The sequence below is a fragment of the Oncorhynchus gorbuscha genome, linkage group LG04, assembly GCF_021184085.1.
Source record: "Oncorhynchus gorbuscha isolate QuinsamMale2020 ecotype Even-year linkage group LG04, OgorEven_v1.0, whole genome shotgun sequence".
NCBI classification, from domain to species: domain Eukaryota; kingdom Metazoa; phylum Chordata; class Actinopteri; order Salmoniformes; family Salmonidae; genus Oncorhynchus; species Oncorhynchus gorbuscha.
In genome coordinates, this window is record NC_060176.1 from 4,565,513 (window position 1) to 4,637,601 (window position 72,089).

At 43.3% G+C, this 72,089-nt stretch overlaps 2 protein-coding genes, 1 long non-coding RNA gene and 1 pseudogene across 6 annotated transcripts in view; 2 read left to right on the plus strand and 2 right to left on the minus strand.

Moving 5' to 3' along the window:
• Positions 1–20,882: 20,882 nt before the first annotated feature.
• LOC124033078 (insulin gene enhancer protein ISL-3) lies at positions 20,883–25,833 on the minus strand. Of its 4 annotated transcripts, none has more exons than XM_046345011.1 (6): positions 25,666–25,833; positions 25,042–25,231; positions 24,325–24,590; positions 22,801–23,081; positions 21,968–22,135; positions 20,883–21,634 (listed from the first exon to the last, which is right to left on the minus strand). In XM_046345011.1, exons 1-6 carry the CDS (start codon positions 25,721–25,723, stop codon positions 21,518–21,520), a joined length of 1,080 nt encoding a protein of 359 aa, XP_046200967.1. In that variant the 5' UTR covers positions 25,724–25,833; the 3' UTR covers positions 20,883–21,517. The 4 variants fall into 4 exon arrangements, with proteins under 4 accessions (XP_046200967.1, XP_046200965.1, XP_046200966.1 ...); XM_046345009.1 differs by having other exon boundaries at positions 22,789–23,081; XM_046345010.1 differs by having other exon boundaries at positions 22,801–23,084.
• Positions 25,834–28,082: 2,249 nt separating this feature from the next.
• LOC124033079 lies at positions 28,083–30,094 on the plus strand. Its single transcript, XR_006838308.1, has 3 exons — positions 28,083–28,166; positions 29,009–29,106; positions 30,003–30,094. It is a non-coding gene; the product is annotated as an uncharacterized LOC124033079 (long non-coding RNA).
• Positions 30,095–30,282: 188 nt separating this feature from the next.
• LOC124033463 lies at positions 30,283–49,433 on the plus strand (annotated as a pseudogene).
• Positions 49,434–63,985: 14,552 nt separating this feature from the next.
• LOC124033080 (transmembrane protein 266-like) overlaps positions 63,986–72,089 on the minus strand; it is a 98,446-nt gene continuing 90,342 nt past the window's right edge. The window contains exons 9-11 of the mRNA XM_046345013.1: positions 68,618–68,804; positions 65,273–65,338; positions 63,986–65,141 (exon numbers count right to left, since the gene is read on the minus strand). Coding sequence (XP_046200969.1) covers positions 64,357–65,141; positions 65,273–65,338; positions 68,618–68,804 — 1,038 coding nt within the window. The 3' untranslated portion in view covers positions 63,986–64,356. The remainder of the gene's footprint in view (positions 65,142–65,272; positions 65,339–68,617; positions 68,805–72,089) is intronic.

Genomic DNA, 72,089 nt, shown 5'->3' on the forward strand with positions numbered 1-72,089 from the left:
TTGAGCCAGACCAAAGCTACTCAGATGCATCAAACCAATTATTAACAGTGGCAGTATAATCAAACACATAATCTCATTACACAAGTTATGTAGTAACATCTATGCATGGTGCCAAAAACCTTGTTGAAGTGTTTTTTCAGACATTCTTGCCTGTGTCTTCTGAATGCTCTGTGCATACTGCTTACCTCAGCACCCACTCCAGCTGACCTGTGTTGTAATGACATTACAATGTGTTCCAAATGGGTCCCTCTTCCCTTTATAGTGCACTACTTTGACATGGGCTCATGCCATTTGAGATGCACTCACTGAGTCATTCCACAGGCCCACCACAACCCCTCCACTCCACTCAGCTCCACCACACAGTAGCCAGAGAATGGTAACTGTTTATGGTGAGGAACACATGATACTCAGTTTATCTATGCAAGTTATTTAGCAGCTTTCAATAGTGAGGGATGTTGTTTGGGATTCTGTTGGCATACTGCTGACTGGTAGGGCTTTTACTGCATGGCAAGCGGTACCGGAGTGCCAAGTCTAGGACAAAAAGGCTTCTCAACATGATTCTGTTTGAGTTCTTGTGAAATGTCTAAATGTCTTTGTGCTAAAAACATATATATTCTTTTACCCCTTTTTCTCCCCAATTGGTAATTACAGTCTTGTCCCATCGCTGCAACTCCCCTACGGACTTGGGAGGGGCGAAAGTCAAGAACCATGCGTCCCCCGAAACACGACCCTGCCAAGCCGCACTGTTTCTTGATACACTGCTCGCCTAACCCGGAAGCCAGCGGCACCAATGTGTCGGAGGAAACACTGTTCAGCTAGCGACCCGAAGTCAGCTTGCAGGTGCCCATCCTGCCACAAAGAGTCACTATAGCACGATGGGACATGGAATGGCCAGCCAAACCATCGCCTAACCGGGACGACGCTGGGCCAATAGTGCGCCGCCTCATGGGTCTCCCAGTCACGGCCTGCTGTAACACACCCTGGGATCGAAACCGGGTCTGTTGTGACTCCTCAAGCACTGCGATGCAGTGCCTTAGACCGCTGCGCCACTCGGGAGGCCTCCTTGGTTTCTTTTCTAATTGAAATTATAACTTACATGGAAGCAGCCTTTAATGCATCAATATTTCACATAGCATCCCCCTATTCTTTACCTTTATTATACAGGCCAGGTGCTTTTGACAGGTATAAACGTACTTGGATTTCCCCCCTAACTCAACAAAGACACACTTGTTTTCAGCGCTGTCTCTGATGAGGACATCAAGTACTGACCTCTGACCTTTCAGAGCCCTAATGGTGTTCATTTAGTGCCATCTGACAGCTCTGACCCGACAGTGTCCGGGAGACGCATTGATTTCAGTTAGGAAGCTGTGGAAACTTGGTTTCCGTCTGGCTCAGATTCAGATGACGGCAGAGGGATTGAGGATGGAGGGGAATTGGCTGCAGTTACAATGGTAGTAGCCATGCCCAGATATCTCAGTACAGCATTAAGCCTTGACCAGGCAACCTCTCACACAATCAGGCCCTTACATTGTGGAGGTATTGGCATACACCTTCCCATCCTGTGCTTAGCGTGCCCCAGAGTTAGGGATACCCGCACGTCGCATTTATGACAGGAAGTTTAGACTCACCACCCGAGGGGAATCTAGTCCAATTTAGGAATGAAAATGTTTGCTGACTCATTATAACATTACAAAATTGTTTGGGATTTAACTTGGTACAGACATATACAGTACACACACACACCAATTTGCTTCAGCTCTTCAAGATCAGACAGATTGATGTTTGTTTGTTTATATACCTGCCTGTCTGCCTCAGCCAGACAACACTGACATTTATTGGGTTTAACTGACTGTGGACCGACCAAGACTAATTACATAATGAGGTAATTATGTTGAATCAAATATTCAGTATTACGTTGCGTCCCCCTTTCATCCAGTAAGGAACAAGGAGGTCTTTTCAGGTTATGGCTCTGCTCTCTAGCTCACCAGATGTCTGGAGTGTGTAATCGCTCCATTTTAAAACTCTTTTAGCTCTGGAGCCAAAGACGACATGTCTTTTTTTTCACACTGGGAGTTATTTGGGAGTTATCAGGAAGACCAGCTCTTTCACACATTGATATATGCAGTAATAGTAGGATTCCATTAAGACTGTGAAGGTTGTCTGCTGACTCCTGGCTCTAACTCTTGTCCATAGACTCCTGTTCCTTAGACTCTGTACTCTGCTGTAACAACGGTGACATTATTCAGTTCGACAGTCAGAAAAAAACAAGCTTAAACCCTCATCCAAAGAAAGATCCCTTCAGCTCATCAGCTTTGTGAAACCTCCACCATGTTGTGTGTGTGTGTGAACCATTTTAAACCTCCATCACAATGCAGGTTTAAATGGTTCAACTGTATAATGACATGTGCAGGAATGTGCAGAGCCTTGTCCAGACCCCAGCTTAGTCCTACCGTAGTACCCATATCATTAGAACTGCTTCCCAAAGGGCACCGTATAGTCACTACTTTTGACCAGAGCTTTATGGAACCTTGTCATTAGTAGTGCACTATATAGGGAATAGGGTGTCATTTGCTATGCATCATTTAGCTGTCAAAGTCACATTCCTATGGGATTTAGAGTATTCCTACCAGCTTCTGTTTTAGCACCACTAGAAAACAGAGAGTTTGGTGGGGGTGAATTAAGTGCATCCTCTGTGTAACAGAAGGCACACATCTTTCAAAACAGCCAAAGGAGTAAGAGGTCTGAGTATTCAATCAGGTGAACACATTGTTTTGTGCTACACACTACGATCTAGGAATTTTTTTTAATGAATGCATGAATGAATGAACTAATTGATTATAACAGGCCGTGGTCTTCCCTACCCTGACATTATCATACAGCCGAATACAGACAAGCCCACGTGCCTCAGAGCCACTGTAAATCCTATCTTTGCTTTCAGTTACCAAGTGAGTTCCTGAACCTGATAGGCATGTTAAAGAAGGGCTCCCAAGTGGCGCAACGGTCTAAGGCACTGCATTTCAGTGCTAAAGGTATAACTACAGACCTTGATTTGAGTCCAGGCTGAATCACAACCAGCTGTGATCTGGAGTCCCATAGGGTGGTGCACAATTCACCCAGCGTCGTAAGGGTTTGGTTGGGGTAGGCCGTCATTGTAAATACATATTTGTTCCTAACTGACTTGCCTAGTTAAATAAATGTTACATTTTTAAAAAGCCATACCAACCCACAGCTGTATTGGTATGGGAAGAGACAGGCCTGGTTAGTGGGTATAGCTGCCACCCACAGACAGCAGACTTCCTGGTAAACCACTTGACAGCAACATGGCACTGGTTTCTAACTCCATCAGTCTGGCTCAGATAATATTTCCCCAATTTATAAAATCTTCAGGTTGTCACAGAGGTTGTCAGCAAATTCCCCTCAGTTTAGACGCTTTTCCTTCCCTCCCAGTATATTCAATCAGAAATATTGATGTAATCTGTGTTTGTTCTGATTGTAATAAAACCAATAAATAAATGTAAATCTCAAAGCTACACTCTTAAAGCATATAGGATGTATCCTACAAGCACTAGAAATAACTATACAATGTCCTACTATCATGCATCCCATTCCCAATACTCAAGCAGTAGACACACAGCACCATTGCCTTGCAGCCCAAACTTGATGTTTCGATGTTCTCATTGTTGCTCCTGCAGGGCTACCATTAGGAAAAGACGTTTCCTCACCGAGCATGACCTCTGACCTGGGCTAATCTGTCATGGACAGACAGGTCAGGGAACGCTCAAGGCTCAGTGCAAACCTGAACAGTCACATGCTGCTGGACTGGACATACACCCACAATGGCCACTGGAGCCATAGTCTCTCACAAATCATCTCTGCTGCAAACCTGGGTTCAAATCCTTTTAGCATTGGCTGTAGCCTGGATGGAGTGCCAGATGGGGGGGGGGTGCACTTTTGAGAATATTCCATTGGTTCTATTATGCCAGGTAAGCTCAATCAACCACAGATAAAGTATTTGAAATGATTTCAACTAGTATTTGAACACAGGTCATCTCTTGTCATCTGGGACATTGAAGGATGGGGGGACAACATGGCGGCACTAAATCAGGAACAATCAAACAGCGAGAAGGAAGGAAGCTAAAGCAGAGCCATGCCGTTATTCATACCTTACTGTGTACTGTAATTACAGCTCAACTGACCTCCTGTGGTTATACATCACACACACACACACCATGCTAACCCTAACCCTATTCGAACCAGCTGGGGCTAGAATACTGTTTTATTTACATTTTAAATAATGGACTTCCTTCATGTCAGTGGTATAATCACCTTGTGGTTCCTATTATCTAACATCCAATACTGCAGCAAGCAGCAAATAAGCGCCACAGGCTGCAGAGGGTGAACCCACTCTCATTTTCTCTGACAATCTGATGAAAATCTCCTATGGCTCTGCCATGCCCCAGATCATGTACTCTAGAAAACAAGGAAAGGATTAGAGTGAGTTTAAGCAGGGGAACCTTCAGGTGTTTTAGGACTGTTCCTCAGGTGGGCTCAGCCTGTGCGTTCCAGCCCAGTAAGTCCCCACCTAAGTGGGGTTCTTAACATGCACTGAAGGGAGATATTATCAGTCACATACTGCTCTGGTTCGGACTGTGCTTTTTTTTATCTTTTCAATGTTTTATTGTTGTTTTTAATGACTGTGTGCGCGGTTTGGTCTGTAACAAGCCTCTGATATGGGCAGAGTTGGATCAAAAGCCATGAAACAAAATCACAATTCAGGTCTATTTATGCCAAAGAAAACATGTTTTGAAAGATCTTCTTTGTCAAGTTGGGGGGTAGTGGATAGTTCAGGATTGTTTTAGTGTTGTTGCTGTGTTTAGTAATGTGTCAGTGTGTAGATGCCCCAACACACTCACAGTCGCACTTTCGCGCGCGCACACACACACACACACACACACACACACACACACACACACACACACACACACACACACACACACACACACACACACACACACACACACACACACACACACACACACACACACACACACACACACACACATGCACACACACACACACAGACACTTGATTTGATCTGTGTTGCTCCCGACCCTCTGCTGCTCTGTCACACTGACATGTTTAACAAATAGTGTCTGGGCTGGGGGCAGGACATACTATTATGTCAAGGTGGGGGCATCAAGATGTTGTCTATCTCAAGAAGCTATGATATAGTAAATTATGTTCAGGAAGTGTCAAGGTGGGGGCATCAAGATGTTGTCTATCTCAAGAAGCTATGATATAGTAAATTATGTTCAGGAAGTGTCAAGGTGGGGGCATCAAGATGTTGTCTATCTCAAGAAGCTATGATATAGTAAATTATGTTCAGGAAGTGTCAAGGTGGGGGCATCAAGATGTTGTCTATCTCAAGAAGCTATGATATAGTAAATTATGTTCAGGAAGTGTCAAAGTGGGGGCATCAAGATGTTGCATAACTCAAGAAGCTATGATATAGTAAATCATGTTCAGGAAGTGTCAAGGTGGGGGCATCAAGATGTTGCATATCTCAAGAAGCTATGATATAGTAAATAATGTTCAGGAAGTGTCAAGGTGGGGACATCAAGATGTTGTCTATCTCAAGAAGCTATGATATAGTAAATTATGTTCAGGAAGTGTCAAGGTGGGGGCATCAAGATGTTGCCTTGCTAAAGAAGCTATGATATAGTAAATCATGTTCAGCAAGTGTCAAGGTGGGGGCATCAATATGTTGTCTATCTCAAGAAGCTATGATATAGTAAATCATGTTCAGGATGTGACAACCTAAATCATATTAGGTTCATATTCTGTCTTCAGAATTCACATACTGACTTCATATTACTTTAATGTTCTAGCCAGTTCACATCTATGTTCATATTCAATGATTATGTGATGAGAAATACATAGAGATTAGAATTAATTGTACATGTAAATGAGACTATCATCTTTACATCTTAATTCTTCCCAATGGATATCCATACAGGCAAACATCAAGCCTGGCTGCTGCAGGATGTTCAGAGGGGGGGGTGGATGAGGTCTTTCTCCTCATTCACCAACCAAAGCAACAAAAGGTGCCTCTGTAAATATTTCAGCTGGTTTGACACCTTGGTCGTGTTCCACAGCAGGCAGTCTGTTGCCTCTCAGAGAGACCCATTGTGTTCAGTGAGGGTGGTGAGGAAAGGCCTGCTTTGTGCCGTGTGCTGCCCTGATAACTCTGTCTGTGTGTGTGTGTGTGTGTGTGTGTGTGTGTGTGTGTGTGTGTGTGTGTGTGTGTGTGTGTGTGTGTGTGTGTGTGTGTGTGTGTGTGTGTGTGTGTGTGTGTGTGTGTGTGTGTGTGTGTGTGTGTGTGTGTGTGTGTGTGTGTGTGTGTGTGTGTGTGTGTGTGTGTGTGTGTGTGTGTGTGTGTGTGTGTGTGCCCTTTAAGGAGGCAGCAGTGCTTGCTAGGTTTGCGTCCCAGGAAATAGTGCACTATGTAGGGAATAGGATATAATTTGTGACACAGACTGGAGGATTAAAGCCCTGGTTGGTTCCCTGTCCTGTGTCTAACTGGCTGCCATGCATGCTCCAACGCCTTGGCACAGGGGACACAGTGTGCCACAGTTGGCCTGTTCACTATCTCTGTTCCCCAGGCTACTTAAGTCAGCCATGTCCCTTAATACCATCACACCACCATCAGTGGTGTGGGTCTTCAGGGAGGTTTCCAATAAGAGTAATGTCTTCCCTCGCGTCCATTGCGCCGCCCGCGACCATTCAACAATTTAGTAGTGTTAATTAAAGGATCTGCTCCTGATTTTATGACAGCCCCCCCCCCTTCTGTTGCTACATCTCCAATCTAATTATACTGATATACCTCATTAGCATGAGCTGGCCATTGTTCAGCTCATTTGCATATTATATTTGATAATTGAATGAGGAGACTGATGATTAAATTAGAGGGAATGACAGATGATTCAGCTCCTGGTCCGTAAGGAAAAATTAACAGAATGACCAAGCTGGGAATTAGAGCTAGTTAATTTTCATGAATATTAATTTTGTTCCCCGGGTGGTTGCACTCTTGCTAATTTGAAATAGGCTCTGCACTGCTGTGAAGTTGTGAGTCTGCTCTTTACACGCCACTGCAGATCACAAGCTGCTGTGTTGTGTTCCTCCTGCTTGGCATGCTCTTCAGACCCTGTCACAGATATACATCTGTCTAAAATGGCACCCTATTCCCAATATAGTGCAGGACCTATAGGGCTCTGGTCAAAAGTAGTGCACAATAAAAGGAATCAGGGTGCCATTTTGGACACACAGAGAGAGCTGTGAAGGCTATGTCAGATGAAAGATAACACTTGGTGAATTGAAACATGTTTTGAAAGTGTAGCTTCATCACTGAGGCAACACGATAACAGGATGAATGATAAGACAGATTGGAGCAGTGTTGGGACATTCATTTCTGACCACTTTTAGTGTAAACACAGACTACTCCTAGCTGGAGTCTGTTACATCTACAACTGTTGCTGCTGCCATGGCTTTATTGATGCCTGCCTGGTCTAGAAAACACAAATACAAATACAAATGTTTTTTTTATCAAATATGTTTGTTTGTTTTTTTTAAGTAAAACATGGTTTTAAGTGTCTATTTTCATGATAATTACATTTCCACATTCCAATTATACAAATGTTCAAATTCTGCAAATTAGCATTTTAATTGTTAAGAGCCATGTTGAGAAAAATATTTAATTTTTACACAATGTTTGAAAGCGTCCCTCTTATGTTATTAATCCTAAAGACATGTCCTCCTGGACAATGTAGAACAAGGCTCCCTGGAATGTTTCCACGCTGGATCCAGGTTCCAAGGCGTCCATACAGGCAGGATAAATGTTTAGAGGGGATATTTGGAGCAGCTTTAGCCTTTCACATGGTAATGTAAGCACTGGCGGCAGAAGAAAGCTGTCCTGACCCGGGGGGCACGCCATGACACAGCCCCCTGATTCACCGCCCCCAGCCCGGAGCTTTGTTTATGTGTGTGCACAAGAAATAATGCAGAGCATAAAACAGGAGAACTTTGAAGGGGACCCACTACCCTGGATGATAAATGCTGCCTGCTCTAAGGGTATAAATAATCCATCCAATAGTACAAAAGTCATTTCAGGAGTGACTTATACATCGTCATTTGTACAATAACATTGGGGCATGTTTCCGCTCTCTCTACTGGGAACCAATCAGACTACGGGTTGAATCATCCTCCTGGCGTTCCACACTTCTAACTTCTGAAGATGACCGTTTGTAGTGAAGAGATACTGTTTTTATTTATGTTTTTTTGAGATATTTAAAATAAAATGCTTCATTTGCTACCATTTTTATTAACTCCAATAGGCTACTGTAGATCAGTTGGTTATTTTATCATCATTATAGGTAAGCAGAGTTACACCAGCAGGCATAGCTTTTATGTCTTTATGTTTCTGTTGGACAAACTGATAGTTATTATTTTTTAAGATGGTTGTAATGTAATGCAATAATCTCTCCAGCAGTATGAAAGTGGTGGAGAATTCAAAAATCAGACATTTGCTATAGCCTAGATGTTTAAAATAAACACTTATAGATGTATAAGGTGGTGATTAAATATATTTACCTTTAGTTTTAAAAAATCAAAAAGATTTTATGTGAGTTTGTGCTCTGTTTCTTTCAATTTCCACTGCTGACAAACACATTTAACCAGATATGGATATTTAAATCCGTTTATAAGATCTTGTTGTTCTTGGTTTCCCTATTCATTGCCTTGCGAAATCTGTTCTCTTCCCACCCCAGTATACATCAATGGAGAGACTGTCGTCTCATTGTCTGAAAAGAGACAGTTTTAGGAGGCAGCGGAATTTACACAGCCTTAGTTTGCTCTCATCTCACTATCTGTCAGTAGGTGGTAGGAGCTGTTAAGTGATGTCCTTACATCAGTCACTTCCTCACAAGGGCTCTCTCTCTCTTGGTCTCTCTTTCACTCACCCCCCCCCCCTCTCTCTCTCATGGTCTCTCTTTCACTCCCCCCCCCTCGCTTGGTCTCTCTCTCCATCTTGTTCTCTCTCTCTCTCTCGCTCATGGTCTCTTTCTCGCTCTCTCTCTCTCTCTTGGTCTCTTTCTCTTGGTTTCTCTCTCTTGGTCTCTCTCTCTTCTTTCTTCATCTCTCTGATCTCTCAGATACAGCCTCGGCTCTTATCAGTAACTTGACCGTACCCACTTCCAGGCTTCCAGCTAACGCAAATGTTTGCAGAGAAGATGGAGATCTGTTCTGTTGTTGTGTGTTTAGGGGGGGTTGAGATGAGACTCTGAGATTTGTGGAGCGGTAACACACACTCACACACATGCATGCACGCACACACACACACACACAACACTCAAGTCTCAGAGTTAAGGATGACCAAGGTGTATAGACGAGCAAGGTAACAGGAACTGTAGCAATGTGTGTGTACTGATATATCTTTCCCTCTCTCACTCACTGAGTGCTTATGTAAGGAGAGAGTACAGTGTATACCAGCTAAGCCCCCTGAGTAATTAGTGTTGTGTTCTCCATTAGGTACCCTGACCTCTGTAGCAAGAACATTTGTGACTCACCACCTGGATTCAGCCATATGTAGCAAAATGTGAAGTTGTGTTTTTTTATACATTGGATAAGAGTAGAGACGCAGAGCTACAAAACTGTATATCATGCACTGCATTTGAGGAACAATGGGAAAGTAATTCTGCTTTGAAAGTTGATCAACTTGTAAACTCACTTAGAAAATCGCCTTTGAATGTTTTGGTATCTAGTGAAGGGCTCTTTGTCTACACCCATTCAGCATCGTTCACACCCTCTTAAGCTTTAGCCCCACCCATCTTGTTTCACTCTAGGAGTGCACACTTGACGCTCTGGCCGATGTTTTGTTTACCTCTTTTTAACATGAAAACAGCCTAACTAGCTCTGCTGGCAACAATTTCATTATGATTTTTTTGCAGACACCGTCCGGATTCAACGGGTGTTGTACACACGTCGCGTAACATTAGCTAACGAGCCAGTCAGCTAACGTTAGCTAGTTAAACAACAATGAACAACATTAGACATTAACTAGAAAAGCAAATAGCTTTAGGAAATTAATAATAACGTCCGCTAGGGAGCCAGCCAGCTAACTTTAGCTAGCTAGATAAAAGTACACTTTAGCTTAAGACATATAACTAGCTAGCTAGGTAAACAATGAACCTAGCTAGGTAAACAACATTTAAGATCACACATGTCACGTAACATTAGATAAAAAGCCAGACAGCTAACATTATCTAGTCAAACAACAATGAACAAAGTGGCAAAAATGCCACAGTGCTGAGAGCTAACCAACCAGCTAGCTAACATTAGGCTCTAACTAGAAAAGCAAACAGCTAGGAAACAAATAATAACATCAGCTAGGGTTCCAGCCAGCTAATGTTAGCTAGCTAACTAACAGTACACTTTAGCTTGAAATGAAACCACTTTCTGTCAAAATTAGAAACGTGTAATATCTGAAAATGTAGCTAGCTGACGCTAGACTATTTTTTATGTTCAAAACAGCTGTCCTGTGAAGTTGTGACTTGCGACATACGCCTAGTTTCCTGAATCAGGTCATATTTAGGTAGTTCTGTGTTACCTGAGTTCATGTTTAGGTAGGCCTATTTCACATTTAACTTGTCATCCGTTATTCTTTCCTTTAATTGTTTTTGTTCTGCTCCTCCGTACCGTCCGTTCTTTTTCACTTTCTTTGCTTTTCCATTCACTTGTAAAGCTAATCCAAGTGTGACGTCCTTAACCTCACGGTTCACAGTCATTGTAACATTAGAGATTTAAAAACCAACTGCCCGACTAAAGAACCACTGTTGACCGTCTTGAACTACCTAGTCTTGGGCTGTGTTTGTGTTTCACTAAATTAAGTTTACGTACCCTTTGTTTTCCCAGAATAACTTCTTTAAGACTTCTGTAATGGGATGCTCTAAAAGCGCAACAGCCCTGTCTGAGAGAAACACCCACCAGTTGTACTTCAGAAAGGGCAGATCTGTCAGGGCTAGGTCGCTTTTTACGGTGTCTCCTTGTAATTGAGGGCTGATTCATCGGTTCAAACGCTTGTCATTACTTTTATTACGTTGAGGGTCTGGGTAGTTAGATACCTCTGTGAATGAGGTAGGATCCAGTTCAGTGCCAAAGGCCTGTGGGTGAGGAGGAACAATGTGAGCAAAGTCATTTTTCTCCCCCGGCTGTATAGTTACTGGACTGGGGGGAAGCAGCTTTGAAAGGGCCACAGTTTTTGACACAACCCACTGGCCCTGGCACTGGCTGGCGAGTCTTGTTTTATGTCTTCTCTGCAGGGCACACACATGCACACAACTTACATACACAAACACACACACACACTTGAAGAAGGATAATTTGTTTGGCTGTTTGATGCTCCTCTAGACACAGGCTGGTAGAGGATTATATGTGATGGCTCAGTGATTAGTGGTTGTGGTGGTACGGCTACAGTAGTGTGCATTTGGTTCCAGGCTCTTGCTTTAACACAGACATCAGTTGTCCTAAAGTCCCGCTAACTTCTGAATGCTTGCATTATGAGGCTGACTACCTGCATGCGGTCCCATGGTCCCTCAGGAAAGATGGTTATTCGGTATTGCTTTATGGATTATTACGTTACAGGTATATGTCCTGCTGAAAGATTCATTTCCCCGGGATTTCATTTTGGATTTATGAAACGCCTCTGTTGCCAGGTTCTCTTTAAGCATCTTGGCAGAGAAGATAATCATTGATTCACTGTGAAGCTTCGTGGTGCTCTCTCAAAAACAACCAAACGCTACTGTGAGGATTGCCAGATCACACATGCAGGGAGAGAGAGCGAGCAAGAGAGAGAGAGAGAGAGAGAGAGAGAGAGAGAGAGAGAGAGAGAGAGAGAGAGAGAGAGAGAGAGAGAGAGAGAGAGAGAGAGAGAGAGAGAGAGAGAGAGAGAGAGAGAGAGGGAATGTGGAGTTGACATTTCCAGAGTTCCATTCATAATTTTTAGAAGCAGATCTTTATATTCTGTTTAGTTAGTGCTATCGGAACTTGGGATTTTTGTATGACAGAAAGAATAATAACTTGATTAAAATAAGAATCAAAATAATTTCATAATTAATTTCAAAATGAATGGATAAGATACATACCATGTGAAAATACATACATTATGTGAAAACTGTGGTACAAATACCTTCATAGCTCTCTGACTTGATGATGTGAACTTCAAGTGACATGACGTGAACTTCCCATCTATTTGTTCTAGCTTTGCCTTCACCATTTGTCTCAATTCCACCGTTGCGTGAGAGAGATAGAGATCAGTGGTGTTGTTTTAAACTTCTTCCAAAGCATCTTAAGATAGCTCTTCATTTGATACTGCACTGTTTGGAGGGAGCCTTTGAACGCTGCTGTAGAACCTAGTCCAGAAGGGCTTCACCTTTCAGATGATAAAACAGTGAATTATTGGTTTGTTTATCACGCTCTTAAACCCTAAAGTGCATTATTAAACAGAGAACACATTAAAAGGGGTATTGTTAAAAGTATTTTTTAAATCTTGTAAATCCCTGTAATTTATGTCGTCATGGTCAAGAACCTTCACCCTGGCCTTCTGGTTCCAATTTAGGCCTTGCTGTCTGGATCTGGGTTAGTCTGTACCTGGGACCAGGATGCTGCAGTCACTACACTTTGGAAGCCAGAGAAACACACCGGAGGTCATGTCAGTAAATTGTAGCTGAGAAAAAGTAATAGTGTAGTGCCTGTTTTCCAGACACAATTTACTGATCTGACCTCCACAGAGTTTCTCTTTCTACCTTCCTTCCATACTGACCACAGCCTGCCCTGACCCCGGCCCCAGCCTCGAGGGAGAGACAATAACGGTTCAGACCAGCAGACTAACTGTGTCCCAAATTGCGCCCTATTGCCTGTTTAGTGCACTAAGTTTGGCCAGGGTCTATGGGGCTCTATTCAGAAGTAGTGCACTATATAGGGTGTAGGATGCCATTGGGACGCAAACCCAGAAGAGTCACCAGACCCCTTGGCTTCTTCTGCTTTGTGTGTTGATCCTTTCCTCCTCTCCTCCTTTCCTCCTCTCCTCCTCTCCTCTTCTCCTCATCTCCTCCTCTCCTCTTCTCCTCCTCTCCTCTTCTCCTCCTCTCCTCTTCTCCTCCTCTCCTCCTCTCCTCTTCTCCTCCTCTCCTCCTCTCCTCCTCTCCTCCTCTCCTCTTCTCCTCCTCTCCTCCTCTCCTCTTCTCCTCCTCTCCTCTTCTCCTCCTCTCCTCCTCTCCTCCTCTTCTCCTCTCCTCCTCTCCTCCTCTCCTCCTCTCCTCCTCTTCTCTTCTCCTCCTCTCCTCTTCTCCTCCTCTCCTCCTCTCCTCTTCTCCTCTTCTCCTCCTCTCCTCCTCTCCTCCTCTTCTCCTCTCCTCCCCTCCTTAATCAAACAATCTGGGGAGTGATTGGATTTTAATATTACTGGGCCCAGTCATAATGGTGTGAAGGACGGATGGAGGGGATGGTCGGCAGGGCCCTGGTGGATTGGAGCAACATGTCAGCTGCTCAACCCCACCCAGGGTTGGTTCCATTAATGGTATTGCTTCATTTCTTAAAGTGGCGGTAACACCGTGGGAGCTGGGTCACTGGTTGGTAGAGCCAGACCCTGCAGATTCTGCTCTGCCCAGCTGTCATGTCCTGGACTGGGCTATTACTGTAACAATGGAGGCAGGCCATCCCACGAATACAAGGTGATTAATTCAGCAATACTATTTCAGTCAGTGGTTGTGAGATATGAGTCAGAGTTGGATTCATTTGATACCATTTAAAAACCTCTCCTGAACAGACATGAGATTGACCCCAACCCTGACATGAATAGGCGTACCAGAGCGTCAAACCTATCATTTTCTTTGATGCTTATCTTTGATGCAGTTGTTTTTTCCCTTCACTAAGTGACTCTTCCTCAATGCCTCATTGTCTCACATCAATGACAGGTAAATAAATATATCATGTATTTCACAACTAACTGCCTAATAACAGTTTGGTTCAGTGGAAAGGGATGTAGTATAGCTAACCCTTCACTGTGTTTAATAGGGAATAATTGTTGAGTGGGTGGCTTTGACCTTTATTTCTCCTCTTAATGGGCGTTTGTGTGTTTTGTTTTTGCGCTAGATTTATGGTGGGTGGGGCTGGGTGATTTACGACGCTCTGACACTGTCGACAGTGGGACCAGAGTGACTGGCTGTACTCTGTGTGTGTTCCAGGTGATCCCATGCAGTCTGGCCACCAGCCCGGTGAGCTGTACACACATATGCACGGATGCATTACATTACATTTACATTTAAGTCATTTAGCAGACGCTCTTATCCAGAGCGACTTACAAATTGGTGCATTCACCTTATGACATCCAGTGGAACAACCACTTTACAATAGTGCATCTAAATATTTTAGGGGGGAGGGGGTGAGAAGGATTACTTTATCCTATCCTAGGTATTCCTTAAAGAGGTGGGGATGTCTCCACAGTTTGTTCCACATGCACAGTTTTGACTGAAACTGTACTTCCTCACACACACACATATAAAGCCTGGAGGTACTACACGCATGCACATACATGCACATAAACACACACACACATATAAATTAATACACGCAGACAGACAGACAGACAGACAGACAGACAGACAGACAGACAGACAGACAGACAGACAGACAGACAGACAGACAGACAGACAGACAGACAGACAGACAGACAGACAGACAGACAGACAGACAGACAGACAGACAGACAGGCACAGCACAGACAGACAGACAGACAGACAGACAGACAGACAGACAGACAGACAGACAGACAGACAGACAGACAGACAGGACAGACAGACACAGAGGCAGACAGACAGACAGACAGGCAGACAGACAGACAGACAGACAGACAGACAGACAGACAGACAGACAGACAGACAGACAGACAGACAGACAGACAGACAGACAGACAGACAGACAGACAGACAGACAGACAGACAGACAGACAGACAGACAGACAGACAGACAGACAGACAGACAGACAGACAGACAGACAGACAGACAGAATATCTCTGTTGCCTCCCCTCTGCTCTGGTGACCTGATTCTTGGCTGATATAGGAGTTCAACCCTGTTCAGTTCTCTTATCTGTGCTTTCTGTAACAGCCCCCCACACAAACCAGGACTTCTATAGTAGGATATAACACACACACACACACGAGGTCATCTACAGTAGGGTATAACACACACACACACGAGGTCATCTACAGTAGGATATCTGACCATTCCTGGAGCAATACATACTGTCAATTGAATATAGAGTTCAGAATATATAAATATGTCTAATGATATAGCCTATATAACTGCTGGGTGAGAAGAGAATGTGTTGACTAGTGCGTTTTATGTTTTTCTCATACCACACCAACTAAATATTAAAACAAGAGCTACGGAATACTTACTGTGTTATTATGCCATTGACAATTACCCCTGTATGGCCCAGGCCTTCTCCTCCTCCTCCTCCTTCTCCTCCTCCTCCTCCTCCTTCTTCTCCTCCTTCTCCTCCATGCTTTTAAGGTTGACAATATCTGAATAATTACTTCATGGTGTCACTTTCCCATAAAAGCAGCATCCATTCCTCCAGATCGATAGAACACAAGTACCCAGTATTACACTGGGATGTTGACACCCACACACACAGTGCTCTTTCATTATCTGCGTAACCTAAGATGATTACATTCTTGTCACTAGAAGTTAAATTGGCCATTACCCATCTAAGATGAATTGGTCCTTAAATGTCCTATTTAAGAGACCTGACAGGAAGTGCATGGGGGGGTGCAAATACTCAGTGGTGTTCATCATGTATTTGTTGACAGATGGAGTCAAAATAACATTTAGCTGTGGACATGTGTATTGGAAAATACCTAAAGACATAAAGGAGGATCCTTCAAAAAATAAGAACAGTATTTTGACATTGTAAGCAGGAACAATAATATTATCTACTGTATGTGATGTAGCTAGTGATAGTGAAAATCCCTCTGTAAAGGGGACACGTTACTTGCTTTAACTCCTCCCAGCCTTTTCGTAGTCGATTAAGGGTCAATAAGTCGTTCTCATTTCTCTGCATGGATCACATCAGTGGTAACTGCCATTGCTCATCATTTAACCTGATTTTAACCCTTAGTTTTCATTGTTATTCCTCAGTATACAATGTTGCATGCTACTCTCTCCTCCCAGCACTCTTATTTGTCTCTTTTAAAACGCCCCATAGTCTCTATATTAAATCAAGCTGTTAGAGTGATTCCCTTGAGATGTTGGACTTGCAGCTTTTCCTTCCAGGTCAGCATGGCGGCCTCTCTTCCACGCTCATGCCTTGGCATTCATCTTTTAACTGCAAATGTGTATAGGCTACTATTCAATTAAACCTTAAACGTTAAATGTATCTGTCATTATTTTTATACAAAAGTTATTATGGCTTTATTACAGCCCAAAATATGCATTATTAGTTTGTATTTGGCTCTTTTGGTATTACACTAATTAGCGAACGAATGATGCCAGCCACACAACCCTTCTCGGTGTAGAACATTGGTGAGTCAGGTCTGGGCCACTGTAACCGGCCGCGCTATACAGTACTGCTCCATTCACTTCGCACGGCCGCTGATGGGACTGGGACAACACGCTGGAATCTATCCAAACAGGACCTGCTATTCGATTCCACAAGTCCAACCAATTAGAGTGTTGCATCACACCTTGACTTATGTAAATTGTTTGGTGTATTCAATCATTCATGATGTGGTACAATGCCCTTCAGAAGAGTCCAGTTGCACTGAGTGACCAGGTTCAACTAAATGCCCTCTGTTATTTTTAGACCGAGACAGTTGGCAGGCAAGAGGTCCTTATTTTGTCAAACACATTAATGAGAGGAGTCAATAAAATGTGAATTATATATATTATGCAAGTGTCCGCTGAACTAAAGACGCAATCACTGATGCAAATGCAAAGGTAGGCTATATGACTGGATAAATGGATTGAAATCATTCGAGTAATTCTTTACTCCTCTAAAACATAACTATTCATTTTTCTGAATGGGATCAATTTATTGGTTGACAGGACTAGCTCAGAAAACGGGTTGTCATTCGGTTAGACCATATATTGTTGTAATGTTGAAATTCTGGAGTGTCTCTCTAGTTCGCAATTAATACATGTAATTTATTCCCTTTCTCAGTGTGTGTGTGTGTGTGTGTGTGTGTGTGTGTGTGTGTGTGTGTGTGTGTGTGTGTGTGTGTGTGTGTGTGTGTGTGTGTGTGTGTGTGTGTGTGCGTGTGTGTGTGTGCGCGCGTGCGTGTGCGTGCGTGCGTGCGTGCGTGTGTGTGTGTGTGTGTGTGTGTGTGTGTGTGTGTGTGTGTGTGTGTGTGTGTGTGTGTGTGTGTGTGTGTGTGTGTGTGTGTGTGCGTGTGTGTGTGTATGCGCGCGCGCCTGCTCAGAACGCTCCCGGGAGCGGGTGTTAATAGTGTTTGTTGTGGTTCTGGTTTAAGGCAATGGATGGACACGCCCATTGAAAAGCTGATGAAAGATCAACAACAGACACTACATAGATGTTGCACCATCTTAAGTTTTTCGAACGTTCCAAACTTTGCGTGCATGACTTTTCTTGAATGATCTGTTTACACTGGCCAGTCGTTTTCATGGAATTTTGTAAATCATTATTTTAGATTTTCTTTTGCAATTAGTGATTAAATCATACAGGCCATAACTGGCACGGTTATCAGCAAGTTCAAATGGAAACGTAATAAAATAAATGTAAATATGCAATGGTCTTCTCCAGGCTGCCCTGTGCAAAGCATAAATTAAAGCGAATTCAGGTTGATGTTATAGGATTATGTGATGGCTGTCGTGTGGTATTTTTAAAAAGTCTAATAATACATGATTTTATATGATTACGTTTTTTAAAAATGTGGTAAGATATCAATAGATATGAGAAGTATAGGTTAAAATCCATCTGAAATTCAACCAATTCGACAGGATATCATGCAGTATTTTTGCTACAGCCTACTCTGAAATTCCTGCAATGAAATAGGTCAGATTGACTAAGGTTTGATAAAGTTCACATGTTTATTTGACCTATGATCTCACTTAGATGTATCGATTGTGTTTGAAACAGCCTACCAATTCCAACAAAATGACCATAGGCCTATGCTTTTCCCACACTATTTTGCCTACTCTTAATTCACAATCCAAATCAAACATTCCAGGCATTTTGAGTGTATAGGGTTGAAATGTGTTTTACCTTAAAGGGAAGAATACAACTTTGTAAATGTTATGAATCTATATTATAATAAATGTGTATCTAGGACATTTGTCTCTTGAAACTTCTCCTCTCCAGGCTAGATGCATCAATATTGTTATTCCTCTGTCAGTAACTTCTGGTTATCTCCGGTTATCTCTAACAGGCAGCATTGTTTCCTGCAACGTCTCTAAAACAGCTCAATTACGCATCTATTATCTACCCATTGTCATTCAAACTTCCGATTTAGATAAAGGTTTTTGTTTTGTGTTTTCAGTTGTTTTAATTTCATTAGGAATGCAAATGTGTATGTATGTATGTATGTATGTATGTATGTATGTATGTATGTATGTATGTATGTATGTATGTATGTATGTATGTATGTATGTATGTATGTATGTATGTATGTATGTATGTATGTATGTATGTATGTATGTATGTATGTATGTATGTATGTATGTATGTATGTATGTATGTATGTATGTATGTATGTATGTATGTATGTAGGTAGGTAGGTAGGTAGGTAGGTAGGTAGGTAGGTAGGTAGGTAGGTAGGTAGGTAGGTAGGTAGGTAGGTAGGTAGGTAGGTAGGTAGGTAGGTAGGTAGGTAGGTGTGTCCATATATAAGTATGATAATATTATTACAGTGTATAAGCCCATGTGGGCTGGGAATCATGAAGATGCATGACACTATAATGAAATCAATCAATCAATAAATCGTAGGCCTAGCCAATAGTTGAGTTGAATTAGGATAGTGATGTTTAATACATATTCAATTAAATCTACAAGATATAGTTCCATTCATGAGTCTATTTTGATCCTGTGATATTATGGTCAGACATTGAAATAATAAGTTAGACCCACTTTTAAACGGAATTTATAGCCAACTACAAATGGGATAATTAATAATAGTCTATACATTTCGTTTTAGTCTACTGTATTTTTTTTGTTAATTGTTCCTATTATCTCAAATTATTTGATGAGTGCTAACTAATTGTGCCCAGGTAGCCTAGTCTTTAAAAATAATAAGTTAGACCCACTTTTAAACGGAATTTATAGCAAACTACAAATGGGATAATTAATAATAGTCTATACATTTCGTCTTAGTCTACTGTATTTTTTTTGTTAATTGTTCCTATTATCTCAAATTATTTGATGAGTGCTAACTAATTGTGCCCAGGTAGCCTAGTCTTTACGTAGCCCGGTTAAAAACACGCAAAGGTACTTGGTCTGAGATGTCATTACTGAGACTTCTGACCCGTGCGTAATAACGCAATTGACTGAGTGGAATGAAAATAAACTGCGGCCAGATTAGGGTGGGTTTACGAGCTGGTCTCTCCCCTAAACTAGCTCTTTCCAAAGAGAGCAGTGGGTTTGTTGAGGCTTCATTCAATGTATCGTTTGCAGGTGATGCCAGGCGCAGATAAGAAGCCGCCGATCCTTGTTGGCTGTCTAGACTTGTGATTTAACCAGTGAAACTGGATTGATCACAACAAAAATTCGCCCTTAGAAAGTAAATGACCAGAAGCCAATCCACCTTAATTCCAATCTCCCAGCCTCAGAAAAACGGTTATGTTAAGCATTAGGGAGGCTGCGCAAACCCTCAAATTGAGGGTGTCTTATTTACTTTAAAAATATATAATAATATTATTGTTCATTCCACATGCAAATTTTAAGCTCCAATGTTTTTTAAAGTGGAAATGATGAAATAGCCCGAGTAAAAATAACATATTAACATGATTATAAATATTTCCCCAAAATCAATAGGCCTATCAGATTAGCCTGATAATAGTCATAACATTCAACATGTGTATGCAAATGCTTTCATCAATGGACCCTCAGTATTCGATCATTGACGTTTTCATCCATCATTTTGTATCGCAATTTTAATAGGCCTCTTTTTGCAGTGGTTTAAAGCCTAATGCAGGGATAAATAGGGAACTTATTCACCTTGTTAGCACAATTATCATTTTGATAAATTCAGAAATATATTGGTGATTGATTTGTTGCATATAGGCCTACACCTCTGTGGTTTAGAAGCTCGGGGAACTGGAGGCCTATAAGTTTTGCGTGAAGCATACTCGTTTTGGGAATACCTTTGGTTGAAGGTTTTGATGTCGATAGCTCAAATAACCACTGGTCAACTTGATGAACTGCATGCAACAGGCTGAGTGAGGGAACGGGGGTGTAAGCCTAGTGAGGGAACGGGGGTGTAAGCCTAGTGAGGGAACGGGGGTGTAAGCCTAGTGAGGGAACGGGGGGTGTAAGCGGGGGTAGTGAGGGAACGGGGGTGTAAGCCTAGTGAGGGAACGGGGGTGTAAGCCTAGTGAGGGAACGGGGGTGTAAGCCTAGTGAGGGAACGGGGGTGTAAGCCTAGTGAGGGAACGGGGGTGTAAGCCTAGTGAGGGAACGGCGGTGTAAGCCTAGTGAGGAAACGGGGGTGTAAACCTAGTGAGGGAACAGGGGTGTAAGCCTAGTGAGGGAACGGGGGTGTAAGCCTAGTGAGGGAAATTCTACAAGAGTTTATGCAATGACTGTGTAACTTAGACATTATAAAGATTTAACAGTTTTATTTTTGATCAGTTATTAATTCCTTTATGAATCGTTGTCTTGACAATAAATAACAATAACTTACTTTTGTTAGAGAGGCTCAAAATACCTGCCCTCTTCCTATTAAGATAAAATATTTAACAACAAGAATCTGTTTTATATCATCTTCGGAAATCATGCTCCTTTTTAAGACAAACACACGAGTCTATGGGCTTGATAACGAAATAAATGTATCAAAAATCACATAAAGATACCAAGACACGACATGTTCACAATGAATTGCAGAATGTCCATCTGGTTCGACATCAAATGGCTCCAATGTAATATGGAGGGAGGCTGTTTTGTAAATCCATCATGAGAATCTTCTATCTTCTTTCGGTTCATGCAACGAAGTTCGTTTTTGTTTTGTCACTGATATCCTCAAAAATGCTGAACTGTCTTAAGAAGAAGGGCTTTCATACGCGTTGCTTTATAGTGCCGTTAGGTAATTGTTCAAAATTGAGAATATGTCACTTTCCTCTCCATGTCCGAAACGACTCCTCTGTCTTTAGGACGCTGTGATGAGCTGGTCACATGCAGGGGACCGGGGACCGGGGCGGGAACATGCTAGGCCTGGAACCGAGGCTGGTGGCTCGGTCTCACGTCTCCACGGGACTGGGTACCATGCTGTTCGGGGTGTCGGGTAAGTGCGATGACAGAGAAGTCACGTCGCTGCCGGAGGAGTTTCCCAATGAACCCGATTCCGAGAAAGACACCTGTAATGTGCAAAGACAGTGATGTCAAATTAAATCTGTCCTGGCTTTGTTTAGGCTACGAATTTTGCCACTTCTGACGTTGAAATTTGCCATTTAACGTTATTAATTATACATTTTAAATTGATGACATTAAAGTGAAGAAAAAACTAAGAAAATGTCGTCATCTAAATTAATGTGTGTGTGTATGTGTGTGTGTGTCTGTGTTTGCGCGCGTGCGTGCGTTCGTGTGTGAGAGAGTTTGAATGTGTGTTCGTGCGTAAATACGCGTACCCACATGTGCACCTACATTAGCATGTAAGTATAGAATACCCCAGTGTGTCTCCTCTCTCTTACCAGTTGTTGAAAGGCCGGCTGGTCCAGATCACTCTGCAGGGCGAACTCGCTGAGGGCCTTCCAGGGAGGCTGGTAGGTCTGCACCTCCACCGAGTTACCCTGCACCGTGTTGTCGTGCCTGATAGGGCTTCTGGCAACCAAAGGCGTACCTGTGAGCCCCTGTAGACTCTGATACGAGATTAGAATAGGAAATCCAAATTAAATCTACACTTTGGTAGAGGAAGAAAATAATCAAATTCCCAGATCAGAATGTCAGCATTTCGTTCTGTAGTCTTTGCTTTCCAATACAGGTCATGCACAATTGAATTCTTGATTAATTATTTATTGGCAGGTTGAATACAGAAAAACAATAATGAAAGAACAGCTAGTGGAAATGACCGGCCTCGGACCAAGGGTTATTCAAGTGTGGCACTGGTCAAATCATTCCAGAGAAACGAATTATTTGCATTTAAGAGGTAACCATTTGGCCACAAGTACTTCTTTGCTGACCAACCTAGACTCACTGGTAGACGTAACATAGTAAACGAAAATCTTGGAGACGTATATTAGTATGATATGCACGTTTGGTATGGTATTAATTTGTGGATGTCTATCATCCATTTCGTATAAAATGTTACGAATTACAATTCGTATGATGTGTTACTAATTGCAATTCTTATATCCCGGATTTTCGTCTACTATGTTATGTTTAGTCTATGAGACCAGCCTGTGCTGACATACCTCAACTATCGCAAAAATGTAAGGATTCAACGATGAACCAAACATAAAGAAAAAGTAATAGGCTAAAAGAAGTATAAAAAATGTTTCCGAGATTAACTTACGAAGATGCTTACAGTCTTATCACTGTGTTGCTGCTGCTGAAGTTGCTTCATGAGAATAGATCTCTTTTTGTCTTTGCATCTTTTATTCTGGAACCAAACTCGAATAACCCTTGGGCTGAGGCCGGTCATTTCCACCAGTTGTTCCTTCATTAGCGCATCTGGCCGCGGATTGGCGTTGTAGCAGGTCCGTAACGTGTGGAGCTGCTTCTCGTTCAAAACGGTTCGCACTCGTGTTGTCTTCTCTGACTGCTTGTGGACGTGGTTTCGGTGTGGTGCCCGTACTGTCACCGGCTCTGCTGAAGAGAGGCGGAATTATATTTAATAAAAAAGGAAATTAACTAAAGTTTGAATTATATTGTTATTATTTATTATTATTATAGTCTATGCAAATGCGTTTTTTCCTGGAGTATGTTTCTTGCTATTTGTTATATAGACCGTTAATTACTCTTATTAATCTAAAATGTAACTTATTCAACTCTTGCCATGCGTTATAATATGTATATATATATATATATATAGAGAGAGAGAGAGAGAGAGAGAGAGAGAGAGAGAGAGAGAGAGAGAGAGCGTACGTGTGGATGGAGAGACTGTTATGTAAATATATATATATATATATATTTACGATATATTTAACGATAACAGTCTCTCCATTCACCCGTACTCCATTTGATCTTGGTATTCCCTCCTAAAAATATATCGACCATATTGAGCAATAATTATGTCTAGGCCCCAATGACAATGTAATTCTAAAAGCATGTAAGCTTTATTGCATTATAGTTCAATAGGCTACAGATTCCCATCCGCGCACTGTGACACACTCCTTGTTTATGTCATGCATTACGTTTTTGTTAAATTTAAAAGGAATAGTCTATTAACTATTACAACAGCAACTGTGTGTAGGCCTACTCGTTCATTTCTATCTACTAAAATTATTTAATTTTCACATTAAGAGATTATCTGTAAAGTCGTATTTATTGTTACCCAGATGATCCTGATAGGCCTAACGTCAAGGAGTAGGGATTAGCCTAATCTTTGAAGTTATTATAGCCTACTGTATTTGTATTATGGGTCAACACTATTAAATAGTCATGTAAATATCAAATATCAAATATCAAAATCCTTTAAAAAATCCAACGTCACTTATGTTCAAAATCTATCCATTTTAAAAGCTTGGTATAAACATGAAATCATATCTCAGTTATTTTCCATGGAAAAGTTTAAAGGTCAGTCTGATATTGGTCGCCTATTGCCTAATATAGCCTAGTTATTGACATCTTAATGACTCAAAGCTTGCATCTGATTTTGTTTCTGGAGTCTACCGATCGTTATGATCATAAAATTAGGCCTATCGATAATTCTAGGAAATATATTGAGAACTATTATTATCAGGCTATTATTATGATCATTAATCTAACAATGAATATCATCATTCTGATTAACATGATTGCCTCCATATTATTATTATTATTGTTGTTGTTCTTCTTCTTCTTATATTACAGAAGTCAGTGGTGGTGTTGTTTTGGATGTGCAACTGACCTGCTAATAAGTGTAGTGATCTGTTGGAATGGATATGTCCGGGGCTGATTGGGCTTCCGGCAGAGCTTCGCTCCATTAGTAAACTGTGGTCCGCCCGACACAACAGCTCCTCGTCCCGGAGAGAGAACTCATCCCCCGGCAAGAGCTGCCTGCTACATACGGAACATCTGAAACACTCGATGTGGTACACGTTGTCCCGGGCTCGCATCACCAAATCACTGCTGCTGAATCCCAGGTTACATTTTGCACATTTTATTCCAAATAACCTGCAAGGAGTAAATGAAACAACAAAAACATATTGAATTAAACAACAACTTCTAACAGCCATTTGATTTGTTGTCACGACAGTTTTTATTCCAAGTTTTACATTACTGGGTCTACTTCGAACGTCAGAAACAAGGCTAAGATAAATACTACTGTGCATTGTTTAGCCAGGATCAAAGTATACAAGCTTGAACGAACTATTTTAATTGTAGAAAAGCGATGAACTACAGATACATTTAGCATTGAATTACACAGATTTAGCACACTTTTTTTTATAAACCTTCCAAAACAAGGATATTCGTATTTTTAGGCCTAATAAGCCTCTGTGATTTAGGTACAAGTCTTGCATGTATATGGATATACAATATATTAGTAGGCTACCTCCTCATTCATACCAACGTTAAAATACGTTCAATCACTAACATATTATTTCCAAAGAATTTCAATCCCTACCTTACATAATCTCTTTTGCAATAGGTTTTTCCGTCCCGTACGAAGCAAGTGCATGTCTCATCCAGGTACTGGCTGCACTCTGCACACTTCAGGCAGGCTGCATGCCACTCCAGGTCCGGGGAAACTCTCAGAATGTACTGGTCATGTATCTGACTTCCACAGCCTACACACATCGCGAATCCGGACTTCTCTGCAGAGAGCACAGACATTGTAACCATTCTTTCCCATGTACACAGTTAATGACACCTTAAATCACACTTTTTGAGAGCCACTGGCCTACATGTCACTTCTTCGTCTTAAATGGTCTTATACAGAGCGAAATGCTCCCAGTTTCTCACTGTATTACATTCCAATGACTAAAACCTGTTCTGAAATTACGCACAATCGTTTAAAAATAAATGTAAAATAAAATGAACTATAAACAAGAAAAAGTCCGCATTATGGATAATAAAACAATACCAATACGAATATATTATATTTGTTTTATGCAAATACATTTATGAAATACGATGGCATTTGAATGCGATAATATAATATGTTTTAATTTCAGAGGCTACGATTTGTAGTGTAATCTACAACACTGGGAAAAGCGGATAAAAATACATGCAAAAAAATGGCACTTACTTTTGGAATGATCCCCCATATCACCCAAGAAAGAAGAGTTGAAAATAATATCCACCATACAGGAATGATGACGGGATTGCGATAAGATGCAGAAAAGAAGTAAGAAGGAGAAGAAGAGGAGAAAGGAGGGAGGTGAGTAGCCTGTGCCTGGCTGTCTGATAACTTCAGTTCGGACTGTGGGACGGCCCCGGGAAGAGGCGCTGCAGTGTCCCACACGCTCTCTGACGTCACGCGTAAAACTGGACATCCATTCGTCCCACATAACATATTCCCACTGTCATATCAAGTCTCACTAGAGATTTTAAAGAAATAGATAGTTCAAAGTGTTTATTAATTTCGAAACAGTTGGTTATTTGTTGGAATGCAATAGGTAATTCTAAGGTATTTTGGGGCTTGGATATTTGCCTACGTTTATGGTGAGCTTTTTTGGTTGATGCATTATTTCCTGACAATTACTGTTAATTATTTTCAATCTGTACACTTTTATTAGGCCTACATTGGAATTGGAATTAGCAGGAGTAAGCAGTAAATTGCATGTTTTTCCTGAGACAGAGGAGAATGCACAGAGACAACTCATCATGACACCTGACACCATGTGAATCAGTACATCCATCTACTCGAGAACAACAAGGACACCTACTGGAGGAACATTAGAAGTACAATTTTACTGCTTCATGACAGGACAGGAGAGCAGCGCAGTGAGCCACTCTAGACTGGTACCTGATTTTTAGTTTTAGTCAAATGTATCCGCAAAGTCTCTGTATTGAATTTGTTCTATTTCATAAATAAAATTAATACAATGTAGGTAGGTTCCTTTCATTGTCTCGGAATTTTGGAGTATAGGGCTCTCATTATATAATTCCAGATAATTCACAGATTTATTTATGACCTTTTGGTTGCCATATTTTACATCAGCCTGTATTTTTCCAATGAAATATACATGTTTACGTCTATGGATGGAATGGAATGCTTACATCATGTATTTTATAGCCTACTTAAAAGGGCCTTTGAATTCATAATGAAATGATTAGATAGGGCTGTTCTCTGAGTTCACTGTTTAAAGTGAAAGAGAGATCAGACTACATTGTTCTCGCGAGATACAAGAGTGGAGAATTAACTGATGCTTCTCAACTGTCACTTTGTTTAGATCAAGACAAATAGTTAGCAAGATTTTAGCTGATTAGCTAGAAAGCTAGCCAGTTATGTTTACGACAATAAACAGAAGAAGTTTGGGACAATTGGTATGTAAAACTCCAGTGTTGACAAATGCAGCCATTTCTTCTACCGTTTCAGATTGCCACCAACGTCTAGTTGGCTAGTCTGACTGAAGTCTGTCTGAGGTCAGTTCAGGACATGGCATGTCGACAACATACTTTCACTCTAATTTGCAACTGCACTGTTAGCTACATACATTGTAGTTATTAACGGTTATCGTGTCAGAGTAGAGCATGAAACTAATCCAGATTGTGGGAACATAACTAGCTACAGTACAGTGTGTCACCTGACTCGAGTTACACTAAACTAGCAAGTGATTTTGTTATCTTGGAGGACAAAACACACAGTTGACCTGACATGGCTATATCCTTCCTTTTGTTGTTCGACCAACGTATTTCATATTGCCTTTATTCCCTGTCGTGCACAGTGTGTTTTATATTGACCATTGTACACACTACTGTTTACACTTAACTTGCTAGAGCCAGTCTGATAATGTGCCCTAAGTCCGCTGTCTAGTTTATCATTCAAGACCAACATAGTAGTTATTGACAATCATCTTCTTTATAAAGCAGTTTCATAATGGAGATTGGTGTTCTCTCCTGCAGCCCTGTCTGGTCCGAAGGTTTCAGAGTACTCTGGTAATATCAGAGCAAAACAACAACCAGCTAGGCTAATCATGATTCAGGAAGGCTGGAGCAAAAACCTGCTGGAGGATGGTTCAGTCACACATCAATGGAAGTTATGTTTTAATGTGGTATTTCATACATGATAAACAGCTGGCTGGTATGATTAACTCTTTATTTCATGCATCCTCTGATACACAGCCTGTGTTAAGAAGCCACACTACTTCTTAACACAGCACACATCCAACCCAGAAGCACCAATGTGTCAGAGGAAACACCGTACACCTGGCAAGCTTGGTGAGCACGCACTGTGCCCGGCCCGCCACAGGAGTCGCTGGTGTGCGATGAGACAAGGACATCCCTACCGGCCAAGCCCTCCTTAACCCGGACGGTGGGTCGCCCCACAGACCTCCCGGTTGCGGCCAGTTATGACAGAGCCTGGGCGCGAACCCAGAGTCTCTGATGGTACAGCTGGCGCCGCAGTACAGCGCCCTATTTACTGTTGGAATCATGGAATGGTATGATACTTCCTTTTGGTCTAAATATGTACTTTAACCCTGGTCCTCTTTTCTCCATACAGAGGAATTGACTCCTTTGATTCTTGCTACCCAGAAGCAGTTCAACTTCACACACATCTGTGCAGGAGCTTCTGCTTTTGGGAAGGTGAGTTACTGACTGTAACACAACAGTGTTCACATGTCTGCATTTCCCCCATATTATTAATAGCTATATAATGATCAAATCCTTCCTTATCATGGGAAGTTTATTATGTATCCAGACATGCATGAAATCTATCATCTTTTATCATCTTTATTATAATTTTTAAACATTATGCTTTAATGCTTCTGAAAGTTTTTTTTCCTTCCAATTTTACCCAGTAAGTGTAGTACTACCCCTCAATTACTACCCCAGTAATCTGTCATTCTGCAATAGAACTGTCAACTTGCTGATCTAATGGTATTTCTGTTGAATTAGGATGCATTAAACAATATCTTATGTATTGTAATCCAACTCATATTGACTGAGGCTGGGTTGTCTGGTCTCGATTTCCCTGAGTAGATGAATGTGTTTTAGATGATGCATCCTAATACTGTCTGGTATCTGATTTAATTTATTTTACTAAAAACATCATCAGCAATCATTTGTCAAAGATGACTTTGAATTCCATTGTCCATCCTTGGGCTAAACTTCACACAGTTTTGTATTTGAGTCTCCGTAGCCCAAGCTAGTTTTATCCAACTCACAGAGGGCAGTTTGTATCCGTCATGGTACTATAGCATTATTGACATCATCTACTTTAAACTGTTTCTGTAGGGACACATTATTTGTAATAGTTTCAATTTGGTCTTAATTGTACCAAACTTTGCCAAGTCCTTAAAATGTTGAGAAACATTCCTATTTTAAAACAATCAACCTCCCCATCACCTCTCTGTGTCCTGAGAGATCCACAGGGTGATATGGTTGAATTAAAGAATATCATCTCAATACTGTATTATGCTCAACAGAATCTCCTTCCCAGTGTCAGCCAAGCTGGATGTTGTAACTCTCTCTGACATCATCGAGGTCAAATCTCAAGACACCGTCGTTAGAACCATTTACGCTGGTGAGATTCCTGTTGTAATATCTTTTATAATTAACAACTATTCCATTGAGGTATAAAATGACCCCAAATATTTTGTAAGCACACTAATTATCATGCATTACAACATAGTTTCTTATCGCTGCAGGCCTGTTCTTAGCACTACCTATAATGCATACGTAAACAGCAGAATAAATGATTAGATAGATTTCAGTATTGGTGTAGTGCTCTGCTAATGGGCTGGGGTCAGGGGTTAAATGGAGATGATTGTTCTATATTCATTAGTAAAGTGATGAGGCTATAATATAGTTCATGTTGTTGTTGTTTCTGACCTCTTAATGACTACAGAGATCCACCCTGGTCATCCCAGCTGTCAGTCTGAAAGCCTAAAAGCCTCCCTGAAGAAGAATAAGCTCAGATCATATTTTGATTGGGCACATTATAATCATAAAATATAGATGGGTCTGATTTAAAATTATCCACTTAAACTTTGGCAAGAGCCTGACTCTTCCTGGTTGGAAATTCAGTGGGGGTTTTTAACCATTTTGCTGCTGCATTTTTGCCAGACAAAGGTCTTACACTTGGATGTTTTGGTGTTGTCAGACAGTCCAATTAGTAATACACAATGCATATGCCAGGAACCTCCCTAGCTTCATACAATGCAAGTTCTTACAATGCAAATAATTACAATGCTAGTCTGTTCTTTCTTGTTTTTAATTATTACTGGGAACATTTGTCATTGTATTTTATAGAATTGCCTGAATTACATCGCATGTAAAACACAAAAGCTTTATTAGATCCCCAAATTTAAAAAAATTACAAAATCTTATATTGAGGGTTTTTGCTCTGAGAATATATCTCAATATAACCAAGCAAACACATTGCATGTGGCGTTACTGTACGTGGTGTCTGTACTACAGGCCCTGGCCACAGTGAAGTGCAATGAGAAAGTCAAGGTGTTCACAGTGAGGGGAACTTCCTTTGAACCTGCTGCTGTGGAGGGAGGCAGTGCTGCTACTGAACAATACTCTTCCATTACACTGTTGACAGCAGCGCCACTCAGTAACCTTTCTCTGTCTCTCATCATAACAGTAATGTTTTCAATACCTGATAATGGCTCCCGAGCAGCATATTCAGATTCTAGTGTAAAGAATATATTGCACATTTAAATTGGCTGCGTTTTGAGATAGATTTTTAGTTATGTCTGTCCGTTCTGTTGCAGTTGCCTCACCCTCTCCTGTGGGGATGTCAGAATGACTTAAGCAGAGCCTGACCAAGAGCGATTGACCAGAGCTCACTAGTGCCAAAGTGGTAGTGTCCACAGGTAAGGGCTTAGCTTTACACTGTCTGACTGCTTCAGCCAACATGTCATTCACATTCCCTGGCCTCTCATTCTGTTAGGTCATTGTGACCAAGCACTTGATTTCTTTGTCCCATTAGGACGAGGGCTGAAGAGCGGTGAGAACATCAAACTGCTGTACGACCTCGCTGACAAAATGGGTGCTGCAGGTATAAATAACCATGTGTGTGTACATCAGAGAGAAGGAGAGAGAGAATCTTTGAGAGTGAGTGGGTGCATGTGTGTGTACATCAGAGAGAAGGAGAGAGAGAATCTTTGAGAGTGAGTGGGTGCATGTGTGAGGGACAGTGGAAAGAGTGTGAGGTCAGTTGTCTGTGTGTAACTGCGTGGTAATGATCATGTGTGAGGGACAGTGGAAAGAGTGTGAGGTCAGTTGTCTGTGTGTAACTGCGTGGTAATGATCATGTGTGAGGGACAGTGGAAAGAGTGTGAGGTCAGTTGTCTGTGTGTAACTGCGTGGTAATGATCATGTGTGAGGGACAGTGGAAAGAGTGTGAGGTCAGTTGTCTGTGTGTAACTGCGTGGTAATGATCATGTGTGAGGGACAGTGGAAAGAGTGTGAGGTCAGTTGTCTGTGTGTAACTGCGTGGTAATGATCATGTGTGAGGGACAGTGGAAAGAGTGTGAGGTCAGTTGTCTGTGTGTAACTGCGTGGTATGATCATGTGTATTAATAAACTGCTGTATGTTGTGAATGCAGTGGGGGCCTCCAGAGCTGCTGTGGATGCTGGCTATGTCCCCAATGACATGCAGCTCGGCCAGACTGGCAAGATTGTAGCACCTGTAAGTGATACAACACACACCCTTTTATTGTCTCTGTTATTTCACTGTGTCACAGCGGAAACCAACATACAATATTTCTTAGTGAGCAACCTGACAAGAAAATAATAATATAACTTTAATAAATTGTATATGATTGTTTCAGTTTTTCAGCATCACACTATCATATTAAATGTTCTGTAAAATTCTATTTTAATTGAGGTATTTTGGATTACAAACGTAATTATGTTTGGTCTTGCTGAATGACGTTAATTGAACTGTATGTGCATTTTTGCTGACCTTCATTAGTCTCCATTAGGTCTCCTGACCTTCATTAGTCTCCATTAGGTCTCCTGACCTTCATTAGTCTCCATTAGGTCTCCTGATCTTCAATAGTCTCCATTAGGTCTCCTGACCTTCATTAGTCTCCATTAGGTCTCCTGACCTTCATTAGTCTCCATTAGGTCTCCTGACCTTCATTAGTCTCCATTAGGTCTCCTGACCTTCATTAGTCTCCATTAGGTCTCCTGATCTTCATTAGTCTCCATTAGGTCTCCTGACCTTCATTAGTCTCCATTAGGTCTCCTGACCTTCATTAGTCTCCATTAGGTCTCCTGACCTTCATTAGTCTCCATTAGGTCTCCTGACCTTCATTAGTCTCCATTAGGTCTCCTGACCTTCATTAGTCTCCATTAGGTCTCCTGACCTTCATTAGTCTCCATTAGGTCTCCTGACTTTCATTAGTCTCCATTAGGTCTCCTGACCTTCATTAGTCTCCATTAGGTCTCCTGACCTTCATTAGTCTCCATTAGGTCTCCTGATCTTCATTAGCCTCCATTAGGTCTCCTGATCTTCATTAGTCTCCATTAGGTCTCCTGATCTTCATTAGCCTCCATTAGGTCTCCTGATCTTCATTAGTCTCCATTAGGTCTCCTGATCTTCATTAGTCTCCATTAGGTCTCCTGATCTTCATTAATCTCCATTAGGTCTCCTGATCTTCATTAGCCTCCATTAGGTCTCCTGATCTTCATTAGTCTCCATTAGGTCTCCTGATCTTCATTAGTCTCCATTAGGTCTCCTGACCTTCATTAGTCTCCATTAGGTCTCCTGATCTTCATTAGCCTCCATTAGGTCTCCTGATCTTCATTAGTCTCCATTAGGTCTCCTGATCTTCATTAGTCTCCATTAGGTCTCCTGATCTTCATTAGCCTCCATTAGGTCTCCTGATCTTCATTAGTCTCCATTAGGTCTCCTGATCTTCATTAGCCTCCATTAGGTCTCCTGATCTTCATTAGTCTCCATTAGGTCTCTGATCTTCATTAGCCTCCATTAGGTCTCCTGATCTTCATTAGCCTCCATTAGGTCTCCTGATCTTCATTAGCCTCCATTAGGTCTCCTGATCTTCATTTCTCCATTAGTCTCCATTAGGTCTCCTGATCTTCATTAGTCTCCATTAGGTCTCCTGATCTTCATTAGTCTCCATTAGGTCTCCTGATCTTCATTAGTCTCCATTAGGTCTCCTGATCTTCATTAGATCTCCATTAGGTCTCCTGATCTTCATTAATCTCCATTAGGTCTCCTGATCTTCATTAGTCTTATTAGGTCTCCTGATCTTCTTCATTAGCCTCCATTAGGTCTCCTGATCTTCATTAGTCTCCATTAGGTCTCCTGATCTTCATTAGTCTCCATTAGGTCTCCTGACCTTCATTAGTCTCCATTAGGTCTCTCTGATCTTCATTAGTCTCCATTAGGTCTCCTGATCTTCATTAGTCTCCATTAGGTCTCCTGATCTTCATTAGTCTCCATTAGGTCTCCTGATCTTCATTAGTCTCCATTAGGTCTCCTGACCTTCATTAGTCTCCATTAGGTCTCCTGACCTTCATTAGTCTCCATTAGGTCTCCTGACCTTCATTAGTCTCCATTAGGTCTCCTGACCTTCATTAGTCTCCATTAGGTCTCCTGATCTTCATTAGTCTCCATTAGGTCTCCTGATCTTCATTAGTCTCCATTAGGTCTCCTGATCTTCATTAGTCTCCATTAGGTCTCCTGACCTTCATTAGTCTCCATTAGGTCTCCTGATCTTCATTAGCCTCCATTAGGTCTCCTGATCTTCATTAGTCTCCATTAGGTCTCTGATCTTCATTAGCCTCCATTAGGTCTCCTGATCTTCATTAGTCTCCATTAGGTCTCCTGATCTTCATTAGTCTCCATTAGGTCTCCTGATCTTCATTAATCTCCATTAGGTCTCCTGATCTTCATTAGTCTCCATTAGGTCTCCTGATCTTCATTAGTCTCCATTAGGTCTCCTGATCTTCATTAGGTCTCCATTAGGTCTCCTGATCTTCATTAGTCTCCATTAGGTCTCCTGATCTTCATTAGTCTCCATTAGGTCTCCTGATCTTCATTAATCTCCATTAGGTCTCCTGATCTTCATTAGCCTCCATTAGGTCTCCTGATCTTCATTAGTCTCCATTAGGTCTCCTGATCTTCATTAGTCTCCATTAGGTCTCCTGACCTTCATTAGTTCCATTAGGTCTCCTGATCTTCATTAGCCTCCATTAGGTCTCCTGATCTTCATTAGTCTCCATTAGGTCTCCTGATCTTCATTAGTCTCCATTAGGTCTCCTGATCTTCATTAGCCTCCATTAGGTCTCCTGACCTTCATTAGTCTCCATTAGGTCTCCTGACCTTCATTAGTCTCCATTAGGTCTCCTGACCTTCATTAGTCTCCATTAGGTCTCCTGACCTTCATTAGTCTCCATTAGGTCTCCTGACCTTCATTAGTCTCCATTAGGTCTCCTGATCTTCATTAGCCTCCATTAGGTCTCCTGATCTTCATTAGTCTCCATTAGGTCTCCTGACCTTCATTAGTCTCCATTAGGTCTCCTGACCTTCATTAGTCTCCATTAGGTCTCCTGACCTTCATTAGTCTCCATTAGGTCTCCTGAACTTCATTAGCCTCCATTAGGTCTCCTGATCTTCATTAGTCTCCATTAGGTCTCCTGATCTTCATTAGTCTCCATTAGGTCTCCTGATCTTCATTAGCCTCCATTAGGTCTCCTGATCTTCATTAGTCTCCATTAGGTCTCCTGATCTTCATTAGCCTCCATTAGGTCTCCTGATCTTCATTAGTCTCCATTAGGTCTCCTGATCTTCATTAGTCTCCATTAGGTCTCCTGATCTTCATTAGTCTCCATTAGGTCTCCTGATCTTCATTAGTCTCCATTAGGTCTCCTGATCTTCATTAATCTCCATTAGGTCTCCTGATCTTCATTAGTCTCCATTAGGTCTCCTGATCTTCATTAGTCTCCATTAGGTCTCCTGATCTTCATTAATCTCCATTAGGTCTCCTGATCTTCATTAGTCTCCATTAGGTCTCCTGATCTTCATTAGCCTCCATTAGGTCTCCTGATCTTCATTAGTCTCCATTAGGTCTCCTGATTTTCATTAGCCTCCATTAGGTCTCCTGAGCTTCATTAGTCTCCATTAGGTCTCCTGATCTTCATTAGTCTCCATTAGGTCTCCTGATCTTCATTAGTCTCCATTAGGTCTCCTGATCTTCATTAGTCTCCATTAGGTCTCCTGATCTTCATTAGTCTCCATTAGGTCTCCTGACCTTCATTAGTCTCCATTAGGTCTCCTGACCTTCATTAGTCTCCATTAGGTCTCCTGATCTTCATTAGCCTCCATTAGGTCTCCTGATCTTCATTAGTCTCCATTAGGTCTCCTGACCTTCATTAGTCTCCATTAGGTCTCCTGACCTTCATTAGTCTCCATTAGGTCTCCTGACCTTCATTAGTCTCCATTAGGTCTCCTGACCTTCATTAGTCTCCATTAGGTCTCCTGATCTTCATTAGTCTCCATTAGGTCTCCTGATCTTCATTAGTCTCCATTAGGTCTCCTGACCTTCATTAGTCTCCATTAGGTCTCCTGACCTTCATTAGTCTCCATTAGGTCTCTGACCTTCATTAGTCTCCATTAGGTCTCCTGACCTTCATTAGTCTCCATTAGGTCTCCTGATCTTCATTAGTCTCCATTAGGTCTCCTGATCTTCATTAGTCTCCATTAGGTCTCCTGATCTTCATTAATCTCCATTAGGTCTCCTGATCTTCATTAGTCTCCATTAGGTCTCCTGATCTTCATTAGTCTCCATTAGGTCTCCTGATCTTCATTAGTCTCCATTAGGTCTCCTGATCTTCATTAATCTCCATTAGGTCTCCTGATCTTCATTAGCCTCCGTTAGGTCTCCTGATCTTCATTAGCCTCCATTAGGTCTCCTGATCTTCATTAGCCTCCATTAGGTCTCCTGATCTTCATTAGTCTCCATTAGGTCTCCTGATCTTCATTAGTCTCCATTAGGTCTCCTGATCTTCATTAGTCTCCATTAGGTCTCCTGATCTTCATTAGTCTCCATTAGGTCTCCTGATCTTCATTAGTCTCCATTAGGTCTCCTGATCTTCTGATTAGGTTCATTAGCCTCCATTAGGTCTCCTGATCTTCATTAGTCTCCATTAGGTCTCCTGACCTTCATTAGTCTCCATTAGGTCTCCTGACCTTCATTAGTCTCCATTAGGTCTCCTGATCTTCATTAGTCTCCATTAGGTCTCCTGATCTTCATTAGTCTCCATTAGGTCTCCTGATCTTCATTAGTCTCCATTAGGTCTCCTGATCTTCATTAGTCTCCATTAGGTCTCCTGATCTTCATTAGTCTCCATTAGGTCTCCTGATCTTCATTAGTCTCCATTAGGTCTCCTGATCTTCATTAGTCTCCATTAGGTCTCCTGATCTTCATTAGTCTCCATTAGGTCTCCTGACCTTCATTAGTCTCCATTAGGTCTCCTGATCTTCATTAGTCTCCATTAGGTCTCCTGATCTTCATTAGTCTCCATTAGGTCTCCTGATCTTCATTAGTCTCCATTAGGTCTCCTGATCTTCATTAGTCTCCATTAGGTCTCCTGACCTTCATTAGTCTCCATTAGGTCTCCTGATCTTCATTAGTCTCCATTAGGTCTCCTGATCTTCATTAGTCTCCATTAGGTCTCCTGATCTTCATTAGTCTCCATTAGGTCTCCTGATCTTCATTAGTCTCCATTAGGTCTCCTGTTCTTCATTAGTCTCCATTAGGTCTCCTGATCTTCATTAGTCTCCATTAGGTCTCCTGATCTTCATTAGTCTCCATTAGGTCTCCTGATCTTCATTAGTCTCCATTAGGTCTCCTGACCTTCATTAGTCTCCATTAGGTCTCCTGATCTTCATTAGTCTCCATTAGGTCTCCTGATTTTCATTAGTCTCCATTAGGTCTCCTGATCTTCATTAGTCTCCATTAGGTCTCCTGATCTTCATTAGTCTCCATTAGGTCTCCTGATCTTCATTAGTCTCCATTAGGTCTCCTGATCTTCATTAGTCTCCATTAGGTCTCCTGATCTTCATTAGTCTCCATTAGGTCTCCTGATCTTCATTAGTCTCCATTAGGTCTCCTGACCTTCATTAGTCTCCATTAGGTCTCCTGATCTTCATTAGTCTCCATTAGGTCTCCTGATCTTCATTAGTCTCCATTAGGTCTCCTGATCTTCATTAGTCTCCATTAGGTCTCCTGATCTTCATTAGTCTCCATTAGGTCTCCTGACCTTCATTAGTCTCCATTAGGTCTCCTGATCTTCATTAGTCTCCATTAGGTCTCCTGATCTTCATTAGTCTCCATTAGGTCTCCTGATCTTCATTAGTCTCCATTAGGTCTCCTGTTCTTCATTAGTCTCCATTAGGTCTCCTGATCTTCATTAGTCTCCATTAGGTCTCCTGATCTTCATTAGTCTCCAGTGCATTCGGAAAGTATTCAGATCCCTTAACTTTTTTCACATTTTGTTACATTACAGCCTTATTCTAAAATTAATTAAATAGTTTTTTCCCCCCTCATCAATCTATACATAATATCCAAAATGACAAATCAAAACAGGTGTTGAGACATTTTTGCAACTGTATATACACTACCGTTCAAAAGTTTGGGGTCACCGAGAAATGTCCTTGTTTTTGAAAGAAAATCACTTTTTTTTGTCCATTAAAATAACATCAAATTGATCAGAAATACAGTGTAGACATTGTTAATTTTGTAAATGACTATTGTAGCTGGAAACAGCAGATTCTTTAATGGAATATCTACATAGGTGTACAGAGGCCCATTGTCAGCAACCATCACTCAAGCTAAAAATGTATTTGTCACATACACATGGTTAGCAGATGTTAATGCGAGTGTAGCGAAATGCTTGTGATTCTAGTTCCGACAATGCAGTAATAACCAACGAGTAATCTAACCTAACAATTTTACAACAACTACCTTATACACACACGTGTAAAGGAATGAAGAATATGTACTTAAAAATATATAAATGAGTGATGGTACAGAACGGCATAGGCAAGATGCAGTAGATGGTATCGGGTACAGTATATACATATGACAAGAGTAATGTAGGGTATGTAAATATTATATGAAGTGGCATAGTTTAAAGTGGCTCGTGATACATTTTACATACATTTTTACATTATTAAAGTGGCTGGAGTTGAGTCAGTATGTTGGCAGCAGCTACTCAATGTTAGTGATGGCTGTTTAACAGTCTGATGGCGTTGAGATGGAAGCTGTTTTTCAGTCTCTCGGTCCCAGCTTTGATGCACCTATACTGACCTCGCCTTCTGGATGATAGCGGGGTGAACAGGCAGTGGCTCGGGTGGTTGTTGTCCTTGATGATCTTTATGGCCTTCCTGTGACATCGGGTGGTGTAGGTGTCCTGGAGGGCAGGTATTTTGCGCCCGGTGATGCGTTGTGCAGACCTCACTACCCTCTGGAGAGCCTTACGGTTGTGGGCGGAGCAGTTGCCGTACCAGGCGGTGATACAGCCCGACAGGATGCTCTCGATTGTGCATCTGTAAAGGTTTGTGAGTGCTTTTGGTGACAAGCCAAATTTCTTCAGCCTCCTGAGGTTGAATAGGAGCTGCTGTGCCTTCTTCGCCACGCTGTCTGTGTCTGTTTTCATCAAGGATCTCTTTTGTACTTTGCTCTGGTCATGTTTCCCTCGATCCTGACTAGTCTCCCAGTCGCTGCTGCTGAAAAATATCCCCACAGCATGATGCTGCCACCACCATGCTTCACCGTAGGGATGGTCAGCCAGATTTCCTCCAGACGTAACGCTTGGAATTCAGGCCAAATAGTTCAATCTTGGTTTCATCAGATCAGAGAATCTTCTTTTTCATGGTATTAGAGTCTTTAGGTGTCTTTTGGAAAACTCCAAGCAGGCTGTCATGTGCCTTTTACTGAGGAGTGGCTTCAGTCTGGCCACTCTACCATAAAGGCCTGATTGTTAGAGTGCTGCAGATATGGTTGTCCTTCTGGAAAGTTCTCCCATCTCCACAGAGCAACTCTGCAGCTCTGTGAGAGTGACCATCAGGTTCTTGTTCACCTCCCTTCACCTCCCCTTCTCTCCTGATTGCTCAGTTTGGCCGAGCGGCCAGTTCTGGGAAGAGTCTTGGTGGTTACAAACTTCTTCAATTTTAAGAATGATGGAAGCATTGTGTTCTTTGGGACCTTCAATGCTGCAGAAATGTTTTGGTATCCTTTCCCAGATCTGTGACTTGACACAATCCTGTCTTGGAGCTCTACGGACAATTCCTTAAACCTCATGGCTTGTTTTTTTCTCTGACATGCACTTTCAACTGTGGGACCTTATATAGATAGGTGTGCCTTTCCAAACATTGTCCAATCAATTGAATGTACCACAGGTGGACTCCAATCAAGTTGTAGAAACATCTCACGGATGATCAATGGAAACAGGATGCACCTGAGCTCAATTTCGAGTCTTATCGCAAAGGGTCTGAATACTTAAGTAAGATATTTTATTTTTTAGAAATTTGCAAACATTTCTAAAAACCTGTTTTCGCTTTGTCATTATGTGGTATTGTGTGTAGATTGAGGACATTTTATTTATTTATTCCATTTTAGAATAAGTCTAACATAACAAAATGTGGAAAAAGTCAAGGGGTCTGAATACTTTCCGAATGCACTGTATTTTCTCGATCTTGATGTTCCAAAGATGGCCTATCTGTCTCCTACATTCAATTGTGTGTACAGTGTGTTAGTTAGCACGTGTGTGGATTGGGGTGTGTGTGGAAAGACTCTGCGGAGGCTGTGTATGTTTTGGCAAAGCCAACAAGCCACAAGACAGACCCCTCACAGTAAAGGGAATTAGCCTTAGTCGAGTTGCATATTCCAGTTTTCAGGAATACAGCTATTTTCAACCTAGCTTCCTTTTCCGCTGAAAACCAAATGTGGGAACTCCGCTCAGGCGTTTCTTTATGCCTGCTACATCAGGTTAAAGGGAATTAATACAGGCAAGCACACACGTGTTATCCAAAACAATACAAACAAAATCACAGAATATGTGACAATACTCTGTATTGTGACATTATTTAATTATTTAAAATTGAATAAGCTTAAAAAGGATAAATGGGTCATTTGGCTCGCGACAGGGATATCCCAGCTGTCATCAGACCCACATTAGGGCCGTCTGAAGCGGCTGTAATGTAGTTAATGGCTGATTTAAGATCCTAAATGATTTACCAGTCCCATTAGGAAGGAGACTTAAGTGCTGTGAGTCCACCCTGCCCCTCAAAATGGACAACTCTGCCAATATTGTTGTTTCCTGTTTACATCGTGTACAGTCACAGAAGGGTATGATATGCAACATCCTAAACCAGTATGTCACGCCTTGGTCTTAGTATTTTGTGTTTTCTTTAATTATTTGTTCAGGCCAGGGTGTGACATGGGGTTATTGTATTGTCGTATTGGGGTTTTTGTAGGCATTGGGATTGTGGTTGATTAGGGGTGTGTCTAGTATAGGCCTGGCTGCCTGAGGCGGTTCACAATCAGAGTCAGGTGATTCTTGTTGTCTCTGATGGGGAACCGTATTTAGGTAGCCTGGGTTTCGTTTTGTATTTCGTGGGTGATTGTTCCTGTCTCTGTGTAGTGTTTCACCAGATAGGCTGTAATAGGTTTCACGTTCGTTTGTTGTTTTTGTATTTATTAGTTATTTCATGTATCGTTCCGTTTTTCTTCATTAAAGACATGAGTAACCACCACGCTGCATTTCTGTCCGACTTTCTTTCTACAAACGAAGAACGCCGTTACACAGTAACCATTCATTGCTTGTGTATTGCAATTAATATTCAAAACAAATCAGGTCAATTGAAATATAATTGATGTAATCAAATGTTATATACTATTTACAGTAATATTATATATACAGTACCAGTCAAAAGTGTGGACTAACCTACTAATTTTCTTTATTTTTGCTATTTTGTACATGGTAGAATAATAGTGAAGACAACAAAACTATGAAATGACACATGTAATAACCAAAAAAGTCTTAAACAAATCAAAATCTATTTTATATTTGAGATTCTTCAAAGTAGCTGCCCATTGTCTTGATGGCAGCTTTGCACACTGGCTTTCTCTCAACCAGCTTCATGAGGTAGACACCTGGAATGCATTTCAATTAACAGGTTTGCCTTGTTAAAAGTTAATTTGTGGAATTTCTTTCCTTCTTAATGCATTTGAGCCAATCTGTTGTGACAAGGTAGGGGTGGTATACAGAAGATAGCCCTATTTGGTAAAATATCAAGTCCATATTATGGCAAGAACAGCTCAAATAAGCAAAGAGGAAACCACATTCCATCATTACTTTAAGACATGAAAGTCAGTCAGTGCAGTCACAAAAACCATCAAGTGCTATGATGAAACTGTCCCTCATGAGGACCACCACAGGGAAGGAAGACCCAGAGTTACATCTGGATAAGGATAAGTTCATTAGAGTTAACTGCACCTCAGATTGCAGCCCAAATAAATACTTCATAGAGTTCAAGTAACAGACACATCTCAACATCAACTGTTCAGAGGAGACTGTGAATCAGGCATTCATGGTCGAATTGCTTCAAAGAAACCATTACTAAAGGACACCAATTGGGGCGGCAGGGTAGCCTAGTGGTTAGAGCGTTGGACTAGTAACTGAAAGGTTCAAATCCCCAAGCTGACAAGGTACAAATCTGTCGTTCTGCCCCTGAACAGGCAGTTAACCCACTGTTCGTAGGCCGTCATTGAAAATAAGAATTTGTTCTTAACAGACTTGCCTAGTAAAATAAAGGTAAAAAATAAATAAATAAGAAGAGACTTGCTTGGGCCAAAATACCCGAGCAATGGACATTAGACCGGTGGAAATCTGTCCTTTGGTCTAATGTAAGATTTTTGGTTCCAACCGCCGTGTCTTTGTGAGACGCAGAATAGATGAACGGATGATCTCTGCATGTGTGGTTCTCACCGTGATGCATGGAGGAGGTGGTGTGCTTTGCTGGTGACACTGTCAGTGATTTTATTTAGAATTCAAGGCACACTTAACCAGCATGGCTACCACTGTATTCTGCAGCGATATGCCATCCCATCTGGTTTGCACTTAGTCCCACTGTCATTTGTTTTTCAACAGGACAATTACCCAATACACCTCCAGGCTGTGTAAGGGACATTTAACCAAGAAGGAGAGTGATGGAGTGCTGCATCAGATTACCTATCCTCCAGAGTCACCTAACCTCAGCCCAACTGAGATGGTTTGGGATGAGTTGGAACGCAGAGTGATGGAAAGGCAGCCAGCAAGTTCTCAGCATTTGTGGGAACTCCTTCAAGACTGTTGGAAAAGCATTCCAGGTGAAGCTGGTTGAGAGAATGCCAAGCATGTGCAAAGCTGTCATCAAGGCAAAGGGTGGCAACTTTGAAGAATCTAAAATATATTTGAATGTATTTAACATTTTTTGGTTACTACATGATTTCATATATGTTATTTCATAGTTTTGATGTCCTCAGTATTATTCTACAATGTAGAAAATAGCCCTTAATTAAGTAGGTGTGTCTGCACTTTTGACTGGTACTGTATATATTTAAAGTTATAGGTATATTCCCTACACAGTAAGCAGTGGATGGTATCTCCATAATTCCATGACAAGCCTTCAGAAACGCTCCGACCCCCCCCTAAAGAAATCACATCTTTCCTCATGCCTGTCTGAGAGGGGAACCATGTTGTGGATTTATAATTTATCATTCTTCAGAGGTGATGCAGTATTCACATGATAATTAGGATACATTTTTGATTGCTGCCTGCGGGCATTTCTGCATTGTTGGCTTCAGGAACCTGGGCCATTATGACCTTATTAGTGTAACTGTCAGTGGCCTGTTTTAGTTTACACATGCGTTGTCGTGTATTTTATTATGAACTGCACTCATCAGGATAAAACTTATTAGTGGCTTTTACAAGACACCGTGTCACTTAAATGAGGAGAGCAACACCTCCGCTTGACTCAATGTACCAGTCAAAACAACGCTGGCAAAATTAATAACGTTTTCAATTATTGTATTCTTGTTAATTACTTACAAAGACTAAGTATTTTACTTGAAATGGGATATGATAACAATTGATTAAAATAATGACATACAATTGTTTCAGGTTTTGTCATAAGGAACAAAGAAGGAAAGCTTTATAATATAAGGCTATTGTTAAGTGAGAGCACTGTATAGGCATTGGTGGTTTCAGAATGATGCAGGTTGATATAGTCTTTTACTTATGATTTTAGAGGACTTAAGTAATCATTTCAAGTGATAACTTTTATAATTTTCTCATTATCTTCACAAGCTTTGTCACATGTAGGCCAACAGTACAAATATACCAAAATAAAGACTTCTAGTGGGACCACTTTTACCCTTTTTTCATATGCTTTTCAAGGCATTGAATATCATAGATTCTTCTGTCAAACCAGTTCTAGGACTCAGTCCTGAGATACCACCGAGCCAGTCTAACAGTATTTAGTATCGTTAGCCAACCTGTTGTCCTTTGTTGTCTGTTTGCACACAGCAGCATCCCGTGATCACCTGGTTGATTAACTCAGTTGTGTCACAATCTGGCTGTGTGTACAGGAGCTTGTGTTCTCACACCTGAGGGGAGCTGTGCTGTGTGAACCACTGGGTTTCAGCATCACTTTGGGGGATTTTATTAACAGGCCAGCGAGTGCACCAAGTCCCTGCCCTGCTGCCACGGCTCACAGCAGCTGTGCAGAGACCAAACACCAGACAGGCAAGCAGACAGACAGGCAGAAGAAGAGGGAAAAACTGCCCAAGCTTGGCAAATCATCTGGTCATTCTCCTCCTCTCCCTACATATACTTTAAAAACATCCAGGGCTAAACGACCCCCCCAAGTATAGCAGTTTGTAGTGGAAAACTTTCAAAAAGCTGTTTATACCCAGCTGGGGACCTACTTGGAGGCTAACAGGGAGAAGCTTTTCTATTTTTTATTTTCTCTCTCCCAGTCTGGGGGGAAAAAAGGCCTCTGGATTGACAGTGCCTTTCATACTGTATTATCCGGCCTGGCTTTTAACTCCGGGACAACTGTGTTCACAAATTGATGCTCTGTTCCTCTGGGGCTGCAGCTGAAACATTAAATCCTACTGAAATATTCATATGTGAGTGCATTTAGCTGAAAGCAATTGATGTGCTGCTCCCTGGAGAATGGATGGTAATGTTGCAGCCAGGGGCCCAGGCCCCCACACTCTGGCTGTCAGACACCCTAAAGTACCACACTGGTCAAAACCATTGAGATGTATGTTCAGGAATTGACTGCCTATCGGGTCAGAGTATGGTGGAAAGGGTTCCGGAGGATTGGGGCTCAGTTTGTGGTTCTGGTGTTGGTCACTTATGGTCACAGCAACTTGGTTCACCAGACTACTGGTTAGGAGAGCCTATCTCGTAAGGCTGTGGTCATAGGGATTCTCTGATGGCCACGCTGTGTATTAATGTGTGAAAACACGCATCATCTTCTCATTTTAAGTTGTTGAAAAGTAATGGTTAAATCAATAGTCTGTACATATCATATTGTGGCCAAACCTTTTCATTCATTTGGTTGAGACTGATTTGTTTTTCAGAATATATTTTTTTGTTCTCCCTACAATAAACACTCTGTTTATTAAAACTTGAAAGCTGATTTATTTTATTTATTTATGTATCATGTCTGTGTAGTATTATTGCAAAAATATACATTTTTTGTTATATGAATTACATTTTTGATTTTACATTATTATATACTGACTGGCCATTTTATGTTGTGTTTTATTTCCAGGAACTCTACATCGCAGTGGGCATCTCTGGAGCTATTCAGCACCTGGCTGGGATGAAGAACAGCAAGGTACACCACATCACACACACCAAACTAAGCAGTCTAAATAAGCTAGTGGTATTATTGTGGTATGGCTGTGTTATTACTTGTGGATAATTCTTCACATTTAAAAAAATGTAAAATAGATTTGTTCTACTGATTTTCAAAACATTTATTTGAGGATGCAAGATATTCAGAGTAGTTTTTCTAGTGCTCCAAACAAAATACAGGATGTGTTTTATACAGCAAGATGTTTTTGAAAATGTAACAATGTTTCCCTAAAGAAGTCGTGCTTTTTAAAACAGTTTTTTGCTGATTCTTGCTGTCGCAAGTCATGCATAAGTACATGTAGTTATGGGGCTTGTGCGTCTGATTGCTAAATTAGTGTCGATTATTTGATTAAATTCTTCTGAGCTCTTTGTGATGTAGCGCCTTGTCACCAGGAGAGTGATAAATACGTCTCACCCTCATGTTTATGACAATTTCATGTAACTAAGCTTATTCTACCGCCTTTTATGGAATTTGCACTAGTGATGGATTAACAAGTAAAGATATACATACAGTAAAACAATGGGGATACTGATTAAATGTCATATTGATTTAAAATAAATTGTATTAATTTAAAAACATGTATTAATTAATAAAAAAACATTTTCAACTCTTTGAAACTGACTGACTCATTTTGAAGATAAAAAAACAATAATTTGATATCTTCAAGTTATCTGAAAGTATAAAGATCACCCATTCCAATAATTAGTCCAGTTAACACTGTTACTGTATAGGCTGATTTGAAAAAGCCAAAATGGGTGTCATACAACTGCCCCAATTTACCTCATTAATAGTATTACAGCAATTCACTCTTTCAGACTGTCTATATATGAGGAGGATTTGAATGAACTTGGTCAGAGAACTTTTTCTTATTTGTATTCCTCTTTTTTCACTGTAGTTGACCCACTTTTACAACAAGTGGAGGGCAGAATACGTCTGTCCCTGGAAGAGAACTGTTTTATGTAAATGTAAAATGGAGAAACACTTTCGTAGCCATGACAACAGTCTCCTGAGTGGATTTCTTCCACCAAGGCGAGCTATCTGCTTCGGGATCCCGTGCACTTAAGAAGTGTTTTAAAAGGGAACCTGAAGAAGCTTTTTAAAGAATGATGTATAATTTATTTGTATTTCTCTCTCTTGCTTCAGAGCTTCTTAAGAGGAGAGTAGAGTGTGTGGGATGTGTTCTGAATGTGTCAGACCACAGTATTATGTATTATTATGCAGCCATAGTCCCATATCTATTTGTTTTGTATGAAATGTACTCTGCTTCTACGTATGTCCAGTCGCTTGATGTCACGGAGCTGTTTATAAAATCACTTTCATCCACTTAAAACAAACACATTCTTATGTGACATCACTTAAGTGCAGCTAATTTGGGTTTGTATGTTTGCTGCTTTAACAAGCTATGCAATATGTCATGAAAGCATAGTGTGTGTATATAACACGTGAGAGAGTAGTAAGGGATGGTAATACAACTTTATTTTATTTTGTTCTTTTTCTTTTCTTTTTTTAAACTTAATTTTGATTCTCATCATAGTGACTGATATTGTCCTAATGCCGGATGCTGACTCACTGCTTTAGGATGTGGATCAACAGTGTATCTTTAATTTATGATTGAAGTGTTTGGTTTAGCCTCCGTTAACATTCTGAGGCAATCCATGTACAGTATGCACACCGCTTTGCATTTTCATTCAGAGGACAGGTTAGTACATGTACTGAGACCAACTGTGACACGTGTTTTATTTCTAGATAATCGTTGCCATCAACAAAGATCCAGAGGCACCTATTTTCCAGGTAGCTGACTACGGTTTGGTGGAGGATCTCTTCAAGGTAAAACTGTCAATGATGACACGATTAGATATTGTGATATTAAAGGTGTGAAATGAATCCCTATATGGAGGTAAATATTTAGTCAATCTTAAGGAGGTGGACCTAGATCTTCAGCATTGGCTAAATGAAGTATTGCACACCACACCCTGTATAGGTTTAGTAAAGTGCTTTGAGTGTTATCCAAGTCAACACTGATACACTGGATTTAACCTGTATGGTGCCCAGTATTTCTAATTCATGACAGCATTTAAAGAGTCAGTGTTCATGTACTTGAGATCTGCTTAGTCCTGATGGGTAAATTGTGGTGAGGAGTCTTGAGGGAAATATCCATCACACCCTCATGCCATCGTTACAGATCCCTGTCACACCCTGTCCATCTCTCCTTTAAGAGTCATTCTTCTAGTACCCTCAGGAGGATTTAAAATAGGTTTATTAATACGATGTGTATTTGTTATATTAATAATATGGACCTTATTCTACCAAAAGTGGTTTCCTGATAAAAGCAAACATAACATTGGTTTTGGTTGAATTAGGTCCTTAATTAGCTATAAATTATTATAAACTGGGTGGTTCAAGACCTGAATGCTGATTAGCTGACAGCCATGGTATATCAGACAGTATACCACGGGTATGAAAAAAAACCATGTATTTTTAGTACTCTAATTACGTTGGTAACCAGTTTTATAATAGCAATAAGGCACCTCAGGGGTTTGTTGTATATTGCCAATATACCACCACTAAGGGCTATATCCAGGCACTCCGCATTGCGTCGTGCATAAGAACATCTCTTAGCCGTGGTATATTGGCCATATACCACACCCCCTCGTGGCTTGTTGCTTAAGTATACCATAGCAAAACATATTTGAAAAAACGCAAGAAAGAGGTGATATCTCAGATATCCTCCTCAGTTAATGACGCTGTAATAAGACACATCAACGACTGATCGACTAATGTTAATGCATTTAAACTGACTCCCTCTGAGCCTTTATTCAAACATTTCAATTATTAAGGGAAATGTCTAATGGTCACTGTTAATTCACTCTTCTTCTCCTCTGATTGTGACATTGAGGCACTTCCTGGTTCACTAGAGACCTCCCGCAAGCCATTTCCTGTCTGATCAGAGGCCCAGGCTGTCAGTTAGTTGCTCATTAAAAGTATTCCTGTGTAATAATGTCATTGTAAAAGCATTTTGTGACAACTGCTTAGGTACAAGGGGTTCTATAAATGAGTTTGATTGAATAGTTAGGTTTATCATTATAAATCATTAAAGGACACCTTCCATTTGCCGTTCAGTCTTAAATAATGGGGATTCATTAGCTTGGTGGTGCAGCCATCTATTTGACCTGTTTTAAAGGCCATGTTAATGTCTGGTTTTCCCTCTCATACATTTGCATATTATTCAGTTGTTTAATCTCAGAAAGCAAAATTTCTAGAGACCTTGTGGCTTACTGAGTTGTGCCTTATTCAGTTACAATCTGTTAACTAGGTTTCTTAGCCTAAAATAACACTGAGTGAAATCATGTTTAAATGAATATGCAGTTGAGTTCTTACTCTTTCCGACTGTAAACATTTCTCTGTTGAGTGCCTGAATCCAAACCTGGTAAATGAGTTATTGTGATTGATAGAATAGGAACCATTTGTAACTGTATATTACTCCACCTAATGGAAAAGCAGATGTACTGAATTATTGAACTCGTGAATGTATCAGTGGATAGTTCATGAGAGGACCTCCTGCTCAGAGAGTAACTTCCACTCCTCAACCTTAACAGGAACCACCTGATAGTTAAACTAAGGGGACTGCCTGGTGTTGGCTTTCATAATGTTCCTCTTCACCTATTCACTCCTAATTGACATGCTCAGGTAACTTTGGCAGGGCTCAACGCCACAGGGTTCCAGGCAGCACTTCTACCCTCTAGTTTAGGCATAAAGACGGAGGTGGCAGATCCAGGTAACTTTGGCAGGGCTCAACGCCACAGGGTTCCAGGCAGCACTTCTACCCTCTAGTTTAGGCATAAAGACGGAGGTGGTCAGATCCAGGTAACTTTGGCAGGGCTCAACGCCACAGGGTTCCAGGCAGCACTTCTACCCTCTAGTTTAGGCATAAAGACGGAGGTGGCAGATCCAGGTAACTTTGGCAGGGCTCAACGCCACAGGGTTCCAGGCAGCACTTCTACCCTCTAGTTTAGGCATAAAGACGGAGGTGGCAGATCCAGGTAACTTTGGCAGGGCTCAACGCCACAGGGTTCCAGGCAGCACTTCTACCCTCTCGTTTAGGCATAAAGACGGAGGTGGCAGATCCAGGTAACTTTGGCAGGGCTCAACGCCACAGGGTTCCAGGCAGCACTTCTACCCTCTCGTTTAGGCATAAAGACGGAGGTGGCAGATCCAGGTAACTTTGGCAGGGCTCAACGCCACAGGGTTCCAGGCAGCACTTCTACCCTCTAGTTTAGGCATAAAGACGGAGGTGGCAGATCCAGGTAACTTTGGCAGGGCTCAACGCCACAGGGTTCCAGGCAGCACTTCTACCCTCTAGTTTAGGCATAAAGACGGAGGTGGCAGATCCAGGTAACTTTGGCAGGGCTCAACGCCACAGGGTTCCAGGCAGCACTTCTACCCTCTAGTTTAGGCATAAAGACGGAGGTGGTCAGATCCAGATCCAGTGCCCAAGCTTTGCCAGACTCTTCAAGAGGGACCCTTTGTGAGAAGTGAAAGCCTAGTGGCTTTTTCCATTTGTTTGGCTCATCATTTATTAACCAGTGTCGTTGCGTGTGATCGGCCGGTGTTGGTGACTAGGTGTTTAAGTTAGTAATATTCTGCTGAAGTGATGGGTAGGTAGAGATAATAATAACAGGCAGGTCCAGAACTGTGACAATAGTTCTCATCTTACCTGTGTTTACATACACTCTGATTTCAGAAAACAGTCAAAAACAATGGATGTGTCTTTTGTCGTTGTTGCCAATGAAACTGTCAGGGGTATGAGAACTGTTTGTACTTGTAGGCTGTTCCTGAGATGACTGCAGCATTGAAGAAGTGATTGCCATCATGATCCAAAATATAATACTCCCATAATACTCCACCTCTTTAAGGAATACCTAGGATAGGATAAGTAATCCCTCTCACCCCCCCCTTAAGTTTTAGATGCACTATTGTAAAGTGACTGTTCCACTGGATGTCATAAGGTGAATGCACCAATTTGTAAGTCACTCTGGATAAGAGCGTCTGCTAAATGACTTAAATGTAATGTAAATGTAAATGTAAAATCTGAAGATGAAACAACCAATTATAACCTGCCAGTTTTAACTACCCAAAAGAAAATCCTGCCTTAAACTGCACTTCTTGTGCATTTTGAAATAGGTGCTTAAAATGTCTAGATCTAATACATCTTTTATTGTGATATATTTTTCATGAATAATAAAGCTAGTTGATATGCTACAATGTCTCGCAACTTGTTCCTTTCGATTTGTTTTTGTTGAGGATTTGAAATCTGATCAAGTGGATGTTTGGGCTTTCCTTTTTGGAAAGCTACAGTATCAGAATAACACACTGTTATATCGTGGTGGATAATGGAAAGCTACAGTATCAGGATAATAGTGTTATATCACAGTGGATAATGGTGTTATATATCACAGTGGATAATAGTGTTATATATCACAGTGGATAATAGTGTTATATATCACGGTGGATAATAGTGTTATATATCACAGTGGATAATAGTGTTATATATCACAGTGGATAATGGTGTTATATATCACAGTGGATAATAGTGTTATATATCACGGTGGATAATGGAAAGCTACAGTATCAGGATAATAGTGTTATATATCACAGTGGATAATAGTGTTATATATCACAGTGGATAATGGTGTTATATATCACAGTGGATAATAGTGTTATATCACGGTGGATAATGGAAAGCTACAGTATCAGGATAATAGTGTTATATATCACAGTGGATAATAGTGTTATATATCACAGTGGATAATGGTGTTATATATCACAGTGGATAATAGTGTTATATCACGGTGGATAATGGAAAGCTACAGTATCAGGATAATAGTGTTATATATCACGGTGGATAATGGAAAGCTACAGTATCAGGATAATAGTGTTATATATCACAGTGGATAATGGAAAGCTACAGTATCCGGATAATGGTGTTATATATCACGGTGGATAATGGAAAGCTACAGTATCAGGATAATAGTGTTATATATCACGGTGGATATTGGAAAGCTACAGTATCAGGATAAGTGTTATATCACTGTGGATAATGGAAAGCTACAGTATCAAGATAATAGTGTTATATATCACGGTGGATAATAGTGTTATATATCACGGTGGATAATGGAAAGCTACAGTATCAGGATAATAGTGTTATATATCACGGTGGATAATGGTGTTATATATCACAGTGGATAATGGAAAGCTACAGTATCAGGATAATAGTGTTATATATCACGGTGGATAATGGAAAGCTACAGTATCAGGATAACTGTTATATCACGATATCACGGTGGATAATGGAAAGCTACAGTATCAGGATAATGATGTTATATCACAGTGGATAATGGAACGCTACAGTATCAGGATAATAGTGTTATATATCACGGTGGATATTGGAAAGCTACAGTATCCGGATAATGGTGTTATATATCACGGTGGATAATGGCACATTTAAGAAGGACAAAGAAAATCAGTGTGTTTCAAAATGTTGTATAGTTTCTGAATGAACACTGAAGTGCTCAATTACACTATATCAAAGGATATCTAATTACATGCTCAATTACACTATATCAAAGGATATCTAATTACATGCTCAATTACACTATATCAAAGGATATCTAATTACATGCTCAATTACACTATATCAAAGGATATCTAATTACATGCTCAATTACACTATATCAAAGGATATCTAATTACATGCTCAATTACACTATATCAAAGGATATCTAATTACATGCTCAATTACACTATATCAAAGGATATCTAATTACATGCTCAATTACACTATATCAAAGGATATCTAATTACATGCTCAATTACACTATATCAAAGGATATCTAATTACATGCTCAATTACACTATATCAAAGGATATCTAATTACATGCTCAATTACACTATATCAAAGGATATCTAATTACATGCTCAATTACACTATATCAAAGGATATCTAATTACATGCTCAATTACACTATATCAAAGGATATCTAATTACATGCTCAATTACACTATATCAAAGGATATCTAATTACATGCTCAATTACACTATATCAAAGGATATCTAATTACATGCTCAATTACACTATATCAAAGGATATCTAATTACATGCTCAATTACACTATATCAAAGGATATCTAATTACATGCTCAATTACACTATATCAAAGGATATCTAATTACATGCTCAATTACACTATATCAAAGGATATCTAATTACATGCTCAATTACACTATATCAAAGGATATCTAATTACATGCTCAATTACACTATATCAAAGGATATCTAATTACATGCTCAATTACACTATATCAAAGGATATCTAATTACATGCTCAATTACACTATATCAAAGGATATCTAATTACATGCTCAATTACACTATATCAAAGGATATCTAATTACATGCTCAATTACACTATATCAAAGGATATCTAATTACATGCTCAATTACACTATATCAAAGGATATCTAATTACATGCTCAATTACACTATATCAAAGGATATCTAATTACATGCTCAATTACACTATATCAAAGGATATCTAATTACATGCTCAATTACACTATATCAAAGGATATCTAATTACATGCTCAATTACACTATATCAAAGGATATCTAATTACATGCTGAATTACACTATATCAAAGGATATCTAATTACATGCACAATTACACTATATCAAAGGATATCTAATTACATTTAATTACATGCTCAATTACACTATATCAAAGGATATCTAATTACATGCTCAATTACACTATATCAAAGGATATCTAATTACATGCTCAATTACACTATAGCAAAGGATATCTAATTACTTGCTCAATTACACTATATCAAAGGATATCTATATACATGCTCAATTACACTATATCAAAGGATATCTAATTACATGCTCAATTACACTATATCAAAGGATATCTAATTACTTGCTCAATTACACTATATCAAAGGATATCTAATTACATGCTCAATTACACTATATCAAAGGATATCTAACTAAGTGCTCAATTACACCATATCAAAGAATATCTACTTAAAAATGCAAATATATTTGTTAAGACATACATGCCAAACGTTTCTTCCGCTAACCCCTAAGTAGAGGAAAAGCATTGTCTCAAAGGAGGGTGGTGTGATCATTCAGCTGGAAATACAACGCTACATCAGCTCTTATTGAAACCCATAATGACTTTACTTCACATGATCCAGGTCCTCAAATAACATGAGACCCAACCCCCACTTTACTCTCCCCATGTCTTAATGAATACTTATGAAACAATTAGGTCTGCTTGATTGAAGCCTTGGTTGTTATTAATTAACAATTAAACATATCATTTACTTGTAAACACTTGACAAGCAACAAAATGGGTAGTTTATGTCCTAAATTAATTATTTGATCGAAAGTTAATTAGGGGATTTAATCCTCATTACCAGACATTTGTAATGACAAACCTTGTTAACCAATTACATTTTTGTTGTGACAGGTCTCTCCAATGTTAATAGATATGAATAATTTATTTCATTTCAGAGCGATATGCAAATTAGTTGACAGTTGCTAATGCAAAAGTGTTGTAGGGTGATGTTGTAGAGTCTGGAGCCAATGGGAAGGCTCAGTCATATCTGATAAAGAGCCCACATGTAAAACAAACTCATTCATATTAATGTAGAGGATTCTATCTCGAATACATCATAGTACTTTTTGGTTTGGTATGTATTCTACTGTGTCATTTCATGTATTGCTTTGTAAAGGGCATCCATATATACATCATATCCCTTGGTAAATGCAACTAATGAATATTAAACTGAATATGAAAATCTCTGCTACCAATGTACAAAATATTATAATTGAAAATGGCATGGCTCATGTACAACTGAAAGCAATAAAATGGGACCACAGTATTGTTAATGTTACAAAGGTTTATTTATTATTTGAATGGCACCACCTGCAATTTGACAATGAGTTCCCCACATATTAAGTTTACAAAACATCTGTAAAGATTAAAGTGCACAGGATTGGCATGTTCAGGCTACCAGCACTCCAATCTAAAACATCAATCCTCCATCACAGCTCATAATCAGATTCACATGCTTTTCCTATACTGTACCTCTTGGGATCCTTTAGGGCCATTCACTACCTATCCTCATACTTTTAATTCCTCCGTCATTTCTTCAATTGCCTGTTCTTGTATCTGGCTAGAAAATGCCAGGCTTGATATGGTTGATGTTCCTCTACTTCAATACAAACCTCTTTATCTCTGTTATAGAAAGACAAAAGTATAGTAAGAAAGTGTCTGTTTATTTGGCACAGACAGTTTGTCCAGAGAAAGCACCCTGTGGCTTGGTTGTTAGAGCAGAGATAACTGCACTGTTAAAGTAGCTAATACAAATAAAATGAAAGCAAAAACACCACCCACTCCCACTCCCACCCAACTTAGAGAAATCCCATGTCAAATCTGTCTTGTAGTTAACATAGGAACACTTGAATAGGCTTGTTCTGTAAAGGCTTGAATATGCCCCATTGCTGGTTTTATTTCAAACTGTTTTGTTTCACATTTGGGGCCCCATTTAAAGTGAGATTTCCTGATGATGGTTCTTTCTAGGCCCACACACGTCTCCTCTGTCCTCACTGGGTCATTGTTGTGCAAATGGAGCATTATTCAAAGTCACCCCAAGATTGAGGTTGAGGAGGGCTGTGTCTGTCTGTCTCTGACTCTGTCCGGAGCCCCACTGAGAAGGGAAGACTAACATGAGAGCGGTAGCCTAGCCCCAGATCTGTCTGTCTCTGTCCGGAGCCCCACTGAGAAGGGAAGACTAACATGAGAGCGGTAGCCTAGCCCCAGATCTGTTTGTCTCTGACTCTGTCCGGAGCCCCACAGAGAAGGGAAGACTAACATGAGAGCGGTAGCCTAGCCCCAGATCTGTCTGTCTCTGTCTCTGTCTGGAGCCCCACAGAGAAGGGAAGACTAACATGAGAGCGGTAGCCTAGCCCCAGATCTGTCTGTCTCTGTCTCTGTCCGGAGCCCCACTGAGAAGGGAAGACTAACATGAGAGCGGTAGCCTAGCCCCAGCTCTGTCTGTCTCTGTCCGGAGCCCCACAGAGAAGGGAAGACTAACATGAGAGCGGTAGCCTAGCCCCAGATCTGTCTGTCTCTGTCCGGAGCCCAACTGAGAAGGGAAGACTAACATGAGAGCGGTAGCCTAGCCCCAGATCTGTCTGTCTCTGTCTCTGTCCGGAGCCCAACTGAGAAGGGAAGACTAACATGAGAGCGGTAGCCTAGCCCCAGATCTGTCTGTCTCTGTCCGGAGCCCCACTGAGAAGGGAAGACTAACATGAGAGCGGTAGCCTAGCCCCAGATCTGTCTGTCTCTGTCTCTGTCCGGAGCCCAACTGAGAAGGGAAGACTAACATGAGAGCGGTAGCCTAGCCCCAGATCTGTCTGTCTGTCTCTGTCCGGAGCCCCACAGAGAAGGGAAGACTAACATGAGAGCGGTAGCCTAGCCCCAGATCTGTCTGTCTCTGTCCGGAGCCCCACAGAGAAGGGAAGACTAACATGAGAGCGGTAGCCTAGCCCCAGATCTGTCTGTCTCTGTCCAGAGCCCAACTGAGAAGGGAAGACTAACATGAGAGCGGTAGCCTAGCCCCAGATCTGTCTGTCTCTGTCCGGAGCCCAACTGAGAAGGGAAGACTAACATGAGAGCGGTAGCCTAGCCCCAGATCTGTCTGTCTCTGTCTCTGTCCGGAGCCCAACTGAGAAGGGAAGACTAACATGAGAGCGGTAGCCTAGCCCCAGATCTGTCTGTCTGTCTCTGTCCGGAGCCCCACAGAGAAGGGAAGACTAACATGAGAGCGGTAGCCTAGCCCCAGATCTGTCTGTCTCTGTCCGGAGCCCCACAGAGAAGGGAAGACTAACATGAGAGCGGTAGCCTAGCCCCAGATCTGTCTGTCTCTGTCTCTGTCCGGAGCCCCACTGAGAAGGGAAGACTAACATGAGAGCGGTAGCCTAGCCCCAGATCTGTCTGTCTCTGTCTCTGTCCGGAGCCCCACTGAGAAGGGAAGACTAACATGAGAGCGGTAGCCTAGCCCCAGATCTGTCTGTCTCTGTCCGGAGCCCCACAGAGAAGGGAAGACTAACATGAGAGCGGTAGCCTAGCCCCAGATCTGTCTGTCTCTGTCCGGAGCCCCACAGAGAAGGGAAGACTAACATGAGAGCGGTAGCCTAGCCCCAGATCTGTCTGTCTCTGTCCGGAGCCCAACTGAGAAGGGAAGACTAACATGAGAGCGGTAGCCTAGCCCCAGATCTGTCTGTCTCTGTCCGGAGCCCAACTGAGAAGGGAAGACTAACATGAGAGCGGAGCCCCAGATCTGTCTGTCTCTGTCTGGAGAAGGGAAGACTAACATGAGAGCGGTAGCCTAGCCCCAGATCTGTCTGTCTCTGTCCGGAGCCCCACTGAGAAGGGAAGACTAACATGAGAAGGGAAGACTAACATGAGAGCGGTAGCCTAGCCCCAGATCTGTCTGTCTCTGTCCGGAGCCCACAGAGAAGGGAAGACTAACATGAGAGCGGTAGCCTAGCCCCAGATCTGTCTGTCTGTCTCTGTCAGGAGCCCCACAGAGAAGGGAAGACTAACATGAGAGCGGTAGCCTAGCCCCAGATCTGTCTGTCTGTCTCTGTCCGGAGCCCCACAGAGAAGGGAAGAAGACGGTAAGCCCCAGATCTGTCTGTCTGAGAGCCCCACTGAGAAGGGAAGACTAACATGAGAGCGGTAGCCTAGCCCCAGATCTGTCTGTCTGTCTCTGTCCGGAGCCCCACAGAGAAGGGAAGACTAACATGAGAGCGGTAGCCTAGCCCCAGATCTGTCTGTCTCTGTCTCTGTCTGGAGCCCCACAGAGAAGGGAAGACTAACATGAGAGCGGTAGCCTAGCCCCAGATCTGTCTGTCTCTGTCCGGAGCCCAACTGAGAAGGGAAGACTAACATGAGAGCGGTAGCCTAGCCCCAGATCTGTCTGTCTCTGTCTCTGTCCGGAGCCCCACAGAGAAGGGAAGACTAACAGAGAGCGGTAGCTAGCCCCAGATCTGTCTGTCTCTGTCTCTGTCCGGAGCCCCACAGAGAAGGGAAGACTAACATGAGAGCGGTAGCCTAGCCCCAGATCTGTCTGTCTCTGTCCGGAGCCCAACTGAGAAGGGAAGACTAACATGAGAGCGGTAGCCTAGCCCCAGATCTGTCTGTCTGTCTCTGTCTGGAGCCCCACAGAGAAGGGAAGACTAACATGAGAGCGGTAGCCTAGCCCCAGATCTGTCTGTCTGTCTCTGTCTGGAGCCCCACAGAGAAGGGAAGACTAACATGAGAGCGGTAGCCTAGCCCCAGATCTGTCTGTCTCTGTCAGGAGCCCCACAGAGAAGGGAAGACTAACATGAGAGCGGTAGCCTAGCCCCAGATCTGTCTGTCTCTGTCTCTGTCTGGAGCCCCACAGAGAAGGGAAGACTAACATGAGAGCGGTAGCCTAGCCCCAGATCTGTCTGTCTCTGTCTCTGTCCGGAGCCCCACAGAGAAGGGAAGACTAACATGAGAGCGGTAGCCTAGCCCCAGATCTGTCTGTCTCTGTCCGGAGCCCCACAGAGAAGGGAAGACTAACATGAGAGCGGTAGCCTAGCCCCAGATCTGTCTGTCTCTGTCCGGAGCCCAACTGAGAAGGGAAGACTAACATGAGAGCGGTAGCCTAGCCCCAGATCTGTCTGTCTGTCTCTGTCTGGAGCCCCACAGAGAAGGGAAGACCCAGATAGCCCCAGATCTGTCTGTCTGTCTCTGTCTGGAGCCCCACAGAGAAGGGAAGACTAACATGAGAGCGGTAGCCTAGCCCCAGATCTGTCTGTCTCTGTCTCTGTCCGGAGCCCCACTGAGAAGGGAAGACTAACATGAGAGCGGTAGCCTAGCCCCAGATCTGTCTGTCTCTGTCTCTGTCCGGAGCCCCACAGAGAAGGGAAGACTAACATGAGAGCGGTAGCCTAGCCCCAGATCTGTCTGTCTCTGTCTCTGTCCGGAGCCCCACAGAGAAGGGAAGACTAACATGAGAGCGGTAGCCTAGCCCCAGATCTGTCTGTCTCTGTCCGGAGCCCAACTGAGAAGGGAAGACTAACATGAGAGCGGTAGCCTAGCCCCAGATCTGTCTGTCTGTCTCTGTCCGGAGCCCCACAGAGAAGGGAAGACTAACATGAGAGCGGTAGCCTAGCCCCAGATCTGTCTGTCTCTGTCCGGAGCCCCACTGAGAAGGGAAGACTAACATGAGAGCGGTAGCCTAGCCCCAGATCTGTCTGTCTCTGTCCGGAGCCCCACAGAGAAGGGAAGACTAACATGAGAGCGGTAGCCTAGCCCCAGATCTGTCTGTCTCTGTCCGGAGCCCCACTGAGAAGGGAAGACTAACATGAGAGCGGTAGCCTAGCCCCAGATCTGTCTGTCTCTGTCCGGAGCCCCACAGAGAAGGGAAGACTAACATGAGAGCGGTAGCCTAGCCCCAGATCTGTCTGTCTCTGTCCGGAGCCCCACTGAGAAGGGAAGACTAACATGAGAGCGGTAGCCTAGCCCCAGATCTGTCTGTCTCTGTCTCTGTACGGAGCCCCACAGAGAAGGGAAGACTAACATGAGAGCGGTAGCCTAGCCCCAGATCTGTCTGTCTGTCTCTGTCAGGAGCCCCACTGAGAAGGGAAGACTAACATGAGAGCGGTAGCCTAGCCCCAGATCTGTCTGTCTGTCTCTGTCTGGAGCCCCACAGAGAAGGGAAGACTAACATGAGAGCGGTAGCCTAGCCCCAGATCTGTCTGTCTCTGTCCGGAGCCCCACAGAGAAGGGAAGACTAACATGAGAGCGGTAGCCTAGCCCCAGATCTGTCTGTCTGTCTCTGTCAGGAGCCCCACAGAGAAGGGAAGACTAACATGAGAGCGGTAGCCTAGCCCCAGATCTGTCTGTCTGTCTCTGTCCGGAGCCCCACAGAGAAGGGAAGACTAACATGAGAGCGGTAGCCTAGCCCCAGATCTGTCTGTCTCTGTCCGGAGCCCCACAGAGAAGGGAAGACTAACATGAGAGCGGTAGCCTAGCCCCAGATCTGTCTGTCTCTGTCCGGAGCCCCACAGAGAAGGGAAGACTAAGCCCCAGATCTGTCTGTCTCTGTCCGGAGCCCCACAGAGAAGGGAAGAGCGGTAGCCTAGCCCCAGATCTGTCTGTCTCTGTCCGGAGCCCCACAGAGAAGGGAAGACTAACATGAGAGCGGTAGCCTAGCCCCAGATCTGTCTGTCTCTGTCTCTGTCCGGAGCCCCACAGAGAAGGGAAGACTAACATGAGAGCGGTAGCCTAGCCCCAGATCTGTCTGTCTCTGTCCGGAGCCCCACAGAGAAGGGAAGACTAACATGAGAGCGGTAGCCTAGCCCCAGATCTGTCTGTCTGTCTCTGTCTGGAGCCCCACAGAGAAGGGAAGACTAACATGAGAGCGGTAGCCTAGCCCCAGATCTGTCTGTCTGTCTCTGTCCGGAGCCCCACAGAGAAGGGAAGACTAACATGAGAGCGGTAGCCTAGCCCCAGATCTGTCTGTCTCTGTCCGGAGCCCCACAGAGAAGGGAAGACTAACATGAGAGCGGTAGCCTAGCCCCAGATCTGTCTGTCTGTCTCTGTCAGGAGCCCCACAGAGAAGGGAAGACTAACATGAGAGCGGTAGCCTAGCCCCAGATCTGTCTGTCTCTGTCCGGAGCCCAACTGAGAAGGGAAGACTAACATGAGAGCGGTAGCCTAGCCCCAGATCTGTCTGTCTGTCTCTGTCCGGAGCCCCACAGAGAAGGGAAGACTAACATGAGAGCGGTAGCCTAGCCCCAGATCTGTCTGTTTCTGTCCGGAGCCCCACTGAGAAGGGAAGACTAACATGAGAGCGGTAGCCTAGCCCCAGATCTGTCTGTCTCTGTCCGGAGCCCCACTGAGAAGGGAAGACTAACATGATAGCGGTAGCCTAGCCCCAGATCTGTCTGTCTCTGTCCGGAGCCCCACAGAGAAGGGAAGACTAACATGAGAGCGGTAGCCTAGCCCCAGATCTGTCTGTCTCTGTCCGGAGCCCCACTGAGAAGGGAAGACTAACATGAGAGCGGTAGCCTAGCCCCAGATCTGTCTGTCTCTGTCTCTGTCCGGAGCCCCACAGAGAAGGGAAGACTAACATGAGAGCGGTAGCCTAGCCCCAGATCTGTCTGTCTGTCTCTGTCAGGAGCCCCACTGAGAAGGGAAGACTAACATGAGAGCGGTAGCCTAGCCCCAGATCTGTCTGTCTGTCTCTGTCTGGAGCCCCACAGAGAAGGGAAGACTAACATGAGAGCGGTAGCCTAGCCTCCAGTATTTATGCTGCAGTAGTTTATGTGTCGGGGGGCTAGGGTCAGTTTGAGCCCCTATTCGGTGTCCTGTGTAAATCTAAGTGTGCGTTCTCTAATTCTCTCCTTCTCTCCTTCTTTCTCTCTCTCGGAGGACCTGAGCCCTAGAACCATGCCCCAGGACTACCTGACATGATGACTCCTTGCTGTCCCCAGTCCACCTGGCCATGCTGCTGCTCCAGTTTCAACTGGCCTGGGCCCTAGGACCATGTCCCAGGACTACCTGACATGAGGACTCCTTGCTGTCCCCAGTCCACCTGGCCATGCTCCTGCTCCAGTTTCAACTGTTCTGCCTTACTATTATTCAACCATGCTGGTCATTTATGAACATTTGAACATCTTGGCCACGTTCTGTTATAATCTCCACCCCACAGAGAAGGGAAGACCCACATATGCTCTCTCTAATTCTCTCTTTCTTTCTCTCTCTCGGAGGACCTGAGCCCTAGGACCGTGCCCCAGGACTACCTGACATGATGGCTCCTTGCTGTCCCCAGTCCACCTCTGTGCTGCTGCTCCAGTTTCAACTGTTCTGCCTTATTATTATTTGACCATGCTGGTCATTTATGGCACAGCCAGAAGAGGACTGGCCACCCCACATAGCCCGGTTCCTCTCTAGGTTTCTTCCTAGGTTTTGGCCTTTCTAGGGAGTTTTTCCTAGCCACCGTGCTTTTACACCTGCATTGTTTGCTGTTTGGGGTTTTAGGCTGGGTTTCTGTACAGCACTTTGAGATATCAGCTGATGTACGAAGGGCTATATAAATAAATTTGATTTGATTTGATTTGATCTGTCTGTCTCTGTCCGGAGCCCCACAGAGAAGGGAAGACTAACATGAGAGCGGTAGCCTAGCCCCAGATCTGTCTGTCTGTCTCTGTCAGGAGCCCCACAGAGAAGGGAAGACTAACATGAGAGCGGTAGCCTAGCCCCAGATCTGTCTGTCTGTCTCTGTCCGGAGCCCCACAGAGAAGGGAAGACTAACATGAGAGCGGTAGCCTAGCCCCAGATCTGTCTGTCTCTGTCCGGAGCCCCACAGAGAAGGGAAGACTAACATGAGAGCGGTAGCCTAGCCCCAGATCTGTCTGTCTCTGTCCGGAGCCCCACAGAGAAGGGAAGACTAACATGAGAGCGGTAGCCTAGCCCCAGATCTGTCTGTCTCTGTCCGGAGCCCCACAGAGAAGGGAAGACTAACATGAGAGCGGTAGCCTAGCCCCAGATCTGTCTGTCTCTGTCCGGAGCCCACAGAGAAGGGAAGACTAACATGAGAGCGGTAGCCTAGCCCCAGATCTGTCTGTCTCTGTCTCTGTCCGGAGCCCCACAGAGAAGGGAAGACTAACATGAGAGCGGTAGCCTAGCCCCAGATCTGTCTGTCTCTGTCCGGAGCCCCACAGAGAAGGGAAGACTAACATGAGAGCGGTAGCCTAGCCCCAGATCTGTCTGTCTGTCTCTGTCTGGAGCCCCACAGAGAAGGGAAGACTAACATGAGAGCGGTAGCCTAGCCCCAGATCTGTCTGTCTGTCTCTGTCCGGAGCCCCACAGAGAAGGGAAGACTAACATGAGAGCGGTAGCCTAGCCCCAGATCTGTCTGTCTCTGTCCGGAGCCCCACAGAGAAGGGAAGACTAACATGAGAGCGGTAGCCTAGCCCCAGATCTGTCTGTCTCTGTCCGGAGCCCCACAGAGAAGGGAAGACTAACATGAGAGCGGTAGCCTAGCCCCAGATCTGTCTGTCTCTGTCCGGAGCCCCACAGAGAAGGGAAGACTAACATGAGAGCGGTAGCCTAGCCCCAGATCTGTCTGTCTCTGTCCGGAGCCCCACAGAGAAGGGAAGACTAACATGAGAGCGGTAGCCTAGCCCCAGATCTGTCTGTCTCTGTCTCTGTCCGGAGCCCCACAGAGAAGGGAAGACTAACATGAGAGCGGTAGCCTAGCCCCAGATCTGTCTGTCTCTGTCCGGAGCCCCACAGAGAAGGGAAGACTAACATGAGAGCGGTAGCCTAGCCCCAGATCTGTCTGTCTGTCTCTGTCTGGAGCCCCACAGAGAAGGGAAGACTAACATGAGAGCGGTAGCCTAGCCCCAGATCTGTCTGTCTGTCTCTGTCCGGAGCCCCACAGAGAAGGGAAGACTAACATGAGAGCGGTAGCCTAGCCCCAGATCTGTCTGTCTCTGTCCGGAGCCCCACAGAGAAGGGAAGACTAACATGAGAGCGGTAGCCTAGCCCCAGATCTGTCTGTCTGTCTCTGTCAGGAGCCCCACAGAGAAGGGAAGACTAACATGAGAGCGGTAGCCTAGCCCCAGATCTGTCTGTCTGTCTCTGTCCGGAGCCCCACAGAGAAGGGAAGACTAACATGAGAGCGGTAGCCTAGCCCCAGATCTGTCTGTATCTGTCCGGAGCCCCACAGAGAAGGGAAGACTAACATGAGAGCGGTAGCCTAGCCCCAGATCTGTCTGTCTCTGTCCGGAGCCCCACAGAGAAGGGAAGACTAACATGAGAGCGGTAGCCTAGCCCCAGATCTGTCTGTCTCTGTCCGGAGCCCCACAGAGAAGGGAAGACTAACATGAGAGCGGTAGCCTAGCCCCAGATCTGTCTGTCTCTGTCCGGAGCCCCACAGAGAAGGGAAGACTAACATGAGAGCGGTAGCCTAGCCCCAGATCTGTCTGTCTGTCTCTGTCTGGAGCCCCACAGAGAAGGGAAGACTAACATGAGAGCGGTAGCCTAGCCCCAGATCTGTCTGTCTGTCTCTGTCCGGAGCCCCACAGAGAAGGGAAGACTAACATGAGAGCGGTAGCCTAGCCCCAGATCTGTCTGTCTGTCTCTGTCCGGAGCCCCACAGAGAAGGGAAGACTAACATGAGAGCGGTAGCCTAGCCCCAGATCTGTCTGTCTCTGTCCGGAGCCCACAGAGAAGGGAAGACTAACATGAGAGCGGTAGCCTAGCCCCAGATCTGTCTGTCTGTCTCTGTCAGGAGCCCCACAGAGAAGGGAAGACTAACATGAGAGCGGTAGCCTAGCCCCAGATCTGTCTGTCTGTCTCTGTCCGGAGCCCCACAGAGAAGGGAAGACTAACATGAGAGCGGTAGCCTAGCCCCAGATCTGTCTGTCTCTGTCCGGAGCCCCACAGAGAAGGGAAGACTAACATGAGAGCGGTAGCCTAGCCCCAGATCTGTCTGTCTCTGTCCGGAGCCCCACAGAGAAGGGAAGACTAACATGAGAGCGGTAGCCTAGCCCCAGATCTGTCTGTCTCTGTCCGGAGCCCCACAGAGAAGGGAAGACTAACATGAGAGCGGTAGCCTAGCCCCAGATCTGTCTGTCTCTGTCCGGAGCCCCACAGAGAAGGGAAGATTAACATGAGAGCGGTAGCCTAGCCCCAGATCTGTCTGTCTCTGTCTCTGTCCGGAGCCCCACAGAGAAGGGAAGACTAACATGAGAGCGGTAGCCTAGCCCCAGATCTGTCTGTCTCTGTCCGGAGCCCCACAGAGAAGGGAAGACTAACATGAGAGCGGTAGCCTAGCCCCAGATCTGTCTGTCTGTCTCTGTCTGGAGCCCCACAGAGAAGGGAAGACTAACATGAGAGCGGTAGCCTAGCCCCAGATCTGTCTGTCTGTCTCTGTCTGGAGCCCCACAGAGAAGGGAAGACTAACATGAGAGCGGTAGCCTAGCCCCAGATCTGTCTGTCTGTCTCTGTCCGGAGCCCCACAGAGAAGGGAAGACTAACATGAGAGCGGTAGCCTAGCCCCAGATCTGTCTGTCTGTCTCTGTCTGGAGTCCCACAGAGAAGGGAAGACTAACATGAGAGCGGTAGCCTAGCCCCAGATCTGTCTGTCTGTCTCTGTCTGGAGCCCCACAGAGAAGGGAAGACTAACATGAGAGCGGTAGCCTAGCCCCAGATCTGTCTGTCTGTCTCTGTCTGGAGTCCCACAGAGAAGGGAAGACTAACATGAGAGCGGTAGCCTAGCCCCAGATCTGTCTGTCTGTCTCTGTCTGGAGCCCCACAGAGAAGGGAAGACTAACATGAGAGCGGTAGCCTAGCCCCAGATCTGTCTGTCTGTCTCTGTCCGGAGCCCCACAGAGAAGGGAAGACTAACATGAGAGCGGTAGCCTAGCCCCAGATGTGTTTGTGCTGTCTTGCTAACAGATGGTCTTTGTAACGCCAGGTTTGATCTTGGACCAGGCTCTGACTTTGTTTGAAGCATGAGGATTTGGAGAAGCCAGGTCAGTCAGTTCTGTCTTGAGCTGTATGCTTTGTCCTCTGGGATGAACTATTGCCCTTTTGACACTGTTGTGCCGACCCGAGCCAACCAGTGCTGACTCTGATATATTATTTTCACATGTCCTTTCCAGCACGGTTCAAACAACTATGGTGGATGCATAACCAGGCCAGCACAATGCAGCTCGGTTCGGCTTGGCTCAGCTCAGTGGTGTGAATCAACCCTATGTGTCAGGCAGACGGCCCAGTGGACCATCAGCAGGGCCCAGTAGCCTATACTTCTCCTCCAAAGAGGACTCAGGAGTGCCGCCCTGCAGGTGGATGAGAGGCTTAGTCTGTAGGAGCACAGTGGCTGCGGCTCGGCCCTGTCTCTGGCCCCGGCTCTGGTACTGGTTCTCCTCCTGATTCTTCCAGTTGTAGATGTTGATTCTGTGCTCCAGCTCTGGGCTGGCCTTGGCTGAGCCGGCAGGACTGGGAAGCTTCAGGTTAACTGGGTCCACCAGGCCTTTCTGGGCCAGACAGGAGTTCTCAGACAGGGAGGAGAGCAGCTCCTGGACTACCACGCTGGGGTCCTGTGGAAGGGGAGGCTGGGCTGAGGTCAGACCCAGGCCCAGAGGGCTGCAGTAGGGCAGGGGGAAGCAGCGCTGGCCCTGGGTGTTGGAGTGCTCAGTGTTAAATTCCCTGTCCTGGGTCTGCTTCTGGGACTTGTAGTCCAGATAAGGCCCCCGGGCCTTGGTATGGGAATTGTAGTTCCTAGCCTGGGTGTGGTAGTCCCTGGCCGTGGCGTTGCTGCTGCAGTCCGTAGTAGACGAGCGCAGGGTGTGGCTGCTCAGGCTATGGGGGCGGGCCGTCAGACTGCTGCTGGACCGTGATACGCTGGTGGACGTGTCACTCACAGCGCTGCTCATTTGCTCCACGCCCAGCAGAGGGTTGTTGTGGGCGGGGTAATGGGTCGTGGGGAGGTGGACATCGATGGCTGACGTGGTGATGACACGAGGACCCCCCATGTCTGAAATGACACATCATCCAGTACATCAGACTGGGGAAGATACAGTAGGTATACAGCAGAGTTGCTGATCCGATCCCCCAGGACCACATTACCAGCTATACACTTTACCCAAGATCCACTAAGTCACTCACCAGTACTCTGTTCACTGTAGTACTGGCTGATATAGTTGTTCATGTCGTCATGATGGACAACAGGATCTGGATAACAGATAAAAGAAGCATTATGAGGTTAAAGACCCAATCTGTATGATTTCAATGCACTGTAAACACAGTGCAAAGCAATCCCTACGTGGGAACAGTACATTTCACTTTTAGGTGGTGAGACATCTGACATCTTATCTATCCATCCAAGTCTATAGGTGCTTTACCGACTTAACCCTGGTTTCCAAATCACACCAAGATGGTGTTGTGAGCATCAAGTACAGTAGTGAATGTGAGAGCAACCGGGCTTTGGTATAGAGTTCTCTTTGTGTCCTCAGCAAGACAGCCAGGGCCTCAGTGGTGAATGGTTCTGCCCTGATCTACTCTTCAGTGTTCACTTGATTGGGCCTGAGCTCAGTGTTTGTCCGCTGAGTGGTGCCCAAAGTACCCTGAGTGCCTGGGCCGATCCCCCAGGACCACAGCAGACTCTGACGGGTAATTTCATTTATTTTTCAGCGTAAAATATTAATCCAGGGGAGGGAGGGATGGATGGAGGGGGGGGGCACCCCTGGAGAGGAAGCATTGCACTCACTAAAACACAACCAAGACAATCACTCAGTGATTAATAACACATGAGGATGAGGTCTCAGAGAGAAAGAAAGAAAGAGAAAGAGAGAAATAAATAGAAAGAGAGAGAAAAAAAGGAGAGAAAGAAAGTAAGAGAAAAAGAAAGGATGCACAACATGAAAGGTCCTCTCTCTCTCTCTCTCTCTCTCTCTCTCTCTCTCTCTCTCTCTCTCTCTCTCTCTCTCTCTCTCTCTCTCTCTCTCTCTCTCTCTCTCTCTCTCTCTCTCTCTCTCTCTCTCTCTCTCTCTCTCTCTCTCTCTCTCTCTCTCTCTCTCTCTCTCTCTTTCTCTCTTCTCTCTTTCTCTCTCTCTCTCTCTCTCTCTCTCTCTCTCTCTCTCTCTCTCTCTTTCTCTCTCTCTCTCTTTCTCTCTCTCTCTCTCTCTCTCTCTCTCTCTCTCTCTTTCTCTCTCTGTCTCTCTCTCTCTCTCTCTCTCTCTCTCTCTCTCTTTCTCTCTCTCTTCTCTCTCTCTCTCTTTCTCTCTCTCTCTCTCTCTCTCTCTCTCTCTCTCTCTCTCTCTCTCTCTCTCTCTCTCTCTCTCTGTCTTTCTCTCTCTTTCTCTCTCTCTCTCTCTCTCTCTCTCTCTCTCTCTCTCTCTCTCTCTCTCTCTCTCTCTCTCTCTCTCTCTGTGTCTTTCTCTCTCTTTCTCTCTCTCTCTTCTCTCTCTCTCTCTCTCTCTCTCTCTCTCTCTCTCTCTCTCTCTCTCTCTCTCTCTCTCTCATTTAGGTCATTTAGTTTGGTTTAAATCAATATGCATGTGCAATACTTTGTGATGATCTGTAGGTACTGTAGCAGAGCCGTATTCACACAGTCCCTGCTACCTTAAAGGAGACGTTTTCATTTTTACAACCAATTCTCTATTTTTTGATGTAAATGGCATGTTATTTGGTTGTAAAAATAAAACTTATCCTTTAAGTGAGGTATTCACATTTAATTTTGGTACTTTGTCCTCTTTCCCCAGCAGTACAACACATAGAGAAGTTATGTGAACTTCCAAGAAGTTGATCTGAAAGCAATTACTGTGCTTTTCACCCACAACTCTGTGTGGTCAATTTGGTATGTTCCTCAAAATCTACAGCTGCTCTCTTGAGAAGTGACAAAACCACAAATCCCTCGTGACCAGTAGACAAAATGTTTCTAACCTTTTCTACCTCCTTTTGAAACAAGCTTAGTTTTCAACAAGGAAATAGACTTCGCAGTAGAGTGCCTCAATTAGAATGAATGACACTTTGATGGCATCCCTCGGGCCAGAGGGCGGAGAGAGAGAGGGGGGAGAGAGAGACGTGAGGAGTCCTAACCCAGTCCACGGTCTGTCCTTGCAGGACTGCCTGAAGCCTAAGTGCTCCTCCTGTCCCAATACTCCTTCCATGTTCTGGCGAAAAAATATATACTTGTTCCGAAGAGCCAGATTTCCCACAATCCCCTGGGGGTGGTGGTGTGGCGTCTCCTGGTGCCCTATTGTGGTTTCCAGGTGAAGAGGAGCAGATGTTCACAGTGGCCCTCTCTCTCCTCAGACCTCAGAACAAGGCCCAATGCACAGAGCACTCTGTACCTGAAACAGCCTGGCTGAGGTGGGGTGTGTGTGTGGGTGGGTGAGTGTGTGTGTGAGTGAGGGTGTGTGCATGACTGCATGTGTGTGTGACGTGCCGTTAGGAGAACATGCTTGTTGTCCCCAGATTTCAGCACATCCTAAAAGCTTTTCTGCCCTCTTATTGATACTGCACTGCCTGCGGTCAGAGGTGTGTGTGTGTGTGTGTGTGTGTGTGTGTGTGTGTGTGTGCCTTGCCTGCGGTTAGATGGGTCTTGTGAGTTACTGTCAGTGTTTTAAGAGGCTAGGGCCTGGAGACTAGCTCAGGGCTACTGCTGCTAGATCAGTTTGACACTGCTCTGACACCCCATTCACCTGATGTTACATTGGATGGGACTTTTTGTCCCACATAATTATGTACATACTTTATGTACAAACCTCTCTGCTGGTTCTGTCAGGATGCCTTTTCAACCATACAGACGAATGTAGAACTTTATTAAAATGAGTCACAGGCCTCCCGAGTGGTGCAGTGGTCTAAGGCAGTGCTAGCTCCTGGTTCGAGTCCAGGCTCTGTCGCAGCCGGCCGCAACCGAGAGACCCATGGTGCGGCGCACAATTGGCTCAGTGTCGTCCGGGTTAGGGGAGGGTTTGGCCGGCAGGGATGTGCTTCTCCCATCGCGCACTAGCAAGCCAGGTATACGGTGTTTTCTCTGAGGACGCACGGCTCTCGACCTTCGCCTCTCCCAAGTCCTTACAAGAGTTGCAGCGATGAGACAAGACGGTAACAACCAATTGGATACCACGAAATTGGGGAGAAAAAGGGGTAATAATAAAAAATAAAATAATAAAATAAGTCAAGTTCATTGTTTTTGGTCTGTGGTGAAGTAATTCATAATTAGGATTTACAGCTGTCTCTTGGAACAGCAGTATTCATCAGACTCAATATCCTTACATGTTCCAGAATATAGCAATACCCATGAAGTATATGAAAGAGCTAGTATCTATTTTATCTCATGGTCTGAGGATTATGGTATGGAGTATTACATATACTGTTATAGTTAGGGACAGAACAACTCTGGGCCCTAGTTTCCCTGGATGTGACATACACTACATGACCAAAAGGGGTGTCCATATACTTTTGTATATATAGTGTAGCTTATAGGTACAGTATAGGCGAGTGTACCTGCTGGGGTCTCCCTGAGGACTCCATGTCCCTCATCGTCAGACTCCCCAGGGCCCTGGCTCTCCACCACCTGGTAGCTGCTCCTCTGCTTGCTCCACACATGGTGGATCTGCATAGCAGCCTCCTGCTCTGCAGCCAGGTCCAAGTCCTGCTGGGCCAGGTGGGCCCGGAGCTGTCTGATCTCAAACTGAGGGAGGGGGGAGACAGAGAGAGAGAGTTGGTCTGGAAAAGGCATACACACATGTATTCTTCTAGCTGAAATGTTGGTGTATTGATGTACCAATATGTCAGGGTTGACTAACCTAACCTTTTACTCCCAGACAGGCCCTTTCAGCATGATCCCAGGCATTCTGCAGGCTAAGTGGTTCTATTACTAGCTATAGGATCAATGCTTTCACTGGGGTTTCCTCTGGCCTGATGGCTCATATTGACAAACAGACAGTCAGATTACACATGAACTGTTTGTTTCTAGCATTACACTGAGGAGCCCATCATTACTGGACTGTGTTGTACAACAACGTGTTTCCATTGATGTACAGTTATGGCTTCTCCCTGTATTGATCTTGGGACCTTGAGTCTTTGAAAGAAATGTAGTCCTTTAGTTCAACTGACTAGAGGAGTGCAGTCATTAATCAATCAATCAAATGCATTTATAAAGACCTTTTTTAAATCAGCAGATGTCTCAAAGTGCTTATACAGAAACCCAGCTTAAAACCTAACAGCAAGCAATGCAGATGTAGAAGCACAGTGGTGAGGGAAAACTCCCTAGAAAGGCAGGAACCTAGGAAGAAACCTAGAGAGGAACAAGGCTCTGGGGGGGGGGGGGGGGGCAGTTCTCTTCTGGCTGTGCCGCGTTGAGATTATAAGAGACCATGGCCATTAGGGCCAGATCGTTCTTCAAGATGTTCAAACGTTCATAGGTGACCAGTGACAGTGATAAAAATAGCATGGAAAATATGTGTTGTTTACAACTATATGGGAAACATCTTTCCAAATATATTTTACTGTATTATGTTGCGTGCTTATGTGTATTGTGGGTTCATAATATCACAAAATCAACTTTTATTGTGCCTGTTTATTACGGATTTGCAAATCATTGAATATTGTAAAACAATTTGAAGAAACATCGTCTCTGATGTCTGTTGAAAATGTGTTGGCTACACATTGAACTCTTCTGTGAAGTGTTACTGCCCCCCTGTGGTAGCAATTTAAATTGCAGCCTCTGGAAATCTGAAACAGCCTCAAACACAACCCTAACCCAAGCGTCATGTCCACATCCTGCTTCAACTTTAACCCTAACTCTAGCCTCACCACAACCCTAACTCTAGCTTCATGTTTACCTCCCGGTTCAACCTTGTTCTTTACAAGTGCTTTCCTCACCATCTTAAATGAGCATGCCCCTTTCAAAAATAATTGCACTAAGAACAGTTATAGCCCTTGGTTCACTCCAGACTTGACTGCCCTTGACCAGCACAAAAACACCCTGTGGTGTAGTGCACTAGCCTTCGAATAGTCCCTGCGATATGCAACTTTTCAAGGAAGTCAGGAACCAATACACACAGTCAGTTAGGAAAGCAAAGGCTAGCTTTTTCAAACAGAAATGTGCATCCTGCAGCACTAATTCCAAAATGTTTTGGGACACTGTAAAGTCCATGGAGAATAAGAGTACCTCTTCCCAGCTGGCCATTGCTCTGAGACTAGGAAACACTGTCACCACTGATAAATCCATGATAATCAAGAATTTCCAGAAGCATTTCTCTACGGCTAGCCATGCTTTGCACCTGGCTACCCCAACCCCGGCCAATAGCTCTGCACCACCTGCAGCAACTGGTCCAAGCCCCCCCTGCTTCTCCTTCACACAAATCCAGACAGCTCAGGTTCTTAAAGAGCTGCAAAATCTGGATCCCTACAAATCAGCTGGGTTTGACAATCTGGACCCTCTCTCCTAAAATTATCCGCTGCCATTGTTGCAACCCCTATTACTAGTCTATTCAACCTCTCTTTCGTGTCGTCTGAGATTCTTAAGGATTGGAAAGCAGCCACGGTCATCCACCTCTTCAAAGGGGGAGACACTCTAGACCCAAACTTTTACAGACTTATATCCATCCTGCCCTGCCATTCGAAAGTCTTCGAAAGCAAAATGAACAAACAGATCACCGACCATTTCGAATCCCACCGTACCTTCTCCGCTATGCATTCTGGTTTCCGAGCTGGTCACGGGTGCACCTCAGTCACGCTCAAGGTCCTGAATGATATCATAACCTCCATCGATAAAAGACAGTACTGTGCAGCTGTCTTCATTGACCTGGCCATGGCTTTCGACTCTGTAAATCACCGTATTCTTATCGTTTCTGTAATGACTGTCTCAGACAGAGTTCAGTGTGTCAAATCGGAGGGCCTGTTGTCCGAACCTCTGGCAGTCTCTATGGGGGTGCCACAGGGTTCAATTCTTGGGCTGACTCTTTTCTCTGTATTTATCAATGTCGCTCTTGCTGCTGGTGATTCTCTGATCCACCTCTACGCAGAAGATACCATTCTGTATACATCTGGCCCTTCTTTGGACACTGTGTTAACAAACGTGCAAATGAGATTCAACACCATACAACACTCCTTCCGTGGCCTCCAAATGCTCTTAAATATTAGTCAAATGAAATACATGCTCTTCAAGCGATCGCTGCCCGCACCCACCCGCCCGAATAGAATCACAACTTTGGATGGTTCTGATATGTGCACAACTATAAATACCTAGGTGTCTGGCTAGACTGTAAACTCCCCTTCCAGACTCACATTTAGCATTTCCAATCCAAAGTTAAATCTAGAATTGGCTTCCTATTTCACAACAAAGCCTCCTTCACTCATGATGCCAAACATACCCTCGTAAAACTGACTATCCTACCGATCCTTGACTTTGGCAATTTCATTTACAAAATAGCCTTCAACACTCTACTCAGCAAATTGGATGCAGTCTATCACAGTGCCATATCACATGTCATCAAAGCCCCATATACTACCCACCACTGCAACCTGTATGCTCTCGTTGGCTGGTCCTCGCTACATATTCGTCACCAAACCCACTGGCTCCAGGTCATCTATAAGTCTTTGCTAGGTAAAGCTCCGCATTATCTCAGCATATATTATTTATATTATTATATAGTAGCTCACTGGTCACCATAGCAACACCCATCCGTAGCACGAGCTCCAACAGGTATATTTCACAGGTCATCCCCAAAGCCAACACCTACTTTGGCCGCCTTTCCTTCCAGTTCTCTGATACCAATGACTGGAACGAATTGCTAAAATCACTGAAGTTGGAGACTTATTTATCCCTCACTAACTTCAAGCGTCAGCTGTCAGAGCAGGTTACCGATCGCTGCAGCTGTACACAGCCCATCTGTAAATACCCCATCCAACCAACTACCTACTTCATCCCCATATTTGTTTTTTGTTTTTCTGCTCTTTTGCATACCAGCAT

Bases quoted from the DNA above. Each gene is read 5' to 3' on its own strand.
- LOC124033078 (XM_046345008.1), bottom strand. From the start codon at position 25,723: ATGGTGGATATTATTTTCAACTCTTCTTTCTTGGGTGATATGGGGGAT. The intron at 23,085-24,324 runs GTCAGTTGCACA...GCCTCTCTTCAG, and splicing joins ATCACTACACTTATTAGCAG to CAGAGCCGGTGACAGTACGG. The intron at 21,635-21,967 runs GTAAGAGAGAGG...TGCACATTACAG, and splicing joins AGCCGGCCTTTCAACAACTG to GTGTCTTTCTCGGAATCGGG.